The 72,089-nt window shown below is 41.8% G+C and overlaps 3 protein-coding genes across 27 annotated transcripts in view; 1 reads left to right on the forward strand and 2 right to left on the reverse strand.

Annotated features, from left to right (window-relative positions):
- fam219b (family with sequence similarity 219 member B) overlaps positions 1-3,210 on the reverse strand; it is a 16,485-nt gene extending 13,275 nt beyond the window's left edge. Inside the window, exons 1-2 of the mRNA XM_034229539.1 lie at positions 3,025-3,210; positions 26-134 (exon numbers count right to left, since the gene is read on the reverse strand). Coding sequence (XP_034085430.1) covers positions 26-134; positions 3,025-3,087 — 172 coding nt within the window. The 5' untranslated portion in view covers positions 3,088-3,210. The remainder of the gene's footprint in view (positions 1-25; positions 135-3,024) is intronic.
- Positions 3,211-4,827: 1,617 nt separating this feature from the next.
- On the forward strand, positions 4,828-50,723 carry LOC117554939 (NACHT, LRR and PYD domains-containing protein 3-like). 25 transcript variants are annotated; one of them, XM_034229540.1, is made up of 22 exons: positions 4,828-4,839; positions 7,662-7,766; positions 9,366-9,470; positions 10,836-10,940; positions 12,307-12,411; positions 13,909-14,013; positions 18,525-18,629; positions 22,022-22,126; positions 23,789-23,893; positions 28,783-28,887; positions 30,882-30,943; positions 31,089-32,886; positions 33,377-33,550; positions 35,290-35,463; positions 44,833-45,006; positions 45,418-45,591; positions 46,407-46,580; positions 47,403-47,576; positions 47,988-48,161; positions 50,201-50,241; positions 50,373-50,413; positions 50,492-50,723. In XM_034229540.1, exons 2-22 carry the CDS (start codon positions 7,729-7,731, stop codon positions 50,582-50,584), a joined length of 4,131 nt encoding a protein of 1,376 aa, XP_034085431.1. In that variant the 5' UTR covers positions 4,828-4,839; positions 7,662-7,728; the 3' UTR covers positions 50,585-50,723. The 25 variants fall into 25 exon arrangements, with proteins under 25 accessions (XP_034085431.1, XP_034085432.1, XP_034085439.1 ...); XM_034229541.1 differs by having other exon boundaries at positions 31,092-32,886; XM_034229548.1 differs by lacking the exon at positions 46,407-46,580.
- A 14,498-nt stretch (positions 50,724-65,221) lies between these two features.
- LOC117554941 (cytochrome c oxidase subunit 5A, mitochondrial-like) overlaps positions 65,222-72,089 on the reverse strand; it is a 12,336-nt gene continuing 5,468 nt past the window's right edge. The window contains exons 2-5 of the mRNA XM_034229569.1: positions 71,514-71,630; positions 68,291-68,412; positions 67,050-67,172; positions 65,222-65,446 (exon numbers count right to left, since the gene is read on the reverse strand). Coding sequence (XP_034085460.1) covers positions 67,059-67,172; positions 68,291-68,410 — 234 coding nt within the window. The 5' untranslated portion in view covers positions 68,411-68,412; positions 71,514-71,630 and the 3' untranslated portion in view covers positions 65,222-65,446; positions 67,050-67,058. The remainder of the gene's footprint in view (positions 65,447-67,049; positions 67,173-68,290; positions 68,413-71,513; positions 71,631-72,089) is intronic.

The raw sequence follows: 72,089 nt of genomic DNA on the forward strand, positions 1-72,089 counted from the left end.
TGACGGGTGAAGAAATGCTGCTCACGTAGTTTGAGGTGTATTGCTGGAGCTCTGGACATGATGTAAGGTCCTCTTTTCTCCACCGGCCGGATGCCCCCGTCAGATGTTTTAGGTCTGGTGCCATTACTGGGTCCCTGAGGACGGAGGAATTCAGAACAATCTGTACATTAATATATGTTTGGCAGCTAAATAATCATAATAATAAAGCATTGCATAATATAGCACTTTTCATACGTGCAGCTCAAAGTGCTTTTTACAAAATGACACAAGTTAAAAACAAACAAGAAATTCCCCTCAGATTATTTGTTAAGAACTTTAAAAAAGGTACATGCAGCAAAATATAACATTTGATCAGGTTCATAGACACAAGGAGGTAAAAGGTATGATAATAAATAATGGTTTATCTCCGACAGATAAGACACAAGACGACTGAGTCGATGCAACAATATAAAATATAAAACCCCATAAAACAAAGTGAGCATATCGGTACAACAATAAATAAACCAATATAAAGGTAGGTGAATAATAAAGACTAAAAGAACATTTAAAGTGGGCGGTTGCTAATAAAAAGATAATCTAAAAAGATGCGTCTTTAGCTGGTGTTTGAAAATGTCTAAAAATAACGAAAAAAGACAATTATATAATAAATAAAGGACATCACGTGTCAAAGGACAAGGGAATAAAGTGTTTAGGGGTTCCTTAAAAGTCTTAAAAACTATAATTCCAATGTGTTTAAAATATAATTTCCACCTTTATGTATTAAATCAGCGAAAGTGTGTCTCCAGTGTCATCGGTGGGATCAAAGTGCATTCACACCAATACAATTATGAGGTACAAGTACTTCAGTATTTACATTTCCTGCTACTCTGTTCTTCTCCTAAAATATAATCCAGAGGCAAATAATGTACTTTCTACTTAGGTTACTTTGTGAATGTATATTATTAATCTAGCAATAGCTCACGACAGGCCGTGGTATATGGTCATTATATCACAGCTAAGGGGCGTTGTTCGGCCCGACGTGACCACTCCTCCATAGTAAGCAAGTACCCGGAGGTCGAAGTTATGTTTCCATCTTAAGCTTTGTTAGTTAGCTAGTTTCGTAACGGACGCACCTGTGGCCACTAACGGTCATAATTTCTCTGCTTTGTTTCAAGACCCGCATCAGAAAGCTTTTGAATGGTGGTACTTTTCGAGTTGGTCTACCTGCTCTTCACGTGGCTCTGCAGGTCGTCGTTTAGGTGCTTTCTGGAGATAGGCACTGCTCAATCCACTCCTCCCTAGTAAGGCCACCCCGGAGGTCCAAGTTAACCTTAAATGTTTCCATCTTAAAGTGGACCTATCATGCTATATTTGAATAATATATTGTAGGGACATACCTATATAAGGTATATATATACGTTTTCTTTTTCAAAATACCAAACAGATCATGCATTTTAGCCATGCCTCATTTTGCTCTCCTCTACCCCTGTCTTTGAATGCGCTGCAGCTGGTCATGTTACCATGCTGTTACCATGCCATGGCAACCTCTCATTCTCCTGATAGGTGGAGAGTTGGCCATATAGGCGGAGCTCCTCCGTCCTGACGTCAGAGAAATGTTCAAATCTGGATCAGTCTGTATCAGATCTGTTGCAGCCCCGTTTTTAGAGATTTGGGTATGGAGGAAAAGAGAGAGGGTTGTGTTTTCTGACACTTGGTGAGTTCCCTTGAACACCGGGGACACATATTCATGTATAAAAGACATACAAAAGTGCATTTTGCATGATAGGTCCCCTTTAAGCTTTGTTAGTTAGTTAGTTTCGTAACAGACGTAATGTAATAGTTGTAAAGGTTGTAGCTTTTTCTCAGACGCGGAGGGATACTGGCTAAGAACCAATCAGATTAAAAAAGTAGCCGTTTTATAAGTCAAATTCTACATGATATAATGTGATGAATCGATCCCTGTCTAATTCTCCTTGATAGCGCACATTTCACAGCAAAAAGATAGACTTCAATCAACTTATGAATCATCTAAATGTTCATCTTTTAAACCCTTGTGTAATTCACGAAAGATAAATAGTTATTTGAATCTAAAGCCTTATATTAATAAGCCAAACATTCAAACCATATTGACCTTAAAGTAAAAATGGCTCTAACAAAGACTGTATGTGTATCGTTTAAAAATATCTCTTCTTTTACCAGCTGCCATAACTAAAGCTTAAACAAATTAAAATCAGTACCTGTACAAGCTGGGATGATTACACATTCATGTATATAACTTTAAAATGGGACATAACACACAATAAGTACTTTTGAGGCAATACTTTTTTAATTCATGACTTTTACTTCTAACATAGTATGTTTTCTATTAAGCTACTTTTACTTAAATTAGATATCTAAGTAGTTCTTCCACTTCTACATAAGTTACTCCATAACTGTCTCTAAAAAAGTGAAAACTCCTCCAGATGTCCCCAGCAGTTCTGTTTATGGAATAAGAAAGTATAACACTGTAGGTGTTTATGGGCCAACTATATAATGTCACTTAATGTCAATCAAACTCAATCTTAGCATTGTAATACGAGAAAGAGAAACACTTCATTTTGTAAACGCGACTAATATAAACAACTGTCAAAATCACATGCTAAGCTAACCAGCTAGAAGCTAGCTTATGGATGAATAAAGAGAGAGAGGCGTTCATTCCTATGAGAGTTGCTCAGTGGCGCTTGAAGCCAAAAATAGAGAGACTGTAGGTTCAGAAAGTACACAGATGTGAGCCCATGGCGCATGCGCAGTCTGAGTTTATTATAAACTTTAGCCTTTGTGTCGTTGTTCCACATAACTTACCCGGATTTCATTATTCATTGTGCTTTATTAATTATTATACTTCAGTTTGCTGCTGTAATATAGCTGTTTTTATACCAGTGACATCCTTGGAGTTGTAGTACCGCCATTCGGCCACTACGTCCATTCATACAAACCGTCTTCAACTAGCCTCCCAGTTTCTATTTACAAGTTAGCGTTAGCCGGGCTATCTTTAGCAGACATTACCGGGAAGACTTGCGGCTCCAGCAGAGTGTCCTTCTCCGGTTCCTCTATGATGTCGTTCATCATCTTGTCGGTAGTTGTCACAATGTATTCCACAAAACAGCCATGGTGGGACTTTGTTGTTCTTCTCCTCGGGAACAGGGATGCACTTCTGTCAGCTAATGCATGAGTGAAAAGGTTCCATACTACTTCCGGGAGAAGTTTTTCAAAATAAAACATGAGAATAACTGACGTAGCATGGAATTGTAAGGAGGATTATTTCAACCAATCAGAGGTGGAAGAAGTACTCAGATCTTGTACTTGAGTAAAAGTAGAAGTACTCAGATCTTGTAATTGAGTAAAAGTAGAAGTACCAGAGTGTAGGAATACTCTGTTAGAAGTAAGAGTCCTGCATTTGTACTTTTACTCCACTACAAGTATTTAATATAGTTACTTTACAGATGTGGATGAATGATTTGAAATATAATCAAGTGTTAAATCAGACTTTAGTTCCACCTGGAGTAAATTCACAAGCTACCCTGCAGTATACACAGTCATTCAAACTAGCTGCACCTTTACCAGCTTTGAGAACACTTTAATGATCAATCATTAAACACATCATATATAACTTTATTTTGATGATAATACTTTTCTACTTTTACTTGAGGAACATTTTGAATGCAGGACTTTTACTGTAACAGAGTATTCCTACACTCTGGTACTTCTACTTTTACTCAAGAACAAGATCTGAGTACTTCTACTTTTACTCAAGTACAGTATCATAACTAAAATGGGAAGGAGCATAGCTGTGACGAGAAAATGTACAAAGTATGTAACACCAACCACTTTGAAACAAGTCATTCAGTCTCTGGTTTTGTCACATCTTGAGTACTGTCCGGTCATATGGTCATCAGTAGCAAAAACACATATACAGAAATTACAAATAGCTCAAAACAAGGCTGCCAGACTAGCTCTCCACTGTTCGAAGCGCACTCATATTGGAGTTATGCATACAAACCTATCATGGCTTCCGGGTGAGAAAAGTCTGCAATCTTGTGTTACCACTTTTCTAAAAAAAATTCCAATTTAGCTAAAGACCACTGTATTTTTATGATGAAATAGTTTACACAAGAGACGAGCATGACCATAGGACTAGACAAGCTACATCAGGCCATCTACGGGCACCTAAACCCAGGACAAATCTTCTGAAATCTTCTGTGTCTTATAGAGCTATAAAGGAATGGAACTTATTGCTAAACTACCTTACTGAAATAGAGTCCAGAGCCTCTTTCAAGAAGAGATTGAAGGGCCATCTACTAATGACCATGTACCCTTGTGAACTGTGAACCCTAATTAAATTAAATGTAATTTAATTTGATCTCATGCTTTGTACTGGTGGGTGTCTTGTGCACTCATCCTTGGCTGAGATTGATATTGAAAGTGGATGAGATTGTTGATGATGTTGGAAATTGTTGATGATATTGGTGATGTTGTTAATGATGTCAGGAACTATGTCTTGAATGTTGTTGTATTATTGTTGTATTATTGTTGTATTATTGTTGTATTGTTTTAAGTGTCGAACCCCATGAAGAGTAGTTTTTGTCAAGAGCAAAAGCTAATGGGGATCCTTAATAAACATAAACATAAGTACAAGACCTGAGTACTTCTACTTTGACTCAAGAACAAGATCTGAGTACTTCTACTTTTACTCAAGTACAAGACCTGAGTGTTTCTCCCAGCTCTGCTGATAAACAGAGGGAGGAGCTGCAGATAAGGAGGGACATCGAAAGGGATGAAACCAGACTCCATTTTACACTTCGACAGAGGAGGAGCAACAGGGTGAGTGTTGGTTAAAACCTATGGTTAAAACCAGTCTCTGCTGGGTTTTTAATACGTTATTATTACTCTGTCATACTGTAGGCCTATGTCACAAACAACTATTTTTACTGACGTGATACAAAATCAGCAACGTAGAGTTGAGTGTGACTTTTTCAAATGTATTTAACTTTTTCATTTCCTGGACCGACAATATTTTCACTGACCGGCCTTCAAAGTATGGGGGGGGGGGGGGGATAAAGGGCTGTAGTGCTGATGCTCCGGCTCCGTTTTTGCGTGCTCAAATCAACTGCTGTGAACGTCCTTTGTTGAAAGTAGTTTAACTTTCGAGCAGCAACGCGCACTGCTTGTGAAGTGACGACAAACACCAGATCACAGACAGCCGGAATATCTCTTTCCTGTCGGCACCAGAACTCAGACAGTTGAGTAAAGTTAGAACGATATTGGCAGATTCGGATTTCACGGATCAATAACTCATGAACAAAACGTTATTCAGACACAAATTACGTCTCCCAAGTAGGCTACCGTGGTAAGGTTGACAACGAACTACAATCACATTTTGATTAAAAAAAAAGTCAATATGCGCTGTCCTCCGAGCTGGACACATTACATTGGTCTCTATCCGCAGCCGGAGAAGAAACAAGTGCTCATAGACCGTCTGCAAAGTGCATTCTCCGAAAAAAGAAAATACAATAATATTCAATCACTTCACTATTATACAGTATATTTCTACCAAACTCACTACACACATCAATAGTCTCCTGGTGGTCAGACTACAGCAGAGAGTTTGGAAGAATGTGGTTCGGAATAATTTTGGGGAAGATTTATAATGTAAAATCTTCAATAAATATGGTATAATCTTCAATAACGTTACTATTATACAGTGGAGTGCTACCAAACTCACTACACACATCAATAGTCTCCTGGTGGTCAGACGTGTGTTGTGAGTTTGGTAGAAATATACTGTATAATAGTGACGTTATCGTTATTGAAGATTATACCATATTTATTGAAGATTTTACACTTTAAATATTCACCAAAATTATTCAAAAGCACATTCTTCCAAAACGTCAGGGTTGGTCATAAACGTCAAAGGGCAAAAATGATGGATATCCTGTGTACTCTTGCCCTCTCTGATTTTATCCAAAGCGACAGGATTTGGGAAAACCCATGTCATGCTGACTGCAGTAATCAGAAGTTCAGCGCACTACCTCACTGAGCCACAGCCTCCTATGATAGTTACATGAGCAACCTGTGAGAAGTCTGACTTATGGGTTGTATTGAAATCAAAGTTTGTCATTATGATGTTTTTATTAAATGATGATGTCAAATTGTGTGTGTGTGTGTGTGTGTGTGTGTGTGTGTGTGTGTGTGTGTGTGTGTGTGTGTGTGTGTGTGTGTGTGTGTGTGTGTGTGTGTGTGTGTGTGTGTGTGTGTGTGTGTGTGTGTGTGTGTGTCTGCAGTGTTACTGGTGTATCTGTCAGACTGGAGAAGATGAGTGATTCAAAAGATGAGGAGGAGGACACATCTTCCGTCTCCAGCTGTCTGTCTCTGAAGAGTGACGGGTCTATTGACTTACCCTCCAGCAATCAGTAATCTACCACAGCCCTCAGACGGGAAGTAAGAGTCTGTTTCTCCTTCACACTGACCTGAACTCTCTTGATACGTTTTGCATGGTGGTTTGAGCCTGGCACAAGAGTGAAGGGAGTACACTAAAGAAATGCAGTAAAGTACACTAAAGAAACGCAGTAAAGTACACTAAAGAAACGCAGTAAAGTACACTAAAGAAACGCAGTAAAGTACACTAAAGAAACGCAGTAAAGTACACTAAAGAAACACAGTAAAGACAGAAGAGTACTCTAAAGACACACAGTAAAGACAGAAGAGTACTCTAAAGACACACAGTAAAGACAGAAGAGTACACTAAAGAAACACAGTAAAGACAGAAGAGTACACTAAAGAAACACAGTAAAGACAGAAGAGTACACTAAAGAAACACAGTAAAGACAGAAGAGTACTCTAAAGAAACACAGTAAAGGACAAAAGAGTACACTGTTCCAGGGAACTCACCAAGTGTCAGAAAATACAACCCTCTCTCTTTTCTTCCGTACCCAAATCTTTTAAAAACAGGGCAACAACGAGCGGATACAGATTCCATCCGACCCGACGTCAGCCCGGAATAGTTTCCGTTCACACGAGACGTGTCCATTCACAACATGTCAACATGTCCGTTAAAGTTTAAATCTTCCTGACAAAATTAGAAAAGTTCCGGTCAGAGGGTCTTCTTTGTTATTTATTGAGCTTTAAAACAAATGAATAATGACTCTATGTAATAATATAAGAATAAAACACGGAGGACGGAGCCTCTCTTTTCCTCCCCCTCTTCTGAGAGCCCAGCAGCTAATCTCAGAGCACGCTCCCCTCTCCTGCAGGGGGGCGTGGTCAGCTGCAGCTCATTTGCATTAAAGCTAAGTCACAGATTCGGCCCTTGCAAAAACAAGGCTGGAAAAGAGCAAATAGAGCGAAATGAGGCATGGCTAAAATGCATGATCTGTTTGGTATTTTGAAAAAAAAACTTCACAGACATTTTTTATATAGGTATGGCCCTACAATATATATTTCAAATATAGCATGATAGGTCCACTTTAAGTTAAGTGAATAAAACACAAACATGTAAAACTATTGATCCTCACAAATGAAAGACTGAAAACTACAAGCATGACTCAAAAACAGAAAGTTCAGAGCAAGTCCAAAAATCTTTAATCAGGTTCAGTTGCTCTTTTCAAAATCCAATGATGTGTGTAAAACATTTTCTGTTTCTGCAGACGGAGAGCAGAGTCTCCAGTCCCAAGCTGCCTGTCTCTGAAGAGTGACCAGTCTATAGACAGATTTATGGACTTCCGGGATCAACCTGGACCCTCAGAAACAAAGTGAGAGTCTGTTTCTCCTGTGAACTGACCTGAAGAGGATTCAGTGTTTATGTTATCTGATCATCCAAACTAGAGTAAGAACTTGGTGGGCAGGATGTTGTTAATGGTGTCCAATACGTTTGAGATCCACTGAGACTGATGTAAACCATCTAAACACTCAGAGAGAAGAATACACTAAAGAAACACAGTAAAGTACAGAAGAGTACACTAAAGAAACACAGTAAAGTACAGAAGAGTACACTAAAGACACACAGTAAAGGACTGAAGAGTACACTAAAGAAACACAATAAAGGACAAAGAGTACACTAAAGACACACAGTAAAGGACAGAAGAGTACACTAAAGAAACACAGTAAAGGACAAAGAGTACACTAAAGACACACAGTAAAGTACAGAAGAGTACACTAAAGACACACAGTAAAGGACAAAGAGTACACTAAAGACACACAGTAAAGTACAGAAGAGTACACTAAAGACACACAGTAAAGTACAGAAGAGTACACTAAAGACACACAGTAAAGTACAGAAGAGTACACTGTTCCAGGGAACTCACCAAGTGTCAGAAAATACAACCCACTCTCTTTTCTTCCGTACCCAAATCTTTTAAAAACGGGGCAACAACGAGCGGATACAGATTCCATCCGACCCGACGTCAGCCCGGAATAGTTTCCATTCACACAAGACGTCTCCATTCACACGAGACCGCTCGAAAGCGCTGGAGAGATTGTAGTACATATGCCAGGCCTGTAAATGGCGCTGTAGTCTGCTACAAAAGCAGCGAAGAAGACGAAGTGCATGGTTTTCATGGGTGCCCTTCTGTTTATTCTCCGCTGTGGCTCTTTTTCTCCCTCCCCGAGGCAAGCGTTTTGCTCCTGCTGCTGTAATTCTCTCCAGTAGTCCACAAGCAGATGAAAAACACCCACCTCTTCTCCGCCTCTTCCAAGGGACGAGGGGACCGTGCGGCAGAGTTTCAGTTAGATTTTTTATCGCCGGTCGACATGTCCGTTAAAGTTTAAATCTTCCTGACAAAATTAGAAAAGTGCCGGTCAGAGGGTCTTCTTTGTTATTTATTGACCTTTAAAAACAAATGAATAATGACTCTATGTAATAATATAAGAATAATACACAGAGGACGGAGCCTCTCTTTTCCTCCCCCTCTTCTGAGAGCCCAGCAGCTGATCTCAGAGCACGCTCCCCTCTCCTGCAGGGGGGCGTGGTCAGCTGCAGCTCATTTGCATTAAAGCTAAGTCACAGATTCGGCCCTTGCAAAAACAAGGCTGGAAAAGAGCAAATAGAGCGAAATGAGGCATGGCTAAAATGCATGATCTGTTTGGTATTTTGAAAAAAAAACTTCACAGACATTTTTTATATAGGTACGGCCCTACAATATATATTTCAAATATAGCATGATAGGTCCACTTTAAGTTAAGTGAATAAAACACAAACATGTAAAACTATTGATCCTCACAAATGAAAGACTGAAAACTACAAGCATGACTCAAAAACTTAAAGTTCAGAGCAAGTCCAAAAATCTTTAATCAGGTTCAGCTGCTCTTTTCAAAATCCAGTGATGTGTGTAAAACATTTTCTGTTTCTGCAGACGGAGAGCAGAGTCTCCAGTCCCCAGCTGCCTGTCTCTGAAGAGTGACCAGTCTATAGACAGATTTATGGACTTCAGGGATCAACCTGGACCCTCAGAAACAAAGTGAGAGTCTGTTTCTCCTGTGACCTGACCTGAAGAGGATTCAGTGTTTATGTTATCTGATCATCCAAACTAGATTAAGAACTTGGTGGGCAGGGTGTTGTTAATGGTGTCCAATACGTTTGAGACCCACTGAGACTGATGTAAACTATCTAAACACTCAGAGAGAAGAGTACACTATAGAAACACAGTAAAGTACAGAAGAGTAGAGTAAATAAACACAGTAAAGGGCTGAAGAGTACACTAAAAACACACAGTAAAGTACAGAAGAGTATACTAAAGATACACAGTAAAGGACAAAGAGTACACTGTTCCAGGGAACTCACCAAGTGTCAGAAAATACAACCCACTCTCTTTTCTTCCGTACCCAAATCTTTTAAAAACGGGGCAACAACGAGCGGATACAGATTCCATCCGACCCGACGTCAGCCCGGAATAGTTTCCGTTCAAACGAGACGTGTCCATTCACACGAGACCGCTCGAAAGCGCTGGAGAGATTGTAGTACATATGCCAGGGCCTGTAAATGGCGCTGTAGTCTGCCACAAAAGCAGCGAAGAAGACGAAGTGCATGGTTTTCATGGGTGCCCTTCTGTTTATTCTCCGCTGTGGCTCTTTTTCTCCCTCCCCGAGGCAAGCGTTTGCTCCTGCTGCTGTAATTCTCTCCAGTAGTCCACCAGCAGATGACAAACACCCACCTCTCCGCCTCTTCCAAGGGACGAGGAGACCGTGCGGCAGAGTTTCAGTTAGATTTTTTATCGCCGGTCGACATGTCCGTTAAAGTTTAAATCTTCCTGACAAAATTAGAAAAGTGCCGGTCAGAGGGTCTTCTTTGTTATTTATTGACCTTTAAAACAAATGAATAATGACTCTATGTAATAATATAAGAATAATACACAGAGGACGGAGCCTCTCTTTTCCTCCCCCTCTTCTGAGAGCCCAGCAGCTGATCTCAGAGCACGCTCCCCTCTCCTGCAGGGGGGCGTGGTCAGCTGCAGCTCATTTGCATTAAAGCTAAGTCACAGATTCGGCCCTTGCAAAAACAAGGCTGGAAAAGAGCAAATAGAGCGAAATGAGGCATGGCTAAAATGCATGATCTGTTTGGTATTTTGAAAAAAAACTTCACAGACATTTTTTATATAGGTACGGCCCTACAATATATATTTCAAATATAGCATGATAGGTCCACTTTAAGTTAAGTGAATAAAACACAAACATGTAAAACTATTGATCCTCACAAATGAAAGACTGAAAACTACAAGCATGACTCAAAAACTTAAAGTTCAGAGCAAGTCCAAAAATCTTTAATCAGGTTCAGCTGCTCTTTTCAAAATCCAGTGATGTGTGTAAAACATTTTCTGTTTCTGCAGACGGAGAGCAGAGTCTCCAGTCCCCAGCTGCCTGTCTCTGAAGAGTGACCAGTCTATAGACAGATTTATGGACTTCAGGGATCAACCTGGACCCTCAGAAACAAAGTGAGAGTCTGTTTCTCCTGTGACCTGACCTGAAGAGGATTCAGTGTTTATGTTATCTGATCATCCAAACTAGATTAAGAACTTGGTGGGCAGGGTGTTGTTAATGGTGTCCAATACGTTTGAGACCCACTGAGACTGATGTAAACTATCTAAACACTCAGAGAGAAGAGTACACTATAGAAACACAGTAAAGTACAGAAGAGTAGAGTAAATAAACACAGTAAAGGGCTGAAGAGTACACTAAAAACACACAGTAAAGTACAGAAGAGTATACTAAAGATACACAGTAAAGGACAAAAGAGTACACTGTTCCAGGGAACTCACCAAGTGTCAGAAAATACAACCCACTCTCTTTTCTTCCGTACCCAAATCTTTTAAAAACGGGGCAACAACGAGCGGATACAGATTCCATCCGACCCGACGTCAGCCCGGAATAGTTTCCGTTCAAACGAGACGTGTCCATTCACACGAGACCGCTCGAAAGCGCTGGAGAGATTGTAGTACATATGCCAGGCCTGTAAATGGCGCTGTAGTCTGCCACAAAAGCAGCGAAGAAGACGAAGTGCATGGTTGCCATGGTTGCCCTTCTGTTTATTCTCCGCTGTGGCTCTTTTTCTCCCTCCCCGAGGCAAGCGTTTGCTCCTGCTGCTGTAATTCTCTCCAGTAGTCCACCAGCAGATGAAAAACACCCACCTCTCCGCCTCTTCCAAGGGACGAGGGGACCGTGCGGCAGAGTTTCAGTTAGATCTTTTATCGCCAGGCAACATGTCCGTTAAAGATTAAATCTTCCGGACAAAATTAGAAAAGTTCCGGTCAGAGGGTCTTCTTTGTTATTTATTGAGCTTTAAAACAAATGAATAATGACTCTATGTAATAATATAAGAATAATACACGGAGGACGGAGCCTCTCTTTCCTCCCCCTCTTCTGAGAGCCCAGCAGCTGATCTCAGAGCACGCTCCCCTCTCCTGCAGGGGGGCGTGGTCAGCTGCAGCTCATTTGCATTAAAGCTAAGTCACAGATTCGGCCCTTGCAAAAACAAGGCTGGAAAAGAGCAAATAGAGCGAAATGAGGCATGGCTAAAATGCATGATCTGTTTGGTATTTTGGAAAAAAAAACTTCACAGACATTTTTTATATAGGTATGGCCCTACAATATATGTTTCAAATATAGCATGATAGGTCCACTTTAAGTTAAGTGAATAAAACACAAACATGTAAAACTATTGATCCTCACAAATGAAAGACTGAAACCTACAAGCATGACTCAAAAACAGAAAGTTCAGAGCAAGTCCAAAAATCTTTAATCAGGTTCAGTTGCTCTTTTCAAAATCCAATGATGTGTGTAAAACATTTTCTGTTTCTGCAGACGGAGAGCAGAGTCTCCAGTCCCCAGCTGCCTGTCTCTGAAGAGTGACCAGTCTATAGACAGATTTATGGACTTCCGGGATCAACCTGGACCTTCAGAAACAAAGTGAGAGTCTGTTTCTCCTGTGAACTGACCTGAAGAGGATTCAGTGTTTATGTTATCTGATCATCCAAACTAGAGTAAGAACTTGGTGGGCAGGATGTTGTTAATTGTGTCCAATATGTTTGAGACCCACTAAGACTGATGTAAACCATCTAAACACTCAGAGAGAAGAGTACACTAAAGACACACAGTAAAGTACAGAAGAGTACACTAAAGACACACAGTAAAGGACAGAAGAGTACACTAAAGAAACACAATAAAGGACAAAGAGTACACAAAAGACACACAGTAAAGACAGAAGAGTACTCTAAAGAAACACAGTAAAGGACAGAAGAGTACTCTAAAGAAACACAGTAAAGGACAGAAGAGTACACTAAAGACACACAGTAAAGGACAGAAGAGTACACTAAAGACACACAGTAAAGGACAAAAGAGTACACTGTTCCACGAAACTCACCAAGTGTCAGAAAATACAACCCTCTCTCTTTTCTTCCGTACCCAAATCTTTTAAAAACGGGGCAACAACGAGCGGATACAGATTCCATCCGACCCGACGTCAGCCCGGAATAGTTTCCATTCACACGAGACGTGTCCATTCACACGAGACCGCTCGAAAGCGCTGGAGAGATTGTAGTACATATGCCAGGCCTGTAAATGGCGCTGTAGTCTGCTACAAAAGCAGCGAAGAAGACGAAGTGCATGGTTTTCATGGGTGCCCTTCTGTTTATTCTCCGCTGTGGCTCTTTTTCTCCCTCCCCGAGGCAAGCGTTTGCTCCTGCTGCTGTAATTCTCTCCAGTAGTCCACCAGCAGATGACAAACACCCACCTCTCCGCCTCTTCCAAGGGACGAGGGGACCGTGCGGCAGAGTTTCAGTTAGATTTTTTATCGCCGGTCAACATGTCCGTTAAAGTTTAAATCTTCCAGACAAAATTAGAAAAGTTCCGGTCAGAGGGTCTTCTTTGTTATTTATTGACCTTTAAAACAAATGAATAATGACTCTAGGTAATAATATAAGAATAAAACACAGAGGACGGAGCCTCTCTTTTCCTCCCCCTCTTCTGAGAGCCCAGCAGCTGATCTCAGAGCACGCTCCCCTCTCCTGCAGGGGGGCGTGGTCAGCTGCAGCTCATTTGCATTAAAGCTAAGTCACAGATTCGGCCCTTGCAAAAACAAGGCTGGAAAAGAGCAAATAGAGCGAAATGAGGCATGGCTAAAATGCATGATCTGTTTGGTATTTTGGAAAAAAAAACTTCACAGACATTTTTTATATAGGTATGGCCCTACAATATATGTTTAAAATATAGCATGATAGGTCCACTTTAAGTTAAGTGAATAAAACACAAACATGTAAAACTATTGATCCTCACAAATGAAAGACTGAAAACTACAAGCATGACTCAAAAACAGAAAGTTCAGAGCAAGTCCAAAAATCTTTAATCAGGTTCAGCTGCTCTTTTCAAAATCCAATGATGTGTGTAAAACATTTTCTGTTTCTGCAGACGGAGAGCAGAGTCTCCAGTCCCCAGCTGTCTGTCTCTGAAGAGTGACCAGTCTATAGACAGATGTATTGACTTCAGGGATCAACCTGGACCCTCAGAAACAAAGTGAGAGTCTGTTTCTCCTGTGAACTGACCTGAAGAGGATTCAGTGTTTATGTTATCTGATCATCCAAACTAGAGTAAGAACTTGGAGGGCATGATGTTGTTAATGGTGTCCAATATGTTTGAGACCCACTGAGACTGATGTAAACCATCTAAACACGCAGAGAGAAGAGTACACTAAAGAAACACAGTAAAGTACAGAAGAGTACACTAAAGAAACACAGTAAAGTACAGAAGAGTACACTAAAGAAACACAGTAAAGTACAGAAGAGTACACTAAAGAAACACAGTAAAGGACAGAAGAGTACACTGTTCCAGGGAACTCACCAAGTGTCAGAAAATACAACCCTCTCTCTTTTCTTCCGTACCCAAATCTTTTAAAAACGGGGCAACAACGAGCGGATACAGATTCCATCCGACCCGACGTCAGCCCGGAATAGTTTCCATTCACACGAGACGTGTCCATTCACACGAGACCGCTCGAAAGCGCTGGAGAGATTGTAGTACATCAATCAATCAATCAATGTTTATTTATATAGCCCAATATCACAAATGTTACATTTGTCTCAGTGGACTTTACCGTTTGTACAAAATATCAGTATGACAATACGACACCCTCTGTCCTTAGACCCTCACATCGTACAAGGAAAAACTTCCGAAGAAAACCCACAGTTTAAAGGGAAAAATGGGAGAAACCTCAGGGAGAGCAACAGAGGAGGGATCCCTCTCCCAGGACAGACAGACGTGCAATAGATGCCGTGTGTAAATTGAAAAGATAATACATTTGCAACATAGGTAGTCCAAATGTTTGGAAATGCATGTGTGTATAATAGGAAGATGAATCCACGAGGATATCCATCCAGGACCTATGATCCAGGACCACAGCCACGACTCAAGATCCAGGGCTCGCGATCCAGGACACAGGACCGCAGGATCATCCATGACTCCGGATCCCGGCGTTTATAGACACCAAAAAGAAAGACATTTGGGGAAGCTGGGTTAATCGGAACATGAGAGTACACAGGTATAGACAGAGAGAAGGAAGAAGTAAGATGTCCCCCGACAAACTAAGCCTATATCAGCAAAACTAGGGGCTGAATCTAATCAGCCCTGACTATAAGCTTTATCAAAAAGGAAGGTCTTAAGCGCACTCTTAAAAACGGATAGGGTGTCTGCCGCCCGAACACAAACTGGAAGCTGATTCCACAAATGTGGAGCTTGATAAGAAAAGGCTCTGGCTCCCATTGTACTTTTAGAGACTCTAGGAACAACCAACAACCCTGCATTCTTGGAACGCAATGCCCTAGTAGGACAGTAGGGTATAATGAGTTCTTTAAGGTAAGATGGCGCCTGCCCATTAAGGGCTTTGTAGGCGAGAAGAAGAATTTTAAATTCTATCCTGTGTTCTATAGGGAGCCAGTGTAAGGCAGTCAGAACAGGAGTAATGTGGTCCCTTTTCCTAACTCTGGTTAGTACACGAGCTGCAGCATTTTGAATCAGCTGAAGCGACTTGACTGACTTCTTGGTACACCCTGATAATAAAGAGTTACAATAATCCAGCCTTGAAGTAACAAATGCATGGACTAGTTTCTCTGCATCGTTTTGAGGCAAGATATGCCTGATTTTTGCAATGTTACGTAGATGGAAGTAGGCGGTCCTTGAAATTGATTTTATGTGGGCATTAAAGGATAAATCCTGATCAAATATAACACCAAGATTCCTTACAGTCTCACTGGAGGTCAAATTAATGCCATCCATAGTTAGTATATCCTTAGATAATTTGTTTCGTAGATTCTTCGGGCCAAGTACAATAACTTCAGTTTTGGTCATGTTTAACATCAAAAAGTTTAAGGTCATCCACGTTTTTAAGTCCTTAAGGCAGTCTTGAATTTTATTTAGATGATTAATTTCATCAGGCTTGATTGATAAATATAGTTGAGTATCATCCGCATAACAATGAAAATGTACAGAATGATTCCTTATAATATTGCCTAACGGAAGCATATATAATGTGAACAAAATAGGTCCGAGCACTGAGCCCTGTGGCACTCCATGGCTAACTTTGGTTTGCGTGGAAGATTCATCATTGACACGTACAAACTGAGAGCGTTCAGATAGATAGGACCTAAACCAGCCTAAAGCAGTTCCCTGTATGCCAACTAAGTGCTCTAGTCTTTGCAATAGGATATCATGGTCGATAGTATCAAATGCAGCACTGAGATCGAGCAAAACAAGAATAGAGACACGTCCCTTGTCAGAGGCTATTAGAATGTCATTTGTGACTTTCACCAGAGCTGTCTCTGTGCTATGATGTGTTCTAAAGCCAGACTGAAAATCTTCAAATAAATCATTGTTTTTTAAGTAATCACACAACTGTTTTGCGACCGCTTTCTCAAGAATTTTTGAGAGGAACGGAAGATTAGAAATAGGTCTATAGTTGGCTAAAACCTCTGGATCGAGGTTGTGCTTTTTAAGAAGCGGTTTTATCACTGCTACTTTGAATGATTGTGGAACATAGCCTGATAATAAAGACATATTCATAATATTTTATAAATAAGTGCTAATTAATGGAAAAACTTCCTTCAACAGCTTAGTTGGAATTGGGTCTAACATGCACGTTGTTGGTTTAGAAGAGAGAATCATTGAATTTAATTGTTCAAGGTTTATGGCTGAAAAGCATTCTAATTTACTATCTAGTGTGATATTAGAACTTACGTTTCCGGGAGCTGTTGATAACACTATACTGGTCAAAGGCAAGAGGTCATTAATTTTGTTTCTAAGAGTAACAATTTTATCGTTAAAAAAGCACATAAAATCATTACTACTGAGTGCTATGGGAATAGAAGGCTCAATCGAGCTGTGGCTTTCTGTCAGCCTGGCTACAGTGCTGAAAAGAAATCTTGCATTATTCTTATTCTCATCTATTAATGAAGAGTAGTAGGCTGCTCTCGCTTTACGCAGTGCTTTCTTATATTCATTGAGAGTAATATGCTAAATTAAACGAGATTCTTCAAGTTTAGTGGAACGCCATATCCTTTCAAGTTGTCTCGACTTTTGCTTTATTTTGCGGGTTTCGGCATTATGCCATGGAGCTAATCTATGTTGTTTTATTTTCTTCTTTTTCAAAGGAGCAACAGAGTCTAATTTGATTCGCAGCGCATCTGTAGCACTATCAACAACATGATCAATTTGGGGTGGTGTACATTTTGTATAAGTTTCCTCCCTTACATGCAGACATGCTATCGAGTTAAGTATTGGTGGAATCTCTTCCTTAAATTTGGCTATAGCACTAACAGATAGGTTTCTGCTGCAGGAGCTTTTGACTAATGCTTTGTAGTCTCGTAACAGTACTTCAAAAGTTACTAAGAAATGGTCGGATAAAGCAGGATTATGCGGTTCGACTAATAGTTGCTCAATTTCAATAACATAAGTCAGAACAAGGTCGAGAGTGTGATTATAGCAGTGGGTTGGTTTATTTACACTCTGACATAAACCAACAGAATCTAATATAGAGTTAAATGCAACAGTAAGGCTATTTTTATCATCGTCAACATGAATATTAAAGTCACCTACGATAATTACTTTATCTGTTTTAAGAATCAAAGTTGATAAAACTCAGAGAATTCTGATAAGAATTCTGAATACATATGCCAGGCCTTTAAGTGGCGCTGTAGTCTGCCACAAAAGCAGCGAAGAAGACGAAGTGCATGGTTGTCATGGGTGCCCTTCTGTTTATTCTCCGCTGTGGCTCTTTTTCTCCCTCCCAGAGGCAAGCGTTTGCTCCTGCTGCTGTAATTCTCTCCAGTAGTCCACAAGCAGATTAAAAACACCCACCTCTCCGCCTCTTCCAAGGGACGAGGGGACCGTGCGGCAGAGTTTCAGTTAGATTTTTTATCGCCGGTCAACATGTCCGTTAAAGTTTAAATCTTCCGGACAAAATTAGAAAAGTGCCGGTCAGAGGGTCTTCTTTGTTATTTATTGACCTTTAAAACAAATGAATAATGACTCAATGTAATAATATAAGAATAAAACACCGAGGACGGAGCCTCTCTTTTCCTCCCCCTCTTCTGAGAGCCCAGCAGCTGATCTCAGAGCACGCTCCCCTCTCCTGCAGGGGGGCGTGGTCAGCTGCAGCTCATTTGCATTAAAGCTAAGTCACAAATTCGGCCCTTGCAAAAACAAGGCTGGAAAAGAGCAAATAGAGCTAAATGAGGCATGGCTAAAATGCATGATCTGTTTGGTATTTTGAAAAAAAAAACTTCACAGACATTTTTTATATAGGTATGGCCCTACAATATATGTTTCAAATATAGCATGATAGGTCCACTTTAAGTTAAGTGAATAAAACACAAACATGTAAAACTATTGATCCTCACAAATGAATTGTAAAGACTGAAACCTACAAGCATGACTCAAAAACAGAAAGTTCAGAGCAAGTCCAAAAATCTTTAATCGGATTCAGCTGCTCTTTTCAAAAACCAATGATGTGTGTTAAACATTTTCTGTTTCTGCAGACGGAGAGCAGAGTCTCCAGTCCCCAGCTGTCTGTCTCTGAAGAGTGACCAGTCTATAGACAGATTTATGGACTTCAGGGATCAACCTGGACCCTCAGAAACAAAGTGAGAGTCTGTTTCTCCTGTGAACTGACCTGAAGAGGATTCAGTGTTTATGTTATCTGATCATCCAAACTAGAGTAAGAACTTGGTGGGCAGGGTGTTGTTAATGGTGTCCAATATGTTTGAGACCCACTGAGACTGATTTAAACCATCGAAACACTCAGAGAGAAGAGTACTCTAAAGAAACACAGTAAAGACAGAAGAGTACTCTAAAGAAACACAGTAAAGACAGAAGAGTACACTAAAGAAACACAGTAAAGACTGAAGAGTACACTAAAGAAACACAGTAAAGACAGAAGAGTACACTAAAGAAACACAGTAAAGACGGAAGAGTACACTAAAGAAACACAGTAAAGACAGAAGAGTACACTAAAGAAACACAGTAAAGACAGAAGAGTACTCTAAAGAAACACAGTAAAGACAGAAGAGTACTCTAAAGAAACACAGTAAAGGACAGAAGAGTACTCTAAAGAAACACAGTAAAGGACAGAAGAGTACACTAAAGACACACAGTAAAGGACAGAAGAGTACACTAAAGACACACAGTAAAGGACAAAAGAGTACACTGTTCCACGAAACTCACCAAGTGTCAGAAAATACAACCCTCTCTCTTTTCTTCCGTACCCAAATCTTTTAAAAACGGGGCAACAACGAGCGGATACAGATTCCATCCGACCCGACGTCAGCCCGGAATAGTTTCCGTTCAAACGAGACGTGTCCATTCACACGAGACCGCTCGAAAGCGCTGGAGAGATTGTAGTACATATGCCAGGCCTGTAAGTGGCGCTGTAGTCTGCCACAAAAGCAGCGAAGAAGACAAAGTGCATGGTTGCCATGGGTGCCCTTCTGTTTATTCTCCGCTGTGGCTCTTTTTCTCCCTCCCCGAGGCAAGCGTTTGCTCCTGCTGCTGTAATTCTCTCCAGTAGTCCACAAGCAGATGAAAAACACCCACCTCTCCGCCTCTTCCAAGGGACGAGGGGACCGTGCGGCAGAGTTTCAGTTAGATTTTTTATCGCCGGTCAAACATGTCCGTTAAAGTTTAAATCTTCCGGACAAAATTAGAAAAGTGCCGGTCAGAGGGTCTTCTTTGTTATTTATTGACCTTTAAAACAAATGAATAATGACTATGTAATAATATAAGAATAAAACACAGAGGACGGAGCCTCTCTTTTCCTCCCCCTCTTCTGAGAGCCCAGCAGCTGATCTCAGAGCACGCTCCCCTCTCCTGCAGGGGGGCGTGGTCAGCTGCAGCTCATTTGCATTAAAGCTAAGTCACAAATTCGGCCCTTGCAAAAACAAGGCTGGAAAAGAGCAAATAGAGCGAAATGAGGCATGGCTAAAATGCATGATCTGTTTGGTATTTTGAAAAAAAAACTTCACAGACATTTTTATATAGGTATGGCCCTACAATATATGTTTCAAATATAGCATGATAGGTCCACTTTAAGTTAAGTGAATAAAACACAAACATGTAAAACTATTGATCCTCACAAATGAATTGTAAAGACTGAAACCTACAAGCATGACTCAAAAACAGAAAGTTCAGAGCAAGTCCAAAAATCTTTAATCGGATTCAGCTGCTCTTTTCAAAATCCAATGATGTGTGTTAAACATTTTCTGTTTCTGCAGACGGAGAGCAGAGTCTCCAGTCCCCAGCTGCCTGTCTCTGAAGAGGTGACCAGTCTATAGACAGATTTATGGACTTCAGGGATCAACCTGGACCTTCAGAAACAAAGTGAGAGTCTGTTTCTCCTGTGAACTGACCTGAAGAGGATTCAGTGTTTATGTTATCTGATCATCCAAACTAGAGTAAGAACTTGGTGGGCAGGGTGTTGTTAATGGTGTCCAATATGTTTGAGACCCACTGAGACTGATTTAAACCATCGAAACACTCAGAGAGAAGAGTACACTAAAGAAACACAGTAAAGACAGAAGAGTACTCTAAAGAAACACAGTAAAGACAGAAGAGTACACTAAAGAAACACAGTAAAGACTGAAGAGTACACTAAAGAAACACAGTAAAGACAGAAGAGTACACTAAAGAAACACAGTAAAGACAGAAGAGTACACTAAAGAAACACAGTAAAGGACAGAAGAGTACTCTAAAGAAACACAGTAAAGACAGAAGAGTACACTAAAGAAACACAGTAAAGATAGAAGAGTACTCTAAAGAAACACAGTAAAGACAGAAGAGTACTCTAAAGAAACACAGTAAAGGACAGAAGAGTACTCTAAAGAAACACAGTAAAGGACAGAAGAGTACACTAAAGACACACAGTAAAGAACAGAAGAGTACACTAAAGACACACAGTAAAGGACAAAAGAGTACACTGTTCCACGAAACTCACCAAGTGTCAGAAAATACAACCCTCTCTCTTTTCTTCCGTACCCAAATCTTTTAAAAACGGGGGCAACAACGAGCGGATACAGATTCCATCCGACCCGACGTCAGCCCGGAATAGTTTCCGTTCAAACGAGACGTGTCCATTCACACGAGACCGCTCGAAAGCGCTGGAGAGATTGTAGTACATATGCCAGGCCTGTAAGTGGCGCTGTAGTCTGCCACAAAAGCAGCGAAGAAGACAAAGTGCATGGTTGTCATGGGTGCCCTTCTGTTTATTCTCCGCTGTGGCTCTTTTTCTCCCTCCCCGAGGCAAGCGTTTGCTCCTGCTGCTGTAATTCTCTCCAGTAGTCCACAAGCAGATGAAAAACACCCACCTCTCCGCCTCTTCCAAGGGACGAGGGGACCGTGCGGCAGAGTTTCAGTTAGATTTTTTATCGCCGGTCAACATGTCCGTTAAAGTTTAAATCTTCCGGACAAAATTAGAAAAGTGCCGGTCAGAGGGTCTTCTTTGTTATTTATTGACCTTTAAAACAAATGAATAATGACTATGTAATAATATAAGAATAAAACACAGAGGACGGAGCCTCTCTTTTCCTCCCCCTCTTCTGAGAGCCCAGCAGCTGATCTCAGAGCACGCTCCCCTCTCCTGCAGGGGGGCGTGGTCAGCTGCAGCTCATTTGCATTAAAGCTAAGTCACAAATTCGGCCCTTGCAAAAACAAGGCTGGAAAAGAGCAAATAGAGCGAAATGAGGCATGGCTAAAATGCATGATCTGTTTGGTATTTTGAAAAAAAAACTTCACAGACATTTTTTATATAGGTATGGCCCTACAATATATGTTTCAAATATAGCATGATAGGTCCACTTTAAGTTAAGTGAATAAAACACAAACATGTAAAACTATTGATCCTCACAAATGAATTGTAAAGACTGAAACCTACAAGCATGACTCAAAAACAGAAAGTTCAGAGCAAGTCCAAAAATCTTTAATCGGATTCAGCTGCTCTTTTCAAAATCCAATGATGTGTGTTAAACATTTTCTGTTTCTGCAGACGGAGAGCAGAGTCTCCAGTCCCCAGCTGCCTGTCTCTGAAGAGTGACCAGTCTATAGACAGATTTATGGACTTCAGGGATCAACCTGGACCTTCAGAAACAAAGTGAGAGTCTGTTTCTCCTGTGAACTGACCTGAAGAGGATTCAGTGTTTATGTTATCTGATCATCCAAACTAGAGTAAGAACTTGGTGGGCAGGGTGTTGTTAATGGTGTCCAATATGTTTGAGACCCACTGAGACTGATTTAAACCATCGAAACACTCAGAGAGAAGAGTACACTAAAGAAACACAGTAAAGACAGAAGAGTACTCTAAAGAAACACAGTAAAGACAGAAGAGTACACTAAAGAAACACAGTAAAGACTGAAGAGTACACTAAAGAAACACAGTAAAGACAGAAGAGTACACTAAAGAAACACAGTAAAGACAGAAGAGTACACTAAAGAAACACAGTAAAGGACAGAAGAGTACTCTAAAGAAACACAGTAAAGACAGAAGAGTACACTAAAGAAACACAGTAAAGATAGAAGAGTACTCTAAAGAAACACAGTAAAGACAGAAGAGTACTCTAAAGAAACACAGTAAAGGACAGAAGAGTACTCTAAAGAAACACAGTAAAGGACAGAAGAGTACACTAAAGACACACAGTAAAGAACAGAAGAGTACACTAAAGACACACAGTAAAGGACAAAAGAGTACACTGTTCCACGAAACTCACCAAGTGTCAGAAAATACAACCCTCTCTCTTTTCTTCCGTACCCAAATCTTTTAAAAACGGGGCAACAACGAGCGGATACAGATTCCATCCGACCCGACGTCAGCCCGGAATAGTTTCCGTTCAAACGAGACGTGTCCATTCACACGAGACCGCTCGAAAGCGCTGGAGAGATTGTAGTACATATGCCAGGCCTGTAAGTGGCGCTGTAGTCTGCCACAAAAGCAGCGAAGAAGACAAAGTGCATGGTTGTCATGGGTTGCCCTTCTGTTTATTCTCCGCTGTGGCTCTTTTTCTCCCTCCCCGAGGCAAGCGTTTGCTCCTGCTGCTGTAATTCTCTCCAGTAGTCCACAAGCAGATGAAAAACACCCACCTCTCCGCCTCTTCCAAGGGACGAGGGGACCGTGCGGCAGAGTTTCAGTTAGATTTTTTATCGCCGGTCAACATGTCCGTTAAAGTTTAAATCTTCCGGACAAAATTAGAAAAGTGCCGGTCAGAGGGTCTTCTTTGTTATTTATTGACCTTTAAAACAAATGAATAATGACTCTATGTAATAATATAAGAATAAAACACAGAGGACGGAGCCTCTCTTTTCCTCCCCCTCTTCTGAGAGCCCAGCAGCTGATCTCAGAGCACGCTCCCCTCTCCTGCAGGGGGGCGTGTTCAGCTGCAGCTCATTTGCATTAAAGCTAAGTCACAAATTCGGCCCTTGCAAAAACAAGGCTGGAAAAGAGCAAATAGAGCAAAATGAGGCATGGCTAAAATGCATGATCTGTTTGGTATTTTGAAAAATAAACTTCACAGACATTTTTTATATAGGTATGGCCCTACAATATATATTTCAAATATAGCATGATAGGTCCACTTTAAGTTAAGTGAATAAAACACAAACATGTAAAACTATGGATCCTCACAAATTAATTGTAAAGACTGAAACCTACAAGCATGACTCAAAAACAGAAAGTTCAGAGCAAGTCCAAAAATCTTTAATCGGATTCAGCTGCTCTTTTCAAAATCCAATGATGTGTGTAAAACATTTTCTGTTTCTGCAGACGGAGAGCAGAGTCTCCAGTCCCCAGCTGTCTGTCTCTGAAGAGTGACCAGTCTATAGGCAGATTTATGGACTTCAGGGATCAACCTGGACCTTCAGAAACAAAGTGAGAGTCTGTTTCTCCTGTGAACTGACCTAAAGAGGATTCAGTGTTTATGTTATCTGATCATCCAAACTAGAGTAAGAACTTGGTGGGCAGGATGTTATTAATGGTGTCCAATATGTTTGAGACCCACTGAGACTGATTTAAACCATCGAAACACTCAGAGAGAAGAGTACACTAAAGAAACACAGTAAAGGACAGAAGAGTACACTAAAGAAACACAGTAAAGACAGTGTACATCTGACCGGGTTACGACATTTCCTATTGACGCAGCAACCACTGTAAGTTATATTATTGTTTAATTAGACTTCTCTGTTTCATTTATTCGACTCTGTATAATTGTTCTGTAGTTATTGTAGCTAAAACGGCTAAATCGCTTTTGAGAGATTTTAAATCTCAGATCTGCTCAGGCGAAACGTGCTTCACAGGTCTCAGCTCTCAATCCTGCATTATAATATAGGCAGGGCCAGTCTATTGATTGCGTGAAGTACAACCGCGTGACTCAGTCATCTTTCATTTAAAAAAGCATTTAAATACCGCATTTAAAATCTGATGAACTCAGTGTACATCTGACCGGGTTACGATATTTCCTATTGACGCAGCAACCACTGTAAGTTATATTATTGTTTAATTAGACTTCTCTGTTTCATTTATTCGACTCTGTATAATTGTTCTGTAGTTATTGTAGCTAAAACGGCTAAATCGCTTTTGAGAGATTTTAAATCTCAGATCTGCTCAGGCGAAACCTGCTTCACAGGTCTCAGCTCTCAATCCTGCATTATAATATAGGCAGGGCCAGTCTATTGTCGCCCATCAGCTGTAGATAGTTAACTAATTAGAGGGGCGTGCCCCTACAGCTGTGAGAACTCAGCAATCAGGCGTCCATTTTAGGTAGCTCTTTCCTGGAGCGTCAGCTTAAGCGTCAGACAGGCTAAGACTGACAAAGACATTGGAGTCCTACGGGAGTAAGACTGACAAAGACATTGGAGTCCTACGGGAGTCACGAGGGAGGCAAATCCTACTCTGATTGAGCTGGTGTCTTATTTCTCTTTTCTTTAGTTTTCTAACCCCTCATGCTATAATCATGTGTATTTTCTCCATTTTACATTACATTACATTGCATTTAGCTGACGCTTTTATCCAAAGCGACTTACAATAAGTACATTCGACCAGGAAGACACAACCTTGAAGAAAACAGAATCATATAAGTACATCAGGTTTCATAGAGCCAAACATTTCAAGTGCTACTCAACTGGCTTTAGGTAAGCCAGTCCTTTAATAGTATAAAAGTGCTTCGTTAATAGTTCTAACGCTCGAAGTGGAGTCGAAAGAGATGAGTTTTCAGTTTGCGCCGGAAGATGTGCAAGCTATCTTCCGTCCTGATGTCAATGGGGAGCTCATTCCACCATCTTGTAGCCAGGACAGCAAACCCACGTGTTTTCGCCGATGGGAACTTGGGTCCCCCTCGCAGCGAGGGCGCAACGAGTCGTTTGGCTGATGCAGAGCGTAGTGCACGCGCTGGGGTGTACGGTTTCCATTCCTGTTCATGTGTGTTCTCGCAATTATCACTGGCCCCGTGTATCTCGTAATCGATATAACCGGCCTGCTCTCGTCTATCCCACATGCTCCACTGAGATCCAACATCTAGTTTCAGGTGGCCTGTGGAATTGCCAGTCAGCTGTTCCTAAGGCTGACTTCATCTCTGGCTACGCCTCCCTGCAATCTCTGGATTTCCTTGCTCTCACTGAGACCTGGATTACTCCATCCAACACATCCACCCCAGCAGCTCTCTCCACTGCATATTCCTTCTCCCATACACCCAGACCAACTGGCAGAGGAGGTGGCACTGGTCTCCTGCTCTCTCCCAAATGGAGCTTTTCCCTCTTCAAGCTACCTAACTTCACTCCTTCCACCTTTGAATTCCATGCCGTCACAGTAACCCATCCTATACAATTGACCATTGTTGTTCTCTACCGTCCACCAGGCGCCTTGGGGGACTTCTTGGAGGAATTAGATAATCTCCTCTCACACATCCCTGAAACTGGCCCTCCCGCTGTACTTCTCAGAGACTTCAACCTCCAGACGGGGAAGATAGACGAACTAACATCCCTGTTAACCGCCTTTGCTTTCTCACTGTCTCCGTCCCCACCGACTCATAAAGCTGGCAATGTCCTTGATCTCATATTCTCAAGGAACTGCGCTACTTCTAACCTCTCTGTAAACCCGCTCCACACATCCGATCACTTCTTCATTTCATTCTCTCTACCCCTTTCCAAACATAACAAACTAATCTCTTCTCATCCTGCACTTGTCCGCCGTAACCTTCGTTCCCTCTCCCCCTCTATCTTTGCCTCGTTGGTGCTCTCAGCCCTCTCTTCCTCTGACTCGTTCCAACTCCTGCCTTCAAACTCTGCTGCAGAATTTCTCCTCTCTACTCTCTCATCCACTCTGGACTCTCTCTGTCCTCTCACATCTCGGCAGGCTCGTCAGTCCCCTCCTGCTCCCTGGCTAAATGATGCACTGCGTGCTAATAGAACCGTCCTTAGGGCAGCAGAGCGGAAACGGTGGAAATCCAAACACCGTGACGACCTCCTAACCTATCAGGCTCTCCTCTCCTCTTTCTCTGCTTCGATCTCTCAGGCAAAAAGCACTTTCTTTCAAGATAAGATCCAATCTTCCTATTCCAATCCGAAAAAACAATTTTCCATCTTCTCCGCCCTCTTGGACCCTCCAAAAGCCCCTCCCCCCTCCTCACTTCTGCCAAGTGACTTTGTTACCCACTTTGAAAAAAAGGTTGATGATATTCGCTCTTCTTTTTCTGATTCACCTTTACTCACCGCTGGGTCACCAGACCGTCCTTCCACCAACACACTAACCTCCTTTTCCCCTCTCTCTCCAAGTTAGGTTCTTACCCTCATTACCTCTGCCCGCCCTACCACCTGTCCTCTGGACCCTATCCCTTCAAACCTCCTTCAGACTATCGCTCCTGATATTCTACCGTTTCTCACCCATTTCATCAACACTTCTCTAACTTCTGGTCTCTTTCCAAACAGTCTCAAGGAGGCAAGAGTAAACCCTCTCCTAAAGAAACCTACTCTCAACCCGTCTGATGTTATAAACTACAGGCCTGTCTCTCTCCTCCCGTTCCTGTCTAAATCACTTGAACGCGCTGTTTTTAAACAACTCTCCTGTTATCTCCATGAGAACAACCTTCTGGATCCGCACCAGTCTGGTTTCAAGGCAGGTCACTCCACAGAAACTGCTCTCATTGCTGTCACGGAGGAACTGCACACTGCCAAAACTGCATCCCTCTCCTCTGTCATCATCCTGTTGGACCTGTCTGCTGCATTCGACACGGTGAATCATCAGATCCTCCTTCGCACTCTCCAAAAACTTGGAGTTTCAGGCTCTGCACTTTCCCTCCTCACCTCATACCTCAAAGACCGTACCTACAGGGTGACTTGGAGAGGGTCTGAGTCCGACCCTTGTCAATTAACTACAGGGGTCCCTCAGGGCTCTGTTCTTGGTCCCCTCCTCTTCTCCCTGTACACAAACTCGCTCGGATCAGTCATTAGCCCGCATGGTTTTTCATACCACTGCTACGCTGACGACACCCAATTAATTCTGTCCTTTCCCCGCTCAGAGACCCAGGTCGTCGCACGCATCTCTGCTTGTCTAGCTGACATCTCTCAGTGGATGTCTGCTCATCACCTCAAGCTCAACCTTGACAAGACTGAGCTGCTCTTCCTTCCGGGAAAAGATTGTCCCACTCTTGACCTAACAATCAACATCGGCACCTCAGTTGTTTCCCCGACTCAGACTGCAAGGAATCTGGGTGTGATTCTAGATAACAAACTGTCCTTCACTGCAAACATCGCTGCTACAACCCGCTGCTGCAGATACACGCTTTACAACATCAGGAAGATACGTCCCCAGCTGACACAGAAAGCAACACAGGTTCTGGTCCAGGCTCTCGTCATCTCACGCCTAGACTACTGCAACTCCCTCCTGGCTGGTCTACCTGCATGTGCCATCCGACCTCTGCAGCTCATCCAGAATGCAGCGGCTCGTCTGGTCTTCAACCTACCTAAATGTTCCCACACCACGCCGCTCCTCCGCTCCCTTCACTGGCTTCCGGTAACTGCTAGAATCCACTTCAAGACACTGGTACTTGCTTACCATGCTGCGAATGGATCTGGCCCTTCGTACATCCAGGACATGGTTAAACCGTACACCCCAGCGCGTGCACTACGCTCTGCATCAGCCAAACGACTCGCTGCGCCCTCGCTGCGAGGGTGACCCAAGTTCCCATCGGCAAAAACACGTGGGTTTGCTATCCTGGCTCCAAGATGGTGGAATGAGCTCCCCATTGACATCAGGACAGCAGATAGCTTGCACATCTTCCGGCGCAGACTGAAAACTCATCTCTTTTGACTCCACTTCGAGCGATAGACCTTTTAACAAAGCACTTATATACTGATAAAGGACTGGCTTATCTAAAGCCAGTTGAGTAGCACTTGAAATGTTTTGGCTCTATGAAACCTGATGTACTTATATGATTCTGTTTTCTTCAAGGTTGTGTCTTCCTGGTCGAATGTACTTATTGTAAGTCGCTTTGGATAAAAGCGTCAGCTAAATGCAATGTAATGTAATGTAATGTAAAGGACAGAAGAGTACACTGTTCCAGGGAACTCACCAAGTGTCAGAAAATACAACCCGCTCTCTTTTCTTCCGTACCCAAATCTTTTAAAAACAAATGAATTGTAAAGACTGAAACCTACAAGCATGACTCAAAAACAGAAAGTTCAGAGCAAGTCCAAAAATCTTTAATCAGGTTCAGCTGCTCTTTTCAAAAACCAATGATGTGTGTTAAACATTTTCTGTTTCTGCAGACGGAGAGCAGAGTCTCCAGTCCCCAGCTGTCTGTCTCTGAAGAGTGACTGGTCTAAAGACAGACCTCTGAACTTCAGGGATCAACCTGGACCCTCAGAAACAAAGTGAGAGTCTGTTTCTCCTGTGAACTGACCTGAAGAGGATTCAGTGTTTATGTTATCTGATCATCCAAACTAGAGTAAGAACTTGGTGGGCAGGGTGTTGTTAATGGTGTCCAATACGTTTGAGACCCACTGAGACTGATGTAAACCATCTAAACACTCAGAGAGAAGAACACAGTAAAGAAACACAGTAAAGTGTTAAGGATAGTGAGGATAAGACTGCGCTTATTAAAACCACGCTACGTGTGGGGTGCGTACCAAACGCTGTCTCCTGGTACTCATCTGAGTAAGTCACTAAAAAAGTTATGTGAAACCCTGGATATACAGTCTATGGATGCTAACAACAATCCCAGCACACAGAGCCGAGGATGTAGACAACATTTTGAAAAAAAAATGTCTTCCCACCCTATTTGCGGGTGGATTCGCCTATACTCATACTTGCCAACCCTCCCAATTTTCGCGGGAAACTCCCGATTTCATTGCCCTCTCCCGGTTTCCTCCCGGGGTCATATTTCCGTTTGTAGCTTTTATTTCTCCCGCATTTCTCCCGATTTCTGACAAAATCAGATTTACTCACGACTGTTTCCACTCGGACTTTAATAAAGCTACACCATTGTTTGGTTTCCATGGTAGCGCGTCTCTTTAGTAGCGCGCGCAACTGAAAGTCTGAGAGGGTGTTCAGCATGGTGAGGAAGATAGTCACAGAAAACAGAACAAGAATCGACAACTCTACCTTCTGCTCACTCCTTTCCTGTAAAATACAGGTCCCACACATATGCTCCATCAAGGATGGTGGTACAGGCCGCAAGGCATTGCACTTAATAAGCATGTTAATGTTAATCTAACCCCCTGATCCCACTGGAAGCGCCTGCGCTGCGGCTGCGCCACGCTGCGACCTCCTCCTGCGTCCTAACCCACCAGGCGCGTTTCAAAACGTTGCGGAAGCGGAGCGTCTTGTGTGCAGCCTCGCAGTTGTTGGATGAACATTCCACTTCCTGCCTGCGCCGCGCTGCGCCGCGTCAAAAATAGGATTCATCCTATATTTTAGAAATTCCTTGCGGCGAGGAGCTTCTGGGACGCTTCGAGCCGCGGCGCAGAGCGGCGCAGCGTGTCTGGTGGAATAGCACCCATTGACTAGAGTGGCCGCGATCGCTAAAAACGCCACAGCCGCAGCGCAACGCAGCGCAGACGCTCCTGGTCCTGATTAGGGGGTTACAGTTCCGGCGATCCACTACCCGCGTATAGCTGCAACTTGAAAATGTCAACTTGATCGAGATATTTGTGTGACGCTCTGACGCACAAACCTGTCAGCATTGAGATTCTGCTTCTGTCGTCACTGACGTGCTGACGTTGAATCAGTAAAGGAAAACATCAGCAGCCAGATCTTTACAGTACCTCATATTAAATCAGTGTTTTTCATTTATGTGTATGAACCATAGACTCTGTATGGTACAAACAAGAGACCTCACTGCTTCCCCTAGCGGGCTGTCCTCTACAGTTTATGGCTGTCCTCAGTGCACGGGTCTGCGTCCGGAAAGACCCTCACCCGTCTTTACCTCCGAGCCCGTCTGGTTCAGCATTATTCCCGAGGAGGAGCAGGGTTTTGTGGACCAGACTGAGCGAGCATTTGTGTGGCTACTGTGTTTGGTGTTTTGAAAGTTCCAACGTGATCCACGATGTACAATAGATGAAGACAAGATGCAAATGATCATGAATAGCCCTTAATGTCTTAATTTAACAATCCTCATACTGGTGTATTGGGTATGGAACGGGATTTCAAAATATCGCAATTTATATTGTGTATCGCGATACAGGTTAAAAATATTGCAATATTATTTTCAGGCCGTATCGCCCAGCCCTAATTTTGATGATGTGTGAGTTGCTATATACGATGAACTTACTGTGTCCAACTTTGAATTATGTTATGAATCCAGACAGGAAGATGTTTTTATTATGTACATATACCTGCGCTATAAAGGATGTGTTCATCTCAACAGAGGGAAGAGGTCCAGAACAAGAGCTGGAGTGCAGAGAGCAAGTGAGACCAGCACTGTACGAAGTAAGTCTAAATATCTGTCTGCTGGGGTCTTCATGTCTGAAAACAGGGTTCTTCCTGCTTTATTTGTTACAGCAAAGACATTCTTTCTGAACCCTTTTATTTATTTGTTTTATTTGTATTACTCACATGCTTCCTTCTCCTTCGGCAGATAGTGGTCTGCAGGAGGTTTTAGATGAACATAGGCTCAGTCTGAGGAGGAGATGTGAACATGTGACTGAAGGAACTGATCAAAGTGAAACCCTCCTCAACAGGATCTTCACTGAGCTCTACATCACACAAGGCCTGAGTGAAGAGATTAATACCCAACATGAGGTGAGGCAGCTGGAGGCAGCTTCCAAGAAAAATCCCCTCCATGAAACTCCAATCAAGTGCCAGGACATCTTTAAAGCCTTACCTGACCAACAGACTCTCATCAGAGCGGTGCTGACCAACGGAGTCGCTGGCGTTGGAAAAACTTTCTCAGTGCAGAAGTTCACTCTGGACTGGGCCGAGGGTTTGGGAAACCAAGATGTCAGTCTGGTGATCCCGCTCTCCTTCAGGGAGCTGAACCTGATCAAAGGTGAGCAGTACAGTCTTCTCAGGCTGCTCCATGTTTTCCATCCAACCTTACAGAAGGTCACAGCAGAGCAGCTGGCTGTCTGCAAAGTGCTGCTCATCTTTGACGGCCTGGATGAAAGCAGACTTTCTCTGGACTTCAGAAACAATGAGGTTGTGTCTGAGGTCTCTCAGCAGTCCTCAGTCAACGTGCTGCTGACAAACCTCATCAGGGGGAAGCTGCTTCCCTCGGCTCTCGTCTGGATAACTTCCCGACCTGCAGCGGCCAATCAGATCCCTCCTGAGTGTGTGGACAGGGTGACAGAAGTACGAGGGTTCACTGACGCCCAGAAGGAGGAGTACTTCAGGAGGAGATCGAGTGATGAAGACCTGTCCCGCAGAATCATCTCTCACATCAAGAGCTCCAGGAGCCTCCACATCATGTGTCTGATCCCAGTCTTCTGCTGGATCACTGCTGCAGTTCTGGACCACATGTTGACTACAGACCAGAGAGGACAGCTGCCCAAGACCCTCACTGACATGTACTCACACTTCCTGCTGGTCCAGACAAAGAGGAAGAAGCAGAAATATGGTGAGGGACATGAGACGAGTCCACAGCAGCTGACGGAGGCTGACAGGGAGCTTCTTCTGAAGCTGGGGAGGCTGGCATTTGAACATCTGGAGAAAGGAGACATCATGTTCTACCAAGAAGACCTGCAGCGCTGTGGTCTTGGTGTTACCGAGGCCTTGGTGCACTCAGGAGTTTGTACAGAGATCTTCAAAAGAGAGAGTGTGATCTTCCAGAAAACAGTCTACTGCTTTGTTCATCTGAGCATTCAGGAGTTTCTGGCTGCAGTCTACATGTTCCACTGTTACACCAACAGAGACACAGAGGTACTGAAGGACTTACTGCAGGGAGACTATATTAACAGGTATAACAGTGATCAGGATTACCCATCCCTGGATGTCTTCCTGGAGGGAGCCATGGAGAAATCCCTTAGAAGTGAAAATGGCCACTTGGATCTGTTTGTCCGCTTTCTCCACGGCCTCTCTCTGGAGTCCAACCAGAGACTGTTAGGAGGCCTGCTGGGTCGCACCGACAACCGTCCAGAAACCATCCAGAGAGCCATCAACAACCTGAAGAAGATGAGCAGTGATACAATCTCTCCCGACAGGAGCCTCAACATCTTCCACTGTCTGACAGAGATGAAGGACCACTCAGTCCATCAGGAGATCACAGATTTACTGAACAGATCAGAGAAACTCTCTGGGAGCTACTGCTCTGCTCTGGCCTACATGCTGCAGATGTCAGAGGAGGTTCTGGAAGAGTTGGACCACGAGAAGTACGAAACATCAGAGGAGGGACGACAGAGAGTGATTCCAGCTTTGGGGAACTGCAGCAAGGCTGTGTGAGTCCAGATGTGTTAACTTTATAAACTAATGTAGATATTAAGTTTAGTTTTCGAATAAACACTATACAACTTTTTGCTGTTTCAAATACTGTGACTGCAAAATGTAATTATTCTAATAATTAAAAATATTTCAGTTTTTTCTTTTCTTAATTTTAAAAAGGACTTTTTTTGCGGGTTTTGTTGAAAATAATGGAAACGTATTGGTTTGTTCAATATGTTTGTGTGCATTATACATTCTTAGATGATTTGAGAAACACATTATGCATTCATTGTCATGCACATCCAAATATATGAACTTTTCATTATGTAAATCTCTTATATTGTCGATTTGTTTAATTTCTGTTCACTGACAACAGAAGGTAGGTCTGACGGGACAAACAGTTACTCAAAACATTATATTCAAAATGTTTTTTCAACAAATGCATGAAGTAAATGTAATGTTTCCCCTTGTTTTATAACATATGCTGTAATATATGTGTCATTGTAGATTTCCTAACTGTGGAATCTCAGACTCTGACTGTGAAGTCGTGGCCTCCGCTCTGAAGTCCGACCCCTCCTACCTGAGAGAGCTGGACCTGAGAGACAACAAGCTGCAGGATTCAGGAGTGGAGATGCTGAGTTCTGGACTAAAGAGTCCAAACTGTAAACTGGAGACTCTCAGGTCAGATCACTGACTGTAGTTCATGTGGATTTTTATTTATTTATCATTTATATTATTTCTAATTCCAGAGTTTAGTACTAAGAGTTCAAAGACATTTCAATTATTTTATATTTCTTTCTAAATGGCTGAATATTTTAAAGAATAACTAAAAGCAGAGAAAGTAAATGTGTGACTCTGAAGTCCAACCGCTCTCATCTGAGACATCTTTTCAGCCGTCACTCTCACTGTGCTCCATGAGTCAGTGAAGATGCTGTCAGTACTGATGAGCTGTGAGGGAGATGAAGGAGGTCAAATATGTTGCTGATGTGGCAGCGGCCGCAGAATAAATGTATTGATTTAACAGTAGTTTGGTTAAACCACTAAGTCCGACAACGCCACCCCGGGAATTTCACCCAGGGAAATATAACAACTTTCAAATCACTAGGACACACAGGTTGGGTTACTCATGGAACAAGAGACGTGTTTCAATGATCAAAAATAGAACATTTTATTTTTGTACAATAGTAAAAATACAATCTAAAAACAGTCACACAGGGCTATATCCAAAAGGGAAAACTAACAAGGGGGCTGAGGCTTACCAGTGGGAGAGAGGGTCAACGGAGTGGAGGGATCCCGCAAAACCCCGGTCACACGTGTTCCATACTCACACAACACACGGAGAAAATATCCAAAAACCCGGGGGAAGCACAGAATACGGAAAGGGGGAAGCAATTTAATGTAATTTGTTGATTCTTGTTTGTCTTAATTGTTGTCTGGTAGTTAGTTCAAACAATCAATGTTTATTTATATAGCCCAATATCACAAATGTTACGTTTGTCTCAGTGGACTTCACAGTGTGTACAAAATATCAGTATGGCAATACGACACCCTCTGTCCTTAGACCCTCACATCGTACAAGGAAAAACTTCCGGAGAAAACCCACAGTTTAAAGGGAAAAATGGGAGAAACCTCAGGAAGAGCAACAGAGGAGGGAGACATAACATAACATCTATACTTCAAATTATATTCCAGTGAAGCACTTGTCTTTTTACATTATTATATGTGTAGTGGCTTTTTAACCTTATCCATACATAAGCCACTGAGGGATGGGAACGGGAGAACTAAGTTCGGACGTGTGTTCCTGAAACAGAAACATTGTCCATACGAGTGTATATCCTTGAATATCATTTATTTGTTCCATATATTCACCATTGTAGTGGCTCCATATTCCCTTTCTTATTATGATTCAGATGAACATAGGGAGGTAAACTACTCGAGCTGCTATGAAAATACAATACAAAGGAACACGTACTGATTATTTACTCAGACAAACAATTGGTTCTCAGGAGCTGCATGAGGCCAGCCAGCTTCTTTGTTCATGGGGGAAAGGATTTGCCACAGGTGAGCTGGAGGAGGAAGCAGGTAGAGGGAGGCCGGAGTGGGAGAGGGATTTTCCACATCATTGCTGATATTAAAACCATTTTGAGCTCTGAACCGATTATTAAACCTTACCAGGGTTTAGTCTAAATCGGGTAACAGGGGCGCTTGCGCCCTCTTACTGTCAGCGTGCGCCCGCATACCAAAATGCTGATTTTCCCTGTAAATTGTTAAAGTGATGCCAGAAAACCTAAAACCTTCGCTCTAATGAAAGTGGTCGGGGCCAGAAATGACGTCAGCGTCCTTTCTATAAAAAACCCTGCTCAAGTTTTTTCAAACAGGAACATTGTTTTCTAAAGATATATCATGTTTTCTTTATTCAGTCTGAGGCGCTGCAGGTTGTCAGAGATCAGCTGTTCTGCTCTGGTCTCAGCTCTGAAGTCCAACCCCTCCCATCTGAGAGATCTGGACCTGAGTTACAACAATCTGCAGGATTCAGGAGTGGAGCTGCTGAGAGATCTTCTGGAGAGTCCAGACTGCAGACTGGAGGATCTCAGGTCAGTTCTCCATCTTTTACTTCTGTGCTGAGATTAATATGTGAGAGTTGTGTTGACTCTGAGCTGCAGACATCAGGCTGATATTATCCTGATCCTCACTGAGTATCTTGATGCTAAAGTCTATTTTCTTCTTCTGTAGTTGAGTTCGTTGACTGTGGAAGAGCAATGTTAAAGAGCAACCTGCAGGTTTTTTTTTACCAGATTTATGCTTAACCTTGCATACAAATTACAATTCAAAAAGTTAATGCAGGATTTGATATGTTTTACAAGACATAAGGGCAGGAATCAGGGGCGGACTGGGGGGAAAAAGTGGCCCGGGATTAATTGACAGACAGGCCCACTTAATGCGCGGCATGTATCGGCCAGCCGGCGACGAAAGTATGTTACTTAACAAAAAACCCTATGCATTTTATGTTATTTTGGACCATTATTCATATAGTAATCATTACCTGAGCCCTTGAGTTGCCTAGAGCAAAAATAGTTACAGCATATATTTAGTGATTTTAATGTTAACAGATCATTGATGCAATAACATTTTGACCCAATTTGCCTGACTTGACACATGGAATAAAACATGGGCGTAGGAAGCATCCTCAATGTGGGTGAGACAATTTAACAGGGGGTGTGGGCAGGTGGTGGACCTCACCTCCTCTAGGGGGATCCGGGGGCAAGCTCCCCCGGGAAGATTTTTTTTTTTTAAATGTTGAAGTTAAATGCATCAATCTGGTCCATTTTGAGAGCAAAATTAGGGACTAAATCTATGGCAGTCAGTAGGGGCTTGGACTGTGAGCCGTAGGTCGCCGGTTCAAGTCCCCGGCCAGACCTATTTGGAGTGTGGACTTCTACTTGGAGAGGTCCCAGTTCACCTCCTGCGTGGTGCCCTTGAGCAAGGCAACGGACATCCCCTTCCCCCTCACTCCCATTGCTCCGCGGGCGCGTGTACAATAGCTGCCCTCTGCTCCTAGTGCTAGACTCATGGTACTAGGATGGGTTAAAAAGCAGAGAACACATTTCAACTGTGTGTGCTGTGTGCTCTGCATGTGTGACCATTAAAGAGGGGTTTCATCCTCCCAATTCTTCTTCTTCTTCTTCTTCAATTATTCGGTTATTCGTCTTCTTCTTTCTATTGCGGTATGTATTCTCTTCTTATGTTTAGTAGTTTCAGTCTTCTCTTCATATCTGTCTTCTTTCTTCTTCTTCTTCCTCTTCTTCTTCCTCTTCTTCTTCTTCTTCTTCTTCTTGTCATTATTCTCTCTTCTTCTTCTTCTTCTCTTCTTCTTCTTCTTCTTCTTCTTCTTCTTCTTCTCCTCTTCTTCTTCTTCTTCTTCTTCTTTCTTCTTCTTCTTCTTCTTCTTCTTCTTCTTCTACTACTACACCCAAATAAAACAGAACTGTAAACAGATTAACTTTTTCTTTCAACATGTATTTGAACAGCAAGTGGAGGCAAAAGTGACTGCACCCAAAACAATAAACCTGCTAGCTAACTAGCCTAAACTTAGTAACAGAATGTGGGCAACACGTTCTTCTCCACAGCCTCTGAGTCAGACATCACTTCCCCCTTTTCTATCCTACGGGTACAGCCGTACAGCCACTCCCCCTGAACCCTGTTGTAACAACATAATAAACTTTTTGGGGATGCAGCTTGGGATGTGAGGACATGGCTTAGAAAGGGCGTGTCCTCCATGTTACGTTGTTATTGTTTCACTGAGCGGACCCGCACATTTTTTTGAAACGCTCCCCTTTTTGGTCCATCTGCGCGGTTTTGTGCATTGATGATTCGACTGTACCTTTAGTAATGAATATTAAATGTTGTGAGGAAATCTTTTCACCAATAATTCCAATAAGTAATCCAAAATGTATTCACTTCAGGTTTACGAAAGTAACTGTAATCAGATTACTCGTTTTTCAAATGTAACGCGAGCTGAATACAGTTACTTGATTTTTGTATTCTGATTACGTAACACCGTTACATGTATTCCGTTACAACCCAACCCTGGCCACACCCTACTAGGCTGGGCTGGGCCGGAACACTTACAAATGTGGGCCGGTAGGATTTAGGTAAGCAAAAAAAAAAGGGAGTGGCCTGAACACTTACAAATGTGTGCCGGTGGGCTTTAGGGTGGGTGCGTTGTGCGAGGTGCATCCACCTCCCTGCAGCACATACTCTCCACAGCTGAGGCCTATCAAACAAAACGTTTATCAGGAAACCTGGGTTGCGGTCGGATAGTTTAAAAATCAGCTCCTAAGTTCTAACCCTATCGTCTATTCCTTGACCTCTGTGTGAAAGGTCATGGGGTTAAGGGATAGTGGATAGGAGAGGATCCACGCTTCGGGCTTGGCCTGCTTCCACTGGGCGTGTGCTGCTGTGCGGAGGAGGATTTTACCACGGCTGGGGCCTGCTTCCCACCTGTCCTGGTTCTGCTGTTGCAGAGGCCTGCTTTCACCCCGGGGATACCACGCTGCTGCTTTCGCCTGTCCTTTGCTGCTGTGCTGATTTTGCTCCAGGAACGTCGCGGATACTGGTGTGCTGGTCTGGGAAAATGGCCCATATCGGGATTCTGCTCTGCCTGTTAACTATTTTGGACTATGAGAAGATCTCTAGTCATTCTGAGGAGTCTACTGTTCTGCCACCCGCAGTGGGCATCCCCTGCAAAGGTTCGGATGTGTTACACAAACAATTACCGGTTGCCTTGTCACAGTCAATCTGCTCGACAAAATATGTTTGTCTTTTTTTTTTTCCTTTGATGATGGTTCTTCAGGACTGCTTCTTAAGCTCTAATCACACTCTCGCAGACTTTTCCGGTGTTTCTAAAGTAGATGACAATGTATGTGTGTCGTTTAAGAGGAAAAGATGCCTGGATTTTTGTTGTTATTACTGTCAGGAAATGTACAACCTAACCCTGGTCCGCCCAGTAGTAGTAGTCAGATCGCTACTCCTGCTGATTTTAAAGCTAGATCTGGGTTAGGGTTTCATCCACTTGACTGTGCGCAGTCTGTTAGGTAAACTAGATTTTGTCCGCATTTGGGCGAGCTTGACTGACGCTGACGTCATTGTTTTATCAGAAACATGGCTAAACAAATCTATTTTGGCCTCTGACATTGCCTTAAATGGTTATAATGTGTATCGTACCGACCGGCCTAATAAAGGTGGTGGCGTTGCCATTTATGTTAAGAATAAGTTCAGTGTAACCGCTGTAGTTTCCAAATCTATCAGTAAGCAATTTCAATTTTTAGCCTTAAATATAGAAGTGCCAAAGGGTCAACAGGTCATGGTGGTGGGCTGTTACAGACCCCCCTCAGCTGTCAAAGACTCCTTGTCTTCGCTTGCAAATCTTTTATCGCAACAAGACTACAAGGAAATAGTGCTACTTGGAGATTTTAACTGGGACTGGTTAACTACAGTGTCGGAGGATTTTAAAAACCTTTGTATCTCTTTAAATGTTACTCAGATTGTTGACAGTCCTACTCGCCCTAATATTAAGTCCCCGAATAAATCCTCCCTAATTGATCTCATTCTAACTAATGTTCCCTATAAATACTCAGCTGTGGGAGTATTTGCGAATGATCTGAGTGACCACTGTGTTGTAGCCACAATTAGGGACACTAAGGTCCAAAAGGTTAAACCTCGCATTATCATTAAGAGAGACATAAAACATTTTGTGGAGCAGGGTTTTGTTCATGATCTGTTTGATTTTGATTGGGGTAAAATCGATCTGTGTGCTGATGTAGAAACCGCATGGTCTTATTTTTATCTTGGTTTTATGGAAATTATAGATAGACCTGCACCCCTGCGTAAATTTAGAGTGAAGGGACGAGACAATCCTTGGTTTTCTGCTGAATTATCTAGTCTCCTACATGAGAGAAACAAGGCCTGGGCAAAGGCTAGGAATTCAGGCTCAGAGGTAGAATGGCTGCGTTTTAGGCAGCTAAGAAATAGCTTCACTTCACATGTCAAAAGTGCTAAATCTAAGTATTATCTGTCAGTTACCACAAAGAACCTGAACAACCCTAGACAATTCTGGAAAGCCATATAATTGATATCCACCGGTGATATCCGTAATGAGCTACCTCCGTGCCTTACCACAGTATCTGGCACTATATCGGACAGGGCCACCATACTAAATTGTTTTAATGAGCATTTTGTGTCCTGTGGCTCTCTGTTTCATTCTGTTTCTAATTCTGCTTCTGTGAACACCACAGTCGGTGACTCAGAACAATGTGGTCTGGAAAACCCTTTCAGTTTTACTCCTTTTACTGTTGATGTTGTTCGTGAAGTCTTAACCAAGCTAGATCCTAAAAAGCCGGCTGGTCCAGACAACGTAGAACCTTTCTTTTTAAAGATAGCTGCAGCTTTTATTGCTCCACCTCTTACTACTCTTTTTAACCTCTCTCTCAGCACGAACAAAATCCCAAAAGTATGGAAGTCAGCTTATGTCCTGCCACTACTAAAAAGAGGGGAGGCAACCTTATTAAACAATTATAGACCCATCTCTAAATTGTCAGTTCTGGCCAAGGTTCTTGAATGCCTAGTGAGTGAGCAGGTAAAGGTGTTTTTATGTAACAATGACATCCTGTCTAAACATCAGTCAGGCTTCAGAAAGCAACATAGCACCATCACTGCCACAATGAAAGTGGTGAATGATATTACGAGTATTTTAGATAATAAGCAGAGTTGTGCAGCTCTATTTGTTGACCTATCCAAAGCTTTTGATACCGTCGATCATCGCATTTTGAAGCAGAGGCTGGTCAGTATTGGCATATCCAGCCATGCAGTAGGGTGGTTTGTAAACTACCTCTCTGAAAGGTCCCAATGTGTTCACTTTGATGGGCTGTCTTCTGAGTGGTTAAACATCACTAATGGTGTACCACAAGGTTCAGTTTTAGGTCCGCTATTATTCTCTATCTATATTAATAGTTTAGGTGAAAATGTCGAAGGAGCAACCTTACATATGTATGCGGACGATACCGTTATGTACTGTGCAGGTCCCTCGATTAACGAGGCTGTTGTTAAATTACAGGCTGTTTTTAACATTATTCAGGCTCAGCTCTCTGAGCTTAAGCTTCTTTTAAATGTGGATAAAACCAAGGTAATGCTCTTTTCTAAAGCTAAAGTTAAAAATACACCAGAGACTGCTTTGGATATTGTAACTACGCAAGGAATACAACTTTAAGTGGTTACCTGTTACAAATACTTGGTTATCTGGCTTGATGATTGTCTCACTTTTAAACTTCATGTCAATAACTTTCTTAAAAAGCTGAGGGTTAGGCTAGGTTTCTTTTACAGAAATAAGTCCTGTTTCTCGCTTGAGGCCAGGAAAAGGCTAGTCACTGTGACCTTTTTACCTGTGCTGGACTATGGTGATTTGTTATATATGAATGCACCTGCCAATTACCTGAGCAAGTTAGATGCGTATCACAGTGCACTGAGATTTGTGACAAATTGTAAAGCACTTACGCATCACTGTACCCTGTATACCAAGGTGGTTTTGCCATCACTTACTGTACGGAGGCTCAGTCACTGGTACTTTTTCATTTACAAAGCCATGTTGGATAAACTACCATCTTATATCTGCTCCCTGATCTCTCTGCGAATTGAAAGTACTTATTGCCTGAGATCGCATGCTGTGGTTTTATTAAATGTGCCAAGTGCTAGGACTGTCTTAGGGAAGAAAGCTTTTAGATGTGCAGCTCCACTAACATGGAACAGTCTGCAAAAAGAATGGAAAATTACCAAGCTAGTACCACTACATGTTTTTAAAGCTCGGTTGGATGCTACTCAATCAGATGCTGTTGGTACCTGTACATGTGGTTAGATATGTAAATTGTAATCCCTGTACATTTTGCTGTATGATGTCCTTTTGTTGTTCTGTTGTTTATGTTTTTATGTCTTCTTGTGGAACCTACTGCTGCAGGTCTCCCTTGAAAAAGAGATCATTGATCTCAATGGGATTTTACCTGGATAAATAAAGGTTTTGAATTGAATTGAATTGACTATCCGACGTGTTTATGATGCGCCAGCGGACGTCATGAATGTGCGTCTGCTGCTGTGGGGAAACTATGGAAACTACAGTTTTCTATACAGCGGACTACAACATGGATACATTTAATAAGAACGAGGGACTACTGTAAACTCATCTAGAGACTCTGCACCGTGCTCTAATGCTGTTGCTTTATGCTTTATGAACGTGGACAACAGAGAAACATATTCTTCAGGACCAAAGTTGGAATTTAAATAAAAAAGTGAAACTTATGCTCGTCACCCTCTCCCTCCGGTCCACATTAATACAAATGATCCCAATATGTATGATTGTATGAACTATGAAAATATCTTAAAATCAATACAAATGTATTTATTATAAACGTTAGTCCTTAACATCTATCACTGTGTATATCACCATTCAAACATCTTTTAAAAGTTGAACAAACCCCACACAGCTCAGTGAGATGTTGACTTTATTTGATCATTTCAGTAAAAACTAACGTTCATATTTCTCTTTTTGATTATAATACTGATGAACGTTCAAAACAAAGCACTTTGGCAACTTACCACATACGTTTTAAAATGCTTAATAAGCACCGTAACTTTCATGATATCATTTCTCCGTCATAATAGTTTGTTTCCATGAACGGCCGACTGTTGTGTGACGCAAATGCTGCGGCTGCAAGGCATTGTGGGGCAGCATTTTCTCCTCTCCTTTCGGTTAGGGAGGTCCAGTGGTTCCTAAGCTAAAGGAAGTTTGAAACCTCCTTTCCTATCATTCTAGAGAATTCGAACGGCACTTATCATGGCTGCCACTGAGGGACTTCCAGGTCATTTCACTCCGTTAGGAAGGTTCCTAAGCTAAATGGACTATTCGACTTCAGCCCGTATTACATCTCTCTCCCCCTCCAGTACACAGCACCGTAAGACATAGTGTGGAGTTGCATTAGGTAACGCGAGATACGGCTGATACTTGCATTAGTTTCTGTTATGGATCAGTATCAACAGTCCTGCCAGTAATGTTACTATATTATCAATACTACTTTAGTTATAGCCTGATATATGATAGCTAACTTTACAATGTTGTGATGTGACTGACGTTAGCTAACATTAACTGTCTGTAGCTAACGCCGGTCACTCACCAAGACAGCTGCCCTGTTCTCCACATGTTCTCTTCACACCACAGCTCCATTTCTCGCTGATGGCCGTTATTTCTTCAAATCCTTGGCTGCTCTTGGTCTCTTGGACGCCTAGCAGGCTCATAATTATAATCATATGCATTCGAATATATATTTTCAACCTCTTCTGTGTCAAAACCAGCATTGTGATCCATGTTTATTCATACGTTAGACCGGCCGCTCTCCCCAATGTTGCGTCACACGCAGGAGGTCACGTGAGGAGGCTTTTTTTATGCGGAAGTAAAAACGTCTTACAAAAACGATGCCAGATGTCACTGTAGTGTATATTTCTGTATATTTGTTTGAAAATCTAGTGTATACATCATTTTCCTACACATTTATTTACTGGGGTCTCTAACCTGCATGTTGCTCTGGTTAAGCCCCGAGCCTGTTTTTCAGGTCTCGGGCTCGAAAATGACATTCCCAGAACAAATGACCATATCTTCCCTTCTAAAAGGGTTAAATGAATAATCTTTTTTCTCAAAGCAAGGTTACACCTGTGAGTTGGATGTAGGAGTGTCAGAATCAATATAGATGTTTTTATTTTAAAGTAAATTCAGATTGAACACAGTAACAAAATGTAAACTATTGTGTCCGTCCAAAAAAAATAAAATTACTTATAGTGAAAACCACCCTTGAATGATGGGATGGTAGACTAAAAGCTTTAGGAATCCAAACTACAACATATAATAATGACCCTGTATCAAGATTGATGCAAAACAAGTGAAATTTGACCTTTTTAGAGAGATTTAGCTAAATAAACCCACTTCTGGGGTCATTTGGGTGGATTTGCCCTATCTCTGGCCCCCCTTGCTCGATTTTGCTGATTGACATCTCTTTCTAACCGTCAGAGCCAATGGAATCGAGGGAAACTCCCAAATACTCCTTATTTGGTAATGTGTGTGTGTGTGTGAGACTGAAGCATAGCCAAAACCAGAAGCTGCGATAACTCTGGTGGCTACCATTAGCAGCTAACTTTTACTCTCCGATTTTTACATAAAAATTGAATTATGGATTATAAATTAAAAAAGAATTTCCACAGAAACATTATCAACCTATGGAATAACCGATTCAGCTGCGTTTTTTCTCGTTTAAAGCCATTGAACAAGTCTTTTGATCAGATTGACAGCTACTGTGAGACGATCTCCCGTAAAAGCTACGTAAAGGTACGTGTTGTGATGTCTGTGTTTGCTTCCCCTGTCGCGAGTTCGGATCACTCAGTGATTATACTATATACCTAAATAATCTGTGGAACCTCAGCTTTAATCGGATATCTTGTATGTGCAGCTACGATAAGGAATAAGGGTATCTTTTATCTTGAGTTCTGTGCCAAAGTGCGTTAGCATTTTTCGCTCAGGGGTCATTTAGATGCTTCTTATGAGACTTGTGTTTTGTTTTGGTAAAAATGGTTTGTATCGTCAGTTAGCTGAGATTATTCCCGTTAATCTGGTATAACACATTAATAGGTTCTTAAATATTAAGATCCCCTGAGACACAGTGTCGTGAGAAAATAAATAAAAAAGGACCCGCCCAGGGGGTCCTTGGGGCTTAACAGGTTACGGAAAAATCTAACTCTGCATAATTCACTCTGAACCTCCTAAAAACCTAAAATGCATCTTATATTCTTTATCATGTTTTAACAAATATATAAATGACTTTATAAACACATGAATACAATAATTAAATATTTATATTAAAACTATCAAACACGAACAAATATGTTCAGTTTTAGCTGTTTCTCACATGTGTATGAAGCTACATGATGCTCATACTGACTGAATAGTTTAAACTGAAGATGCTTTGGATGAATGGCTCCACTATTTCTGAGATAAATACTTTCTATTTATTTTTTATCACATTTCTTCTAAATTCATCCCGACATATTTGTCATATTTGTAAACTGTGTGATCTTGAGTTGAATCCGTTTCAGTGGGTTGTTATTAGTCTGGCTGCACATCATGAGTTAGTGTCGATGGAGCAGAGGTTCAGATGTGAAGTCTCCACTTTTTGTTGAAGGTGAAGCACGTTGTCTTTCATATTAATGAGAGCTCTTTTCTCTTTCTGTATCTTACAGTTTTTAACCTGTCAGGATGTCCACTTGATAAACTCCTACATTCTCTACTTCTCCAGCTATACACAGATTATTGAACCTTGAATATTTTAAGCTGAAACTTTGTTTTTCTAAAGTTGCATCATGTTTTCTTTATTCAGACTGAGGAACTGCAGTTTGTCAGAGATCAGCTGTTCTGCTCTGATCTCAGCTCTGAAGTCCAACCCCTCCCTTCTGAGACTTCTGGACCTGAGTAGCAACGCTCTGCAGGATTCAGGAGTGGAGCTGCTGAGAGATCTTCTGGAGAGTCCAGACTGCAGACTGGAGACTCTCACGTCAGTTCTCCATATTTGACTTCTGTGCTGAGATTAATATGTGAGAGTTGTGTTGACTCTGAGCTGCAGACATCAGGCTGATATCATCCTGATCCTCACTGAGTATCTTGATGCTAAAGTCTATTCTCTTCTTCATTGGTTTCTTTCCCTGACAGTAGCAAAGTAATATTCAGCTTTAAATGTAAATATTACAATAAGAATTTTACTCTGCATAATTCACACTGAACCTCCATCAAGTTTTATTTTACTACATTATATAAAAGACAAATGAGTACAATTAATAAGTATTTCCAATCAAACACAAAACATATATTCAGTATTTGCTTCTTCAAACATTATAATGAAGCAAAAAGATGCTTATACCGACTGAATAGTTTAAACTGACCATGTGATCATGTGTTCTTTATTCAGACTGACTGGCTGCAGTTTGTCAGAGATCAGCTGTTCTGCTCTGATCTCAGCTCTGAAGTCCAACCCCTCCCATCTGAGACTTCTGGACCTGAGTGACAATGATCTGCAGGATTCAGGAGTGGAGCTGCTGAGAGATCTTCTGGAGAGTCCAGACTGCAGACTGGAGACTCTCGAGTCAGTTCTTGTTACTTCTGTGCTGAGATTAATATGTGAAAGTTGTGTTGACTCTGAGCTGCAGACATCAGGCTGATATTATCCTGATCCTCACTGAGTATCTTGATGCTAAAGTATGTTTTCTTCTTCTGTGGTTTCTTTCCCTGACAGTGGCAGAGCAATGTTAAGGAAGAATCAAACTGCATAATTCACTCTGAACCTCTAAAAACCTCAAATTCATCTTATATTCTCCATCAGGTTTTTATTTTTAAATAAATGGCTTTATAAACACATGAATACAATAATTAAATATTTATATTAAAACTATCAAACACTAACAAATATGTTCAGTTGTAGCTGTTTCTCACATGTGTATGAAGCTACATGATGCTCATACTGACTGAGCAGTTTAAACTGAAGATGCTTTGGATGTATGGCTCCACTATTTCTGAAATAAATACTTTCTATTTATTTTTTATCACATTTCTTCTAAATTCATCCCGACATATTTGTCATATTTGTAAACTGTGTGATCTTGAGTTGAATCAGTTTCAGTGGGTTGTTATTAGTCTGGCTGCACATCATGAGTTAGCGTAGATGGAGCAGAGGTTCAGATGTGAAGTCTCCACTTTTTATTGAAGGAGAAACACGTTGTCTTTCATATTAATGAGAGCTCTTTTCTCTTTCTGTATCTTACAGTTTTTAACCTGTCAGGATGTCCACTTGATAAACTCCTACATTCTCTACTTCTCCAGCTATACACAGATTATTGAACCTTGAATATTTTAAGCTGAAACTTTGTTTTTCTAAAGTTACATCATGTTTTCTTTATTCAGACTGTGGGGCTGCAGGTTGTCAGAGATCAGCTGTTCTGCTCTGATCTCAGCTCTGAAGTCCAACCCCTCCCATCTGAGAGGTCTGAACCTGAGTAGCAACACTCTGCAGGATTCAGGAGTGGAGCTGCTGAGAGATCTTCTGGAGAGTCCAGACTGCAGACTGGAGACTCTCATGTCAGTTCTCCATCTTTAACTTCTGTGCTGAGATTAATATGTGAGAGTTGTGTTGACTCTGAGCTGCAGACATCAGGCTGATATGATCCTGATCCTCTCTGAGTATCTTGATGCTAAAGTCTGTTTTCTTCTTCTGTGGTTTCTTTCCCTGGCAGTGGCAGAGCAATTTTAAGTAAAAATCTAACTCTGCATAATTCACTCTGAACCTCCTAAAAACCTCAAATTCATCTTAGATTTTCCATCATGTTTATTTTAAATAAATGACATTATAAACACATGAATACAATAAATAAACATTTATATTAAAACTATCAAACACTAATAAATATGTTCAGTTTGAGCTGTTTCTCACATGTGTATGAAGCTACATGATGCTCATACTGACTGAATAGTTTAAACTGAAGATGCTTTGGATGTATGGCTCCACTATTTCTGAAATAAATACTTTCTATTTATTTTTTATCACATTTCTTCTAAATTCAAAATATGACATATTTGTCATATTTGTAAACTGTGTGATCTTGAGTTGAATCAGTTTCAGTGGGTTGTTATTAGTCTGGCTGCACATCATGAGTTAGTGTAGATGGAGCAGAGGTTCAGATGTGAAGTCTCCACTTTTTATTGAAGGAGAAACACGTTGTCTTTCATATTAATGAGAGCTCTTTTCTCTTTCTGTATCTTACAGTTTTTAACCTGTCAGGATGTCCACTTGATAAACTCCTACATTCTCTACTTCTCCAGCTATACACAGATTATTGAACCTTGAATATTTTAAGCTGAAACTTTGTTTTTCTAAAGTTGCATCATGTTTTCTTTATTCAGACTGAGGAACTGCAGTTTGTCAGAGATCAGCTGTTCTGCTCTGATCTCAGCTCTGAAGTCCAACCCCTCCCTTCTGAGATATCTGAACCTGAATAACAACGATCTGCAGGATTCAGGAGTGGAGCTGCTGAGAGATCTTCTGGAGAGTCCAGAATGCAGACTGGAGGATCTCAGGTCGGTTCTCCATCTTTAACTTCAGTGCTGAGATAAATATGTGAGAGTTGTGTTGACTCTGAGCTGCAGACATCAGGCTGATATTATCCTGATCCTCACTGAGTATCTTGATGCTAAAGTATGTGTTCTTCTTCTCTGGTTTATTTCCCTGACAGTAGCAGAGTAATATTCAGCTTTAAATGTAAATATTACAATAAGAATAATACTCTGCATAATTCACACTGAACCTCCGTCAAGTTTTATTTTACTACATTATATAAAAGACAAATGAGTACAATTAATAAGTATTTCCAATCAGACACAAAACATATATTCACTATTTGCTTCTTCCAACATTTTTATGAAGCTAAAAGATGCTTATACCGACTGAATAGTTTAAACTGACCATGTGATCATGTGTTCTTTATTCAGACTGAGACACTGCAGGTTGTCAGAGATCAGCTGTTCTGCTCTGATCTCAGCTCTGAAGTCCAACCCCTCCCATCTGAGACTTCTGAACCTGAGTGAGAACGATCTGCAGGATTCAGGAGTGGAGCTGCTGAGAGATCTTCTGGAGAGTCCAGACTGCAGACTGGAGACTCTCGGGTCAGTAAGGGATCGACTCTGCTGGTTCAGCAGTATTGTATTAAACACAGGGAGGTGGAGGTGTTGCTCTCACTGGGGAATCTCTCCAGTTCCACCTTCCAGGCGTAGCCTGCTTAGCACCAGGGCCGGCCCTAGACTTTTGGAGGCCCTAAGCGAGCTTTGGCTTGGGGGCCCCCTCACTCTAGTGCGTTCTCACCACACACAACACGGAACCAACTTTTGTCTAATCATGTTAGCATAAGCACACATATTGTATAAATAAGCATGTAAACACTGTGGACCTAACCTTCTCTAGGGGGGTCCTCAACTCCGCTAGGGGGGTCCGGGGGCATGCTCCCCCGGGAAGATTTATTTTTTAAATATTGAAGTTAAAAGCATCAATCTGGTGCACTTTGAGAGCAAAATTAAGAGATCTATGGATACATCTCTCAACACCCATATGAAACTGAACTGTAAACAGATTTTTCCTTATGGATATTTTACAAATCACTTAAACTGTGTTCTTGTTGTCATATAGTATTTCATAACTGTTTTTCATTTATTCTCTCTGGCTGTTCATCTCATAATGTTCACATAGAAACTAGCTGTCAATAGGAATATCATTCAGAAGAATTATAATTTCTTGCAAAAATCTGTCACAAAAAGAGGTTGCACATTTAAATTCAGGTGTTGTTATGTCAACGTCAGTGGCCAAACACAGCCACATTTACTGCTGCAAATACGTTCAAACATGCTGTCGACACATAAAGCAGTGGCAACTATGCCACCATTTCAGCTGACTTTTTCTCAGAATTACTGTCACATAACATCCATATATTTCAGTGCTAGGTTGATGCTTGGCTAAGCTAACTATGAAACACTTTAACTGACAGGACTCCGGATCAACTGTGTACTGTAAGGTAGCTTCTAGCTTCATGTCGAACAGTAAGTCAACATTTCCCAGAGAGCTTTCTTTGAAATCACCAGGTAACGCTAAAAAACATTACATTTAGATTGTATGACAAAGTGTTTATTTAATATATCTGGCTAGCTATAGCTACTTGCTAACGGTTTAGTTTACCCCTGCGATTCAAAGTAACGTCAACGTAGCTGTAATTTATGCTTTGCTTACATGTATGCATAACTTGGAAGTTTACTGACATTTACATACCTTGTTTACCTGGCTCAAGTGGTGGCTCTGGGGTTGTTGTGTGAGCCACCACTTGAGAATTGTCGTCTTTTTTAAGAAAATGTGTTCTTATGTCCATCTTCAAAAACGCTGAGTCCGACTGACAGTTTATTTTAAACATTGTCACAGCTCACAGGATAGGTACCTGTCAGCCAATAAGACAGATTTTTATTTCCATTCAACTCTCTGGTTGGTCTGCTGTCTTGCCTCTGTTGCATTCACTGAACATGGGAAATTACAATCCTGCCGTCCTCTCTAGTGTCATGATGAGGTTCAGGTAAAGCACGGTTAATGTATTATATTATTAACTCAATAATATAATACATGACTTTCAGAGTAGGCAATCTAGGCATATTAACACAATTCATTAAACATACTTATCACGGCGACGGTGTACTGAGATTTTTTCTTTTAAATAAAAAAATAAGGGGGGCCCCTTAGTGGCTGCGGGGCCCTAAGCGGCCGCTTATGTCGCTTAATGAGTCGGGCCGGCTCTGCTTAGCACAACAAATCATGGATGTTACCATTTGTTTGCAGTTTCTCCTTTTGTTCATCTTGTGTTTCTTTACTTTCATTATTATCAAGCAATATAATACAAGCTGACAATGCAAAGCCCCATGTTAGTCAGTGCAACTCATTAACAGACAAATGGGATATTACAGTCTGTTTGTTTTTCTATGTTCCTGGACTAATGCCTAGTGAATTCTCTAATGCAGCTGAGATCTGTGGGCAGTCAGTCGTAGTGTTTGCAGAGAAGATATGATGTGATGTAAAGCATTGGATCAGTCAGGACTCTGAAGCTGACTAACTCAAAGAACAAACTATTATTTTAACTTGATCTAAAACTGTTGGATTGTGTTCATCCCTGCAGGATCAATGGAGAGACAATCAGAGCCAAGACACAGAAGAACTGTGAGTACTGAACCCATTCCCTCCATTCATCCAGATATTGTACAATAAATCTGATCTTAAAATGTATTTATAGTACAATCATTATTATTGTTTTATTATTATTTTTCTCTGTCACCTCTTCTCTCCATCAGGTGACTCCGATGTGGAACAGGAAGTGAAGACAGACAGAAAGGTGAGAGAGGAGCAGTTGAGAGTTGAAGCTAGAACTTAACTTTATTTCTAGTAAAATAAATAACTTTGTTTGTCCCAGGCTCCTGAATCCTTCTCACCTGAACACACAACTGAGTCTTCATTAGACCCTCCAGAAAAACGCGATTCTGCGATCGCAGAATTTACCGCATAATCAGCAAAATGGCGCAGATTTTCAAAAGGCCGCATATTTATCAAAAGGCCGCATAATCCCCGCATTTCTCCACACAAAGTTGAGGGAAAAAAAGTGAACTCGTCTTGACGTCAAGTGTTGATGATGATGATGATGATGATGATGATGATGACGCGACGTCATCAGCTCGCGCATCACAGAAGGTAAACAACACCGTAGAGTGAACGTGTGGAGCTCACACGAGAGAGAAAACACCAAGATGAAAACATCTAATCCATCTCATTTACCGACGAACATTTCTGCTAAAGACCGGGCAAAGCAGTTCCCCGATGTCTTGCACGAAAGTGGGGGGAAACTATTCTGCACCCCGTGCAACTGTGTGTTGGAGCATAAGAGAACATCGACGGTGACGACCCACTTTGATTCATTCAAACATTCGAAAATGCTTTCTGCTGCTGCGGACAAGAAAGCCAAACAACTCACGTTCACCGAGGCATCGACCTCCAAAACCCTTTCGAGGGCTACAAGAAACAAGGTGAGAAGTCTACAAGATTGAAGCTGGTCAGATAACGAACATGAAATGAAATGAAAACAGAATGAGGCGGAGAAGTGTGTGTGTGTGTGTGTGTGTGTGTGTGTGTGTGTGTGTGTGTGTGTGTGTGTGTGTGTGTGTGTGGTGTGTGTGTGTGTGTGTGTGTGTGTGTGTGTGTGTGTGTGTGTGTGTGTGTGTGTGTGTGTGTGTGTGTGTGTGTGTGTGTGTGTGTGTGTGTGTGTGTGTGTGTGTGTGTGTGTGTGTGTGTGTGTGTGTGTGTGTGTGTGAGAGAGAGAGAGAGAGAGAAATAGCCCAATTGCTTTTACAATAAATAAACATTGAATGTGTTTAATTGTATAGTAAAGGGGTTTAACGTTAGCGGCAGGTTGTGTGTGAGAGAGAATAAATAAATAAGACATCCCAATATTTATTTTTTCCGCATATTTAGCATATTTCACAACTACCCGCAATTTCACCGCATAAAATCACATAAAACCCTGCATGTTTGATCGCATAATCAAGGATTGTAGCCCGCATAATCAAGGATTTTAGCCCGCGTTTTTCTGTAGGGTCTACTTCATACAGGTAATCCTATAACATGACCAAATATTATTTTAAACACATTATAAAAATATATTCATTTAATTGTGTTTCATTTTGTGTTTTTCACCTTGAGGTTTTGCATCCAATCTCTTTCCAACAGACATAAATAAAATAATATATGGCATTATTTTTGTGCCTCCTCTCAGGTTTGCCTGTGGGCTCGCCAGGCAAACTGCCAACACATGTTAAATATAGTTAGACATATTAAAGGTCATTTACAGCATTAATAATTAATACCTTATTCTTAACTGTGAATGGTTTTCATTTATTTAACATTAGAAATGTATTAGTCTGGCCAATCCAAGACTTCAATGCTGAAGGGCTAATGGATCTATGGTGGGGTCAGCACAAAGGTCAAGGAAACCCACATTTGAAAGGGAGACAACAGATGACCAAGAAACTAGTAACTTGCTCAATTCATTTGTGAGGGATCTGTGAAGAACATGACTGTGGGAGAAACTTCTGTGTAGCAATGCTGTGGGAGTCACCGACTCATGAAGGAGACACGGGGGGATGAGCAGGAGCTTTGATGTCAAACACTGATGGTTTATTTAGGAGTTTCGGCCGGAGGATTCACATCACAAGTCACAGAGTCAGAGGTTCTGACTGCACGGGAGAGTTGCCACGTCAATTCTGAAGAGCCTCTCTCTTGCTAGACCTTTTAACTGGTTCACAGAGAGTAATCAACATATTTGAGGAGATAGCCTAAACCTCTGGGAACACTGAATTACTTGCGTCTGACACTTATGGCCTCGAATATTTCACACCTTGGAGTCCACAAACACAGAGAAGGAAGTGTTCCTCCTAAGGGAGACAATAAAGCTCTATCTTATCTCTTATCTTATCTTCCAGTGTACCCACAACAATAAACCATTTGTGACCGAGAGTTGCCCGGTCATAAAATGGGAACAACAACATATGGTTGAAGCAGCCCATTTCCTTAAAGCCCCTGTCACACTGTCCCGAAATTGACACCCGATGGACACACGAATATTGAATTGTGAATTTCGCACGAAGATGGCCCCGAACCACACACGAAGGCAACATTTACATTACATTTAAGACATACAACTGCAATGAAAGTACCAAAAACAATTATGTTACAGTACTATGATACTGTACTGATATCTTCAGACTTTGTTCTTTACTTTCTCCGTCTTTATATGTAGAAGATATTACGTTTTCTCCGTCATGTTGTTGTTTCCATAGCAACAACAACTTCCTGTCAACTCGCCTTCAAAATAATATATTATATCCTTTTCAGTTTCACAGAACACAAATTGGTTTATTTACATAATATGTTTACATGATTTTGTTGTGCAATAAAACAACCCGATGGACACACGATAAAGGAAATGTTCAAATTCGGCTGTGATCGTAGCAACATCGGGCCATTCGTGAGGGCAGCTTAAGCCATCGTATGACCGCCGGTGGAGTTTCTCAGGCTCCGGCAGCAACTTCGTGAGCGGTGGCAAAATCTTTGGCATGCCAAAAAATTGCCGAAGGACCTTGAGAAGGTTCATTTTCGTGTTGAATTCGTGTGTCAATGTTGCCCTTCGTAAGGCCATCGTGAGGGCATCTTGTTATCATCGGTGCCATCGGGCATTCGCCCCGATCAGAGTGAGGCTGAATGCACCGATGATAACACGAAGATGACACGACTTGACAAGATGCCCTCACGAGTGCCTTACGAGTGCCTGTGACACAAGATTTTCATCGGCACAGATATACTGTAGTTATATACGTATGACTAAATAAAGAACCTTGAATCTTGAAAAGATAATTCAGACACCAAATCTGTTCTTTACATTCAAAATAGTTGAGTCCCCAAAAGAAGAAGAATGGAATGATTAAAACATCCATTTAGTCGACGTGTTTCTTGACATCATTATTGAAGCATACGATGCAATGCAGCTCTAAATACTGAGTTGGATTTTCTTTGGGCCCTCTGCAGTCTCCTCACTCGATATTAAAGACATTTAAACTGTGACCTGTCAGTCCACAGCATGTTTAGCTGCCAACAGTGCTAACTCAACGCTAACTCTCACTCTCAGCTAGCAGTTTGATTAATTATTACTTTGTTATCCATCTCTTGCTCTTTCTGCTCTTTACATTGTCAGTCTGGCTGAAGCATGTACAAAACAAAACAACAGATAACAACATTTATAAGTTAGACTTTCTATGCCCTAAAAGCTTTAGAAAACTTTTCACACATCTAGAGAACCACTCAGACATGAGACACAGTCAAGCTGTTCTGGCTGCAGATTACAAACATTTCAGCAGTCTTGTAAATTAGACAATAATTACGCATGCTCACATCCAGAAAGATCACAGGGGGACGGAACAATAATTAAACATTACAAATAAAAGGTGAAGGATATAAACTGGTACATCCCAGTGAGGCTCCGAAGTGAATGACATTAGATGAACATTAGCTCTGAGCTAAAGTGGTGTGACATTGAAGATGATGAAGCTGTTTTAGCAGCAATGCAACAGATGACCAGCTCTTTGCTCCACAGCGCTGCTCCTGGACGGCCTGTTGTCTGTCGTCCACATCACTGATGAAGGCCTGAGCATCTTGGAGCCGCTGGAGGTCACACACACTCACGTGGTGGTGAAGGTGCTTCACCTCTCTCTCTTTGGCCTTATCATCGATCCATTGAGAAGGCTTCTAAAGTTGCGAATAAAGGGCAAAATTCTGCTGTTCCTACGACCCCCGGGCCGAGAGGAACAAATACTGGATGTATTTCTGCTGCAGAACAACGTCCTTGAGGAGGAGGTAACGTGCTCACCATCAGCCTAAATGCTTGTTTTAAACCACAGCTGTTTCCACAGAGAAGTTGTGGCCCCAGGCTCCCTACTGAATAGAATTGGAGCGATCTTTAAAGGTCACACATAAATGCACACACAGTGAAATGTGTTCTCTCCTTTAACCCATCCTAGTACCAGGAGTCTAGTACTAGGAGCAGTGGGCAGCTATTGTACAGCGCCTGGAGAGCAATGGGTGGGGGGTTGTCCGGTGCCTTGCTCAAGGGCACCACGGCAGGGCAGGAGGTGAACTGGGACCTCTCCAAGTAGCAGCCCACACTCCATATTTTACGCCTGGGACTTGAACCGGCGACCCTAGAGCTCCCAGTCCAAGCCCCTACTGATTGAGCCACTGCTCCTCTTTTCAAACGTTCTTGGTTGTGAGAAGAATCAGATCTATCTGAACTGAATCATTTTTTGTGTATATTTCTTGTGCAGATTTCATAATAAATTCTTAATTATTTACGTGGAGTGCCACACTCTACTGGTTATCAAACTCGAAGTTTATCTTAATACTTTAAAATACGTAAAGATAAACGTTAAGAAGTTGTGGCCCCAAGCTCCATACTGAGAGAGATGAGATGATAACACGATTAGTCTCATCATCTGAGAATCTGAGTTTACTCTGTGAACATAGGCTGATTTACTTCACACACAAAACACATAAAACGGTTCTTTATAAATGAAATAATCATGAACTGCTAAGAATATATAAACTACAGAATAATATAAGTATTATATCAATAATGTGATGATGAATGTATGAATGGCAGGTTACATAATTAACATCGACAGTAAATCAGATGGTTAGCAAATACTGAAAGGCACAGTTGAAACACTCAACAACTGAAAGAATGAAAGGAAGTATTTTGGGAGTCCAACCCTAATCGAGGCCTTAAAGGTCCCCTATTATACTGTTTCTCATCAATATATTATAGGTCTCAGATATAGACAAAACATGTCTCTGAATTGTATCGTGCGCACAAGATACTTCATGACCCTTTAGGGGCTCCGTAAACAACCCTAATAAATATTTTTAAAAACGTGTTGGAGAATTGGAATTTCATCCAAAAATATCTAACCTATAAACTTTAATTAACTCACATATGTCCTCATGATGTTATTCTTAATTGATTGTAATTCTTATATCTCTGTAGAGCAGGTCTGTCAACATGTTGTTTTAAATTGATCAAAATGTCCTGTTTCTGAAGGTTGTTAAACACAGATGTGCTGTGAACATCCCAATCTCCTCCGACTGTGTGCTGGACATTGATCGAAGTTACAGTGTGCACTGTGAACCTGAGGGCTTCTTCATTCAGCCTGAGGTGAGTCACTGATACTCTTCTAAAGAAACACAATGATCATTAACACACATTTATCTGCATGTGGATTCACAATCAGGAAAGATCCAGATAAACATGTAACTTCTGCTTCTGGTTTCCAGAGTAAAACATTTGATTCCAGGTTTGGACCAAACTACTACCCGACATTTCTAGTTTCCCTGACGACGAGCACAGAGAGAGTGGCTTTGAAGGTCAAGGACCAGGGTGGAAAAGTAGTCTGGTATTGTCGCGTGTCACTGGAAGGTAAAGACTCCACCTGAGCTCAGACCCAGAGATAGACTGGATAACTCTAAAGCTCCATCTCATAGCATTCTCCATTAAAGCTCCATGGCAGCGCATCATTACTACATTAAACACACAACCTGTAATGTTCTAAAACCATAATAAAACCTAGTGTGGTGCGGTGGTGAAACAGCATGGCATTATGGGAGTTGTAGTCTTCAGCTTCTCATGCTTAAGTGGATAAGCCGCCATTACAGGAGACCGTGATGAACGTACTGTTACCTTGATTAAAATTACACATCTCTCTGAACCATTTGCGATAATGTTTGTATACAACTCAACAAAATATAAATAATACAGGTGTAGGAGTTTTTATACATTTTAATGAGGAAATGTTACATAATATAACTTTAAGTGAACAGAAATCCACCTCTGGGAATGTCGAGTTACTTTAATTTTTAAGAGATCTGTTTAATGTGATTGTTGGTTAACAAAAGTATTTTCCCTGCTTATCTTCCAGATACAAGGCATGAATTGTCCCAGAGAAATGTCCCAGCAGAGAGCAGAGTCCCAGCAGAGAGCAGAGTCCCAGCAGAGAGCAGAGTCCCAGCAGAGAGCAAAGTCTCAGCAGGGAGCAGAGTCCCAGCAGAGAGCAGCGTCCCAGCAGAGAGCAGAGTCTCAGCAGAGAGCAGAGTCCCAGCAGAGAGCAGAGTCCCAGCAGAGAGCAGAGTCCCAGCAGAGAGCAGAGTCCCAGCAGAGAGCAGAGTCCCAGCAGACCAGCGGCTGTTCTCAGTTCGGACAGAGTTCATTCAAAGAGTGACTCCAACTCTCCTGAACGACCTTCTGGATAAACTCTTTGAGTCTGGAGTGATCAGTGAATCTGAAATGACGTTGGCCAGAACAAAACCCCAAAATGGCGGAGCACGAGAGATGGTGGACGCGGTGCGAAGAAAAGGAGCTGCGGCCAGCAGGGTTCTGATCAATGCTCTCCGTGAGCTGGACCCGTATCTTTACAGAAAGCTCAACTTGAGCTGAGGCTAAACCAGTACTGGAGTGTGTGTGACAGTTGAAGTCTAGTCCTCTTTTTTGTTACCTGTACATTTTTCCACTTGTCCTTGAAGGTAACACAGATTCTGAGCGAAGGCCGCTTTCCTTCTCTCTCTTCTCCTGGACTCCCTCCTGAGAGCAGCTACCCGTATCGGCCTTCCTTTGGTGTTATCCTGAGTTTTTTTTCAAGTACATGTTTACTTTATTACATAAAATACTTTAATTGACCAGCATCCATTGCATCCTTTCACATTTTTGTCAGGCATAGGAGCCGGGTTATGACAAAAATAAGGGCTTGTTCTTATTTTACCAATTGGTACTGACTGCTGGGTAAGATTTGGGATTTTGGGGCATTTGGTACCGAGGCATGCGATTTGGAGTTTTATTTGTTTTGTATTATCAAACTGTAAAAACCTGTACCTGTTTGTGCTGATGAATGTAAATATAATATACTTAGGGAGTGAATTAAACCCAGTGGTGTTCTGTAACTAAGTACATTTACTCAAGTACTGTACTTAAGTACAATTCTGAAGTACTTGTACTTTACTTGAGTATCTCAATATTTTTGCTACTTTGTACTTCTACCCAGTGGCGGCTGGCCCATAGGGGGCCATAGGGCACCGCCCTCCCTAAACCCAAGCCCCCAGGAAGTGCTCCGGACTCTGTGCCCAAAATGTGTTGTGTCCAAACTGCAACTTCCGTATCAGTCCGTGACGTCACCCGGCCCAAAAATACTTTTTCCCATTGACTAACATGCAGAAAGAGACGTCTGTAAATCGGTGGATATTTTTTTTTAACTAAATAAACTACCCAGTATGAACTATTTTATAGCCTTGATTAGAATCATTCGGTCCTTACATTTTTTTAAATAAAATGCAATAAAAGCCGAATCTAGATTTATATTCTCTCTCCATTCATTCTAGTGATCCGAGAGTGGGAGCTCGGGGGCGGGGCTTAAGGGGCACATGCTCTGTGAGCGCACATACGGGTTCTTCTGCTCTGACAGCCAGGCATGATGGGTAATCTGTGACGTTTCGCTCTCTCGAAAGTTGGGCCCTTTTGCCTTCATGCACCAATGAGCAGCTCTCATAGGAAAGAACGAGACCCCGCCTCCCACGCTGTTTCCAGTTCTTATTATACATCCCTGCCTAAACCACACACACAAGGAAATGCTGTTCTATTTTTAAACTTATTTTAAATTGCTTTTCCTATACTATGGCTGCTTCTCAATGTCGAGGAAGGATCCTTCAGAGCCTCCAAATAAATAATTAAAATGAATCTTGTTTTGACTTTGACTCTTTTGTTGATATTTGTGGTTTATGCTACAATGTGCACCAAGATGTGTAACAAAGGTTTGCAGACATCAAGTATGATATATGAATACACATTTTATTATTGATTGGTGATGGTGATTTTATGATTTTCTTATGGCTGCTTATCCTGTTGGACTTTTTCAAGGCTACAAACAGAAGGAGAACGTGTTATGTTAGTTTAGTGGTTCTGTCCTGGAGAGATAATCATTTTACAAAATACAGTTACTCAAGTACATCTTCGCAAATCAGGTATGAGGGGGTCTTCAAACAAATCGCGCTCAATTTAAGGCGGGGCCTCTCATATGGTACACTTGCACACTTGCTAGCCTGTTCCATTCTTCGTTCTCCGAATGCTAGGAAGGATTATTGTCTAGCCTCTGAAGGACCTGACTCGGAAGGACATGTCCTATGTACTTTTTATTCATGTACTTTTTATTAATGTATTTTTTCTTTTAATGTTTCTTTTATCTTTTCTTTTTAATGACTGTTTTTAAATGCCTTTGTCTGAATGTCTTTCATTTTGTAAAGCACCTTGAATTGCCTTGTGTTGAAAGGTGCTATTGTAGAGCCGATGAAAGGGAGTCAGAGGCGGTGTGTTCAGTATGGAACTCCACACTTTATTATCCATTAGTATAAAGACAAGGGACGTACATCTGCTAGACTAACAACAACACCGGTGCACTCACTAACTCGTCCGTGGTGCAACACACACTATATGACTCAGTGAATTATGTCCCGTAACTGTCACCACACAAGCCCCCCCAGAATTCACTCATACACAAAGTCTGTGCGGCGGGGAGGAACGACAAGCCGACCACCCTGACTCCGAAGAACGGGAGCCGACCTCTGCAGGGGCGGCCGCTGGAAGAGATGGGACCGGAACCGCAGGCCCCAATTCTGTGACAGGGGTTGAGGCCGGGGGGCGGCCCCGTCGCGGAGGTCGAGCCAGCACCACCGGCTGGTCCAAGTCCAGGTGAGCAGCCTTCACCCGGTCCACTGAGACGTGCTCGGCCCTGCCACCCACGTCATCCACCAAGTGCTTGTCCCTGTGTTCCAAGACCCGGAAAGGCCCATCGTAAGGTGCTGCAGGGGGCCTCTGTGCGCGTCGTGTCGGATGAACACATGCCCCGCCGAGCGGAGCTCCACAGGAACCCGAGACACCTGAGTTACGTGCCGAGCAGTGGGGATCGGAGCAAAGGCCTCAGCGGGGTCCTGCAGGAAAGACCGCTGGGCCGTCGCCGACCAGAGAGCCGATGCGTTCAGGAGGAAATCCCCTGGAACCCTCAGCGGCTGACCGTAGACCATCTCGGCCGTGGAGCGCTGCAGATCCTCCTTAGGCGCGGTCCTCAGGCCCAGCATCACCCAAGGCAGCTTGTCGACCCAATTAGCCTTGAGGGCCGCCTTCATGGAACGATGGAACCGTTCACAACTGTTGGGAACGACTGGCCGCGGCAGGCCTGTGGAGACGTCACACAGGAGAGTAACGCCCGCGTCGCCGAACACCACGTCCTCCAAGCGCTGCCCCATGCCCTCCTCCTTCAGGGCCTGGACGCCGGGGTCTGTGACCTGGTCCGCCGCCATGTGGGTATAGTCCAGGCCCAACTGGACGGCTCCGATGATGACTCTGGAGAGGCAATCTGCGACCAGGTCCGATTTGCCAGCCACGTGCTTAATGTCTGTGGTGAACTCCGAGATGTAAGACAGCTGCCGCTGCTGACGTGCAGACCAAGGCTCCGCCACTTTTGACATGGCGAACGTGAGCGGCTTGTGGTCGACAACCGCCGCAAATTCACGGCCTTCCAGCAAAAAACTGAAATGTCGCACGGCCAGCCAGAGTCCAAGGAGCTCTCGGCCCGGGCGATGAAACTGTGGTAGAAAGTCACCGTCCCCAGGAACTCACGGAGCACCGGGCTGTGAGCGGGCGAGGAAATGCCGCAACAGCTTCAACCTTCGCCGGCAGGGGTGCTGCACAGCCTTTGGTGACGCGGTGTCCAAGGAAGTCAATCAATCAATCAATCAATCAATCAATCAATCAATCAATCAATGTTTATTTATATAGCCCAATATCACAAATGTTACATTTGTCTCAGTGGACTTCACAGTTTGTAGAGAATATCACTATGACAATACGACACCCTCTGTCCTTAGACCCTCACATCGTACAAGGAAAAACTTCCGGAGAAAACCCACAGTTTAAGGGGAAAATGGGAGAAACCTCAGGGAGAGCAACAGAGGAGGGATCCCTCTCCCAGGACGGACAGACGTGCAATAGATGCCGTGTGTAAATTGAAAAGATAATACATTTGCAACATAGGTTGCAAATGTTTGGAAATGCATGTGTGTATAATAGGAAGATGAATCCACGAGGATATCCATCCAGGACTTATGATCCAGGACCACAGCCACGACTCAAGATCCAGGGCTCGCGATCCAGGACACAGAACCGCAGGATCATCCATGACTCCGGAACCCGGTGTATATAGACACCAAAAATAAAGACATTTGGGGAAGCTGGGTTAATCGGAACATGAGAGTACACAGGTATAGACAGCGAGAAGGAAGAAGTAAGATGTCCCCCGACAAACTAAGCCTATATCAGCAAAACTAGGTTCTGAATCTAATCAGCCCTAACTATATGCTTTATCAAAAAGGAAGGTCCTAAGCGCACTCTTAAAAACAGATAGGGTGTCTGCCGCCCGAACACAAACTGGAAGCTGATTCCACAAATGTGGAGCTTGATAAGAAAAGGCTCTGGCTCCCATTGTATTTTTAGAGACTCTAGGAACAACCAACAACCGTGCATTCTTGGAACGCAATGCCCTAGTAGGACAGTAGGGTATAATGAGTTCTTTAAGGTAAGATGGCGCCTGCCCAATAAGGGCTTTGTAGGCGAGAAGAAGAATTTTAAATTCTATCCTGTGTTCTATAGGGAGCCAGTGTAAGGCAGCCAGAACAGGAGTAATGTGGTCCCTTTTCCTAACTCTGGTTAGTACACGAGCTGCAGCATTTTGAATCAGCTGAAGCGACTTGACTGACTTCTTGGTACACCCTGATAATAAGGAGTTACAATAATCCAGCCTTGAAGTAACAAATGCATGGACTAGTTTCTCTGCATCGTTTTGAGGCAAGATATGCCTGATTTTTGCAATGTTACGTAGATGGAAGTAGGCGGTCCTTGAAATTGATTTTATGTGGGCGTTAAAGGATAAATCCTGATCAAATATAACACCAAGATTCCTTACAGTCTCACTGGAGGCCAAATTAATGCCATCCATAGTTAGTATATCCTTAGATAATTTGTATCGTAGATTCTTCGGGCCAAGTACAATAACTTCAGTTTTGGTCGTGTTTAACATCAAAAAGGTCATCCACGTTTTTAAGTCCTTGAGGAAGTCTTGCATTTTATTTAGATGATTAATTTCATCAGGCTTGATTGATAAATATAATTGACTATCATCCGCATAACAATGAAAATGTACAGAATTATTCCTTATAAAATTGCCTAACAGAAGCATATATAATGTGAACAAAATAGGTCCGAGCACTGAGCCCTGTGGCACTCCATGGCTATCTTTGGTTTGTGTGGAAGATTCATCGTTGACACGTACAAACTGAGAGCGTTCAGATAGATAGGACCTAAACCAGCCTAAAGCAGTTCCCTGTATGCCAACTAAGTGCTCTAGTCTTTGCAATAAGATATCATGGTCGATAGTATCAAATGCAGCACTGAGATCGAGCAAAACAAGAATAGAGACAAGTCCCTTGTCAGAAGCTATTAGAATGTCATTTGTGACTTTAACCAGAGCTGTCTCTGTGCTATGATGTGTTCTAAAGCCTGACTGAAAATCTTCAAATAAATCATCGTATTTTAAGTAATCACACAACTGTTTTGCGACCGCTTTCTCAAGAATTTTTGAGAGGAACGGAAGATTAGAAATAGGTCTATAGTTGGCTAAAACCTCTGGATCGAGGTTGTGCTTTTTAAGAAGCGGTTTTATCACTGCTACTTTGAATGATTGTGGAACATAGCCTGATAATAAAGACATATTCATAATATTTAATAAATAAGTGCTAATTAATGGAAAAACTTCCTTCAACAGCTTAGTTGGAATTGGGTCTAACATACACGTTGATGGTTTAGAAGAGAGAATCATTGAATTTAATTGTTCAAGGTTTATGGTTGAAAAGCATTCTAGTTTACTATCTAGTGTAATATTAGAACTTACGTTTCCGGGAGCCGTTGATAACACTATACTGGTCAAAGGCAAGAGGTCATTAATTTTGTTTTCTAAGAGTAACAATTGTATCGTTAAAAAAGCACATAAAATCATTACTACTGAGTGCTATGGGAATAGAAGGCTCAATCGAGCTGTGGCTCTCTGTCAGCCTGGCTACAGTGCTGAAAAGAAATCTTGCATTATTCTTATTCTCATCTATTAATGAAGAGTAGTAGGCTGCTCTCGCTTTACGCAGTGCTTTCTTATATTCATTGAGAGTAATATGCCAAATTAAACGAGATTCTTCAAGTATAGTGGAACGCCATATCCTTTCAAGTTGTCTCGACTTTTGCTTTATTTTGCGGGTTTCGGCATTATGCCATGGAGCTAATCTATGTTGTTTTATTTTCTTCTTTTTCAAAGGAGCAACAGAGTCTAATTGTATTCGCAGCGCATCTGTAGCACTATCAACAACATGATCAATTTGGGGTGGTGTACATTTTGTATAAGTTTCCTCCCCTACATGGAGACATGCTATCGAGTTAAGTATTGGTGGAATCTCTTCCTTAAATTTGGCTATAGCACTAACAGATAGGTTTCTGCTGCAGGAGCTTTTGACTAATGCTTTGTAGTCTAGGAACAGTACTTCAAAAGTTACTAAGAAATGGTCGGATAAAGCAGGATTATGCGGTTCGACTAATAGTTGCTCAATTTCAATACCATAAGTCAGAACAAGGTCAGAGAGTGTGATTATAGCAGTGGGTTGGTTTATTTACACTCTGACAGAAACCAACAGAATCTAATATAGAGTTAAATGCCACAGTAAGGCTATTTTTATCATCGTCAACATGAATATTAAAGTCACCTACGATAATTACTTTATCTGTTTTAAGAATCAAAGTTGATAAAAACTCAGAGAATTCTGATAAGAATTCTGAATAAGGACCTGGTGCACGGTACACTGTAACAAATAAGATTGGCTGCAAAGTTTTCCAGGTCGGATGCGTAACACTAAAAACGAGGCTTTCAAAGGAGGTATAATTTAATTTTGGTTTAGTATTGATAAGTAAACTTGAGTCAAAGATTGATGCAACTCCACCTCCTCGGCCCGTGCCTCGGGCAATATGAGTATTGATATGGCTGGGTGGAGTGGCCTCATTTATGCTGACATATTCTTCATGTCTCAACCAAGTTTCAGTGAGACAGCATATATCAATATTATAATCTGATATTAAATCATTTACCAATATTGCTTTAGATGCTAGAGATCTTATGTTTAAGGAATACAAATCCCTCTTTGCAATGTTTACCAGCCTCCTTAGGCTTTTCAATCACAATCATTCAACTGGAATAAAAACAATATTTTTTATTGGCGTACTTAATCAAACATAACTTTACTAAACTTCCGCTACAGCAGCAACTGAAAATTAAATCAGATGACAGGCCAATGCCCGCACTCGAGCTGTGCGTACACAGAGGAAAAAGGGAGAGAATCGGACGTTCAATGAGGATAATTATGTCCGCACGGAGTGGCTAACTGGAAGCGCTAAACTTCAGCGTCTATTTTGCTGGCCATGTCTTCTTTTTGACAAGGATTCGGGCTCCCTGAACAATCCTTGGGCAACTTCAGGATTCATCAACCTGTCACGGGCAATTGAGAGGCACGGTAAATCCAAAAATCACATAGATTGTGTGATTGTCTGCATTAAATTAATAAGGAGAGAGTTTCAGCTGGAGAGTGCGTGCGGACCTTTCGGTTAGATAACAGGCGTGTGCAAGTCCTGCATCTGTGTGATATAAATGTGTGTAAAATGATACCGGGCGCTGTAATCACTCATCTGGTTACGTTATTGACCACCCCCCCCCCTCCGCGGCACTGTGAGTGCAGACGTCGATATGTCCCATTATCATTCATATCACATCATAATGTATCATATATCTCCTTATCTGAGTCAGCTGAGCCGTATCTGGCCGTGCAACACTCAGTGTCACATACTGTATGCATAAGAATTATTTTAAGCAACACATTAAGTTGACGAAACACTCGAGTCAAATGTAATTAAAGTCAGATCCACTCGTGTCTTAGTGATATCATAAACCTGTTAATGTACGTATTCAAACACTTTTTCTTTTACCAGCTGTATTCACCTTGCAGGTGCAGCTCTGTGGCTTTGATCCTGGATAAAGTGTTTAAGTCATGGATGTTTAAAGTTTAACTTCTTCATATGTCTAATATTATAGTTGACTTTTCATTCAGGAAGTATGACGCTGCGCTGTCAGTACGCTTCTCCATGTTTGTGATTGGTCGAATGCTCCAGATACCACCCCTTTCATGTGAACGCGCACCTAACTAGATAGGACATGGCTGGCTTGAGCGATCCACTTGATAACCTGCGTCGTAGGACCGTTTAGCGAGAGCGCGTATGTTTTGGATTAGGCCAACCGGCTAACTCAAACATATCCAGGTTAGGTTGAACTGGCTTCGTAGTACAGGCCCCTGGTGACCTGAAGCTCATCAAACCAAAAGGTACAAACTGGTTCATCAACACTTTGACCAAGATAGCTAAACTATGTTTTAATCTTGTATACATGAGTTTATTTGATCAACTTGGAACATATGATGCATGTATATACAAAACTAAAAGCACAACACACGTTCTTAAATTATTGGTTTCGTTATTATTAGGTCCACCATTTTGTACACAACAGGAAAGCATGGGTTTGATCAACAATATATAGACATATTTAAAGTGGGGAATCAGAAGAGCTCATCGTCATCTCGTTATACATCCAAGGACCTGAGGAGAGAGGAGAAGGAGACATGTTCAGATGAGAGGAAGTCAAAAGCAAAATCATTCATGAGCTGCTGCACAATTTAACACATTAACTTCCTAAATTCAGAATCAAGTTTATCACCAGGGACACAGAGGGATTAGCTCTGGGTGTATTGTGGTGCAAACATAAACAACTTCAGACCATAAGTTGTAAAAAGAGGTCAAACATATACATTTAAATTAGGGCTGTCAAACGATAACAATTTTTTAATCAGATTAATCACAGCTTAAAAATTAATTAATCGTGATTAATCACCATTCGAATTATGTCCAAAATATGCCATTTCTTTATGTATATTGTTGTGGGAATGGAAAGATAAATGAAAGAAGGTGGATATATCCATTTAACATACAGTAGGCCATGTATATTTATTATAACATTATTCTGTGTGTCAAAATGAAAGACAGCCCACACACCTATCAATCATCAAACCGTGGGGTCTTATTTCATTACGTGTTGATTTCTATCAACACGTAATGTTGTATCGGTGTATATAGAGGTACTACAGCAAAAGTATTCTCCGTCGGGACTTCCTGCAACAACACCACGCCGTTATCTTGATTCTGATTGGCCAGAAGACATTATCAAAGATGTTCTATTGAGAAGACGATCACTAAGTGACAAAAGTTTTCAAAACCGTTTCTAGTCTTCGGTATTTCCAGACAAGTGGCTACTGAAATCAATCTTACTAACTGCTGTCTGTGCAATTTACTCCGCGCGAGTTGGCAGACTTTATTTTGCTTACTTTAACATCATTTTTCAAGGTGGGGCTAAGCCATTTCTTGGTATGGGTGTAGCCTACCCCAGCCATACCCTGCCGCTGCCACTGGTGGGATGTATGGGGCGGGCCATTCTGCACATGCGTTAAATGCGTTAAACATTTTTAACGCAGTTCATTCAAAAATGTAATTACCGCCGTTAACGCGATAATTTTGACAGCATTAATTTAAATACAAAATAACCTAAAAAAACGAAAAGACTTAGAACACTGAATATATGTCAGACTACAGTGTGCAAAGAAGAGTAATTAGTAAATAGAGCAGGGGTGGCCAAACCTTTTTCACTGAGGGCCACACACAGAAAAATATACAAAGGGCTGGGCCCCTCAGTAGAGGTTCATTGCCTCATAAGTGAAGTTATAAGTTAGCAAAACCAATCAAATGTAGGTAAATGATGCTCGTGAGTGTTGGCAGCTCATCCCTTAAAGCAGAAGCTTCAGATTGATTAAAATAAGGAGGAATAGGAACGGTGTATTTCAAGCTTGTTATGGAAATAAGTATTTTTTCTTATCAACTAAGATTTGTTAGAAAATGTTTCCAGCTTTATTAGAAAAGTGGTTTCATTAACACCTGAATACTACTGTGTAATATATTTGTACATATATATTTAAGAAGTACAATATAAGCCGAGCACACGTTTTATTTGTGGGCCGTATTCCATTCTACTTTTATTATTTGCTGAGGTTTGGAGACCCCTGATGTAGAGACATCTCTGGGATGAAACTGTCCCTGAGACACGTGTGCAGAGATGTGCTAAAAACACATGTTGTAATGAGAGCATCGTCACCTGGAGGGTCTACAACTTGTCCATGCCGAGCTGTTCTGGAGTCGAGACGCCGAGCTCTGACAGCGTGGGCTGCAGCTCCTGGATCAGGTACGGGTAGATCTCTTTGTGGGGGCCGGCTTTGTCCTGAAGGACACAGAGGAAATAACAAATGAAGAGGATTTTGTTACGGAGAACACCGCTTACACTACTTACAGCGATCAGCAATACGTATGGACTGAAGCCCTCCTTTATGATTGGTTTAAAAATCAATTAGCATCTAGTAATCAAATAAACAACAAGTCTTTCCATTCACAACACATGGGAATACCACGGTGATAATATTGTTCTCTACTTCAATCCATTATATTGCACCATAAGATTATTAAACACCTGCACTTTTTAAAGACCATCCATAAACATTCATCTGTTTGCATCTTGCTAATTATTTATCTAATATATCAGATTTACTTGTATATTGACTCTTCTTGCACTATTTCTATTATATTTGTATTTACTTGCACATCTCAAATCATTCTCTCGCACTATTTTATTCATCTTTCACTCAGAAATGTTCCTAACAGAGTGCATTGACCTAGAAGTCTCTCAGTGGGCACCTTGCTTCCCTTGTTATCTCCTTAAGGAAACACAGGACCATCCTTTACGAAAGATACGTTTATGTATAAATATTCCATAGAGTATTATTTATTCAAAGCCGTTATATACAATGATACTAAATGGCTTTCATGCAACCAATTAGCTTCACACATTTATGAAACCCTCAAGAAACAACATGCTATGCACGGACTCAAGTATCTAGATGTGCTTTTAGTCGCTTTGTAGTTTTCCCACAACAGAGGCACATCAAAAACACCCTCCGTCTCATAACGTCTCCCAGTGTCCTGACGAATTCTCCTTCACTACTTCCTTTAATCCCAGATCATTATGTTATTATACCAGAACAGCTTCATCCCACAGGCCATCAGACTGTTCAACACCTGAGCTTTTGAAAGAACATCCATATATATATATATATATATATATATATATATATATATATAAATAAACTTGCCTTGCACTATTTTATCTGTTTCACTGTGTTTCGCTGTTGGAGGAGCCTCAGATTTAATACATATCTAAACTGTAGCTATGTACATATGACAATAAAAGCCTTGAATCTTGAACATTTTCATGGACATTAAGTAAGAGTGGTTAGGAGGAGACATAGGGCCTCATTTCTTCCACAATTCGATAAGTGATCTCACCTGAACGGCCTCCAGGATACGGATGGCGCTGGCCAAGTCGTTCAGTCTCCGGCACGCTCTGAGCGCAGAGTCCACGATCTTAGCCTCGGGCACCAGGTCGTACCCGATCAGGGTGTTCATGCCTTCACATTCATTTAAAAAACAAATGTATTACTTGGAAGAATTAGCAATCATTAACAAGAGTCGTCTGAATTTAAGGTTCATAAAAAATACATTAAGACAATTTCTTGTGGAGAAGATATTCGTCAGCTTTATTGAAGAGACTCAAGGTCCATTTTTAAAAGACATACAGTTCAATATAAATGAAAAAGGCAGTTATACCAATGTTTCCACAGAGGTGACTGGTATCGTACTGAGACGAGGATTTGACAGCAGCATAATGACACATTCATAATATTGCCTCAAACCATTACAAAACATGAAATGGGACAATACATATGATATGCATATCGTATGTGTGTGTCTTTGGTTCTTGAGTGTATTGGACCGTCAACTTAGTTATTTAAATTTTTTGAAGGGATCCTTTTTCAGAGTGTGGTGCGTTCAGGGACCCTCTGTAACTTTAAATATATCTGTGTGTAGTTCAGAGTGTGGTGCGTTCAGGGACCCTCAGTCACTTTGCATACATGTGTGTGTAGTTCTAAGTATGGTGCGTTCAGGGACACTCAGTAACTTTGATTATATGTGTGCGTAGTTCAGAGTGTGGTGCGTTCAGGGACCCTCAGTGACTTTAATTATATCTTTGTGTAGTTCAGAGTGTGGTGCGTTCAAGGACCCTCAGTAACCCAGCTGTGTGTGTGTGTAGTTCAGAGTGTGGTGCGTTCAGGGACCCTCACTCACTGACTATATATGTGTGTAGTTCAGAGTGTGGTACGTTCAGGGACACTCAATCACTTTAATTATATCTGTGTGTAGTTCAGAGTGTGGTGCGTTCAAGGACCCTCAGTAACCCAGCTGTGTGTGTGTGTAGTTCAGAGTGTGGTGCGTTCAGGGACCCTCACTCACTGACTATATATGTGTGTAGTTCAGAGTGTGGTGCGTTCAGGGACCCTCGGTAACTTTGACCATATGTGTGTTGTTCAGAGTGTGGTGCGTTCAGGGACCCTCAGTAACTCTGATTATATCTGTGTGTAGTTCAGAGTGTGGTGCGTTCAGGGAACCTCAGTAACCCAGCTTTGTGTGTGTAGTTCAGAGTGTGGTGCGTTCAGGGACCCTCAGTAACTGATTATATCTGTGTGTAGTTCAGAGTGTGGTGCGTTCAAGGACCCTCAGTAACCCTAATTATATGTGTGTGTAGTTCAGAGTGTGGTGCGTTCAGGGACCCTCAGTAACTTTAATTATATCTGTGTGTAGTTCAGAGTGTGGTGCGTTCAGGGACCCTCAGTAACCCAGCTGTGTGTGTAGTTCAGAGTGTGGTGCGTTCAGGGACACTCAGTCACTTTGATTATATCTGTGTGTAGTTCAGAGTGTGGTGCGTTCAGGGAACCTCAGTAACCCAGCTTTGTGTGTGTGTAGTTCAGAGTGTGGTGCGTTCAGGGACCCTCACTAACTCCAATTATATCTCTGTGTAGTTCAGAGTGTGGTGCGTTCAGGGACCCTCAGTAAACCAGCCGTGCGTGTGTGTAGTTAAGAGTGTGGTAAGTTCAGGGACCCTCAGTCACTTTCCTTATATCTGTGTGTAGTTCAGAGTGTGGTGCGTTCAGGGACCCTCAGTAACTTTGACCATATGTGTGTGTAGTTCAGAGTGTGGTGCGTTCAGGGACACTCAGTAACTGATTAGATATGTGTGTAGTTCAGAGTGTGGTGCGTTCAGGGACCCTCAGTAACCTAGCTGTGTGTGTGTGTAGTTCAGAGTGTGGTGCGTTCAGGGACCCTCAGCAACTGATTATATATGTGTGTAGTTCAGAGTGTGGTGCGTTCAGGGACCCTCAGTAAATGAGACTATATCTGAGTGTAGTTCAGAGTGTGGTGCGTTCAGGAACCTCAGTAAACCAGCTTTGTGTGTGTGTGGAGTTCAGAGTGTGGTGCGTTCAGGGACCCTCAGTAACTTTGCTTATATCTGTGTATAGTTCAGAGTGTGGTGCGTTCAGGGACCCTAAGTAACCCAGCTGTGTGTGTGTGTGTAGTTCAGAATGTGTTAAGTTCAGGGACCATCAGTAACCCAGCTGTGTGTGTGTGTAGTTCAGAGTGTGGTGCATTCAGGGACCCTCAGTGTGGTGCGTTCAGGGACCCTCAGTAACCCAGCTTTGTGTGTGTGTAGTTCAGAGTGTGGTGCGTTCAGGGACCCTCAGTAACCCAGCTGTGTGTGTGTGTAGTTCAGAGTGTGGTGCGTTCAGGGACCCTCAGTAACTTTAATTATATCTGTGTGTAGTTCAGAGTGTGGTGCGTTCAGGGACCCTCAGTAACCCAGCTGTGTGTGTGTGTGTAGTTCAGAGTGTGGTGCGTTCAGGGACCCTCAGTAACCCAGCTGTGTGTGTGTAGTTCAGAGTGTGGTGCGTTCAGGGACCCTCACTAACCCTAATTATATCTGTGTGTAGTTCAGAGTGTGGTGTGTTCAGGGACCCTCAGTGACTTTAATTATATCTGTGTGTAGTTCAGAGTGTGGTGCGTTCAGGGACCCTCAGTCACTTTGATTATATCTGTGTGTAGTTCAGAGTGTGGTGCGTTCAAGGACCCTCAGTAACCCAGCTGTGTGTGTAGTTCAGAGTGTGGTGCGTTCAGGGACCCTCAGTAACTGATTATATCTGTGTGTAGTTCAGAGTGCGGTACGTTCAGGGACCCTCATTAACTTTGACTATTTATGTGTGTAGTTCAGTGTTTTGTTTTGGGTTATTTATTTAATATTAACCATTTATTAAATGTAGCTTGACCTGGTGTTCTCATCTAAATGTCCTGCTGTGTCCTTTATTTGCATCTCTTGCCTGTACTATATTTAGAATAAGCAATAATAAGAAGAGCAACCATGATATTGTACAATTGTATCCAAACAATACATACAGTTTTGTTAAAAGTGGGAATAAAACCCAACTCCTAGAAACATCGGGGCTTATAACAACCAGAACACTTTTCCAGATTTACTGAAAATAGGTCTAACTTTTGACAGAATGTATTCTTTTGTCCACACTTTTCAATGAAACCCAAACTACAACCATAACATGAACCACACTATTAACAACAGAGCGAGGACACATCCTCAGAATATATTTAAAAAGCACAAAGGTACCTTTCCTCAGCTCCCAGGCATCGATGTCAGGTTTGCTGAAGTACGTCACCCAGCCGGCGTCAAACTCCTCGTCCGTCTCCACCCGGCCGTGGGAGTAACATCTGGAGGCCAATGGAGCTGAAAACATGACATCCAGAGGTTCATTTACAATGTTTTTAAATAATACAAGCAACACAAATATTCGACTCATTCGCCTATTGATTTGAACACGATCCGTGTATCCATCATGTCCTCAACAAGAAATTCCCCTCAGATTATTTGTTAAGAACTTTAAAAAGGTACATGCAGCAAAATATAACATTTGATCAGGTTCATAGACACAAGGAGGTAAAAGGTATGATAGTAAATAATGATTTCTCTCCGACAGATAAGACACAAGACGACTGAGTCGATGCAACAATATAAAATATATAAAACCCCATAAAATAAAGTGAGCATATCGGTACAACAATAAATAAACCAATATAAAGGTAGGTGAATAATAAAGACTAAAAGAACATTTAAAGTGGGCGGTTGCTAATAAAAAGATAATCTAAAAAGATGCGTCTTTAGCTGGTGTTTGAAAATGCCTTAAAA

This window comes from Gymnodraco acuticeps, unplaced genomic scaffold (assembly GCF_902827175.1).
Source record: "Gymnodraco acuticeps unplaced genomic scaffold, fGymAcu1.1, whole genome shotgun sequence".
NCBI lineage: Eukaryota > Metazoa > Chordata > Actinopteri > Perciformes > Bathydraconidae > Gymnodraco > Gymnodraco acuticeps.

Bases quoted from the DNA above. Each gene is read 5' to 3' on its own strand.
- LOC117554939 (XM_034229540.1), top strand. From the start codon at position 7,729: ATGGACTTCCGGGATCAACCTGGACCCTCAGAAACAAA. The intron at 30,944-31,088 runs GTAAGTCTAAAT...CTTCTCCTTCGG, and splicing joins TGAGACCAGCACTGTACGAA to CAGATAGTGGTCTGCAGGAG. The intron at 46,581-47,402 runs GTCAGTTCTCCA...TTCTTTATTCAG, and splicing joins TGCAGACTGGAGACTCTCAT to ACTGAGGAACTGCAGTTTGT.